The 72,089-nt window shown below is 38.5% G+C and overlaps 1 protein-coding gene across 1 annotated transcript; it reads left to right on the top strand.

The window, feature by feature from the left end:
- The first annotated feature begins 67,204 nt into the window (after positions 1-67,204).
- On the top strand, positions 67,205-71,195 carry LOC121441578 (nuclear receptor subfamily 0 group B member 1-like). The gene is made up of 2 exons (XM_041642796.1): positions 67,205-68,369; positions 70,951-71,195. The coding sequence occupies exons 1-2, from the start codon at positions 67,205-67,207 to the stop codon at positions 71,193-71,195; spliced, it is 1,410 nt and encodes a 469-aa protein (XP_041498730.1).
- Positions 71,196-72,089: the final 894 nt, after the last annotated feature.

Raw genomic sequence — 72,089 nt, 5'->3', positions numbered from 1 at the left:
AATCACATAAATTTAATTTGTTTTTCCTTATTGTCTTCAATGTTTTTGTTTTTTAAAGAATGATACCCTTTCACCAAATAAATATGATAGCATTAGATATTCTACCAGTATCTTACTTTTTGTGTTTTGTTATCCATTCCATTTATTTTCCTGATACATGATATCTATGCCAGGATGGCTTAGAATTTAATATGTAGCCGAGGATGTCCTTGAACTTCTGATCCTCCTGTTTATACTTCTGGAGTGTTGAGACTACAGTCATGAATCACTACAGTCAGTATATGTGGTGGTAGAGACTGAGCTCAGGGATTTGTAAATTCTAGGCAAGCACCGTAGCAACCATCCCTACTTCTGTTCTTGATTTCGGCAGGTTCTTTCTAGTCTTTCCTTTACTTTGAGATCCTGATGTCTCAGTCTCCCAAGTGATAGGATTACAGGAATGTGCCACCATACCTGGCCACTTTTCTTTTAAATATTGAAAAAGGTCATGAAACTAAAAATGTTAGCTTCACAAGTATCATAGAACTAAGATGTTTCCAGATAATTTAAAATTGAAACCAAAAAAGGGGAAAAAAAACCCCAGGAACTTGAAGGTGGGAAGGGAGCAAGTAGAGAAGAAAGGGGTTGGTGCGGCTGTGTGTCAGGGATACGCAAGGACAGTGAGGACTGACTATTATCGCAGTTCATTGTGTACAAATATGATGCTGTCCACTTTAAAAATATTATTTGGAGCATGTAAAAGACAGTGAGATGGCTCCTCAGGTGATGGCACATGCTTCCCAGCCCGATGACCTGAGTTGTATTCCTGGATGATGTAAAGGTACAAGATTCATTCACATTCTTTCTCGGTTTCTCTGTCTCTCTCTCCCTGTGTGTATGTGTGTCTGCCTGTCTGTTCTATTCACATACAAATAAATAAATGTAATAAGATTTTAATCAAGTGTTTCCCATAGACTTATGTGACTAGAAAAGACTGTAAACCTCTTGAACTGCAGCATCTCAATTTGCACTAATTTCAATTTAATTGCTCAGAAAACTGTCCTATCTCCCAATTGTTGGGCATTTCTCTAGATGATTAAGAGAAAGTAGGGTTCACAATAATCATCCCCTCTATATATTTCTATGTTATACAGAGATGGATAAAGTAGAATCCAAACCAAGAGGAAAAATAAGCAGCATGGGTCTGGGAGAGTGTCTCAGTGCGGAAGAGAGCTTGCTACATAAGTTTGATGTTTGAGTTCAGATACAGAACCCATATAAAAAGTTCATATCTATGGGGGCTAGAGACAGAAGGATCACAGGAGTTGTTGGCAACCAGCTAAGTTCCAGGTCCATGACATTCTCTATCTCATAGACATGTACACTCATATGCACTCTTGTGCACAATAATACACTGTTACACCATACATAAAACACATAATAAACAGTCAGTATGCTATAATGTGTCATTTGGTGTTCCAGAGTCTGTAGATTTAGATGGGTGCCCTGGAAAGGGCTTATTGAAAGTCTTCAGTGAACGCTTAAGGGATACAAGCAAGACAGACAGGCATAATGAGAGAAAAGCATCTGAGGGAGGTGGTGAAATTCCCAATGCCACAGAGATTTCAAAGTCATTTAAAGTCTAAGAGTATTAGGGCTAGAAGCTAGAAAGCTTAAATCTTATATTGGTTTTCCTTAGTGTGTGCCATGCTCTTGGTGCCAAATTTCCTTTCATTAGATAATTAATCATAGGTTGGAATGTATTTTGTTACTCGGCTAATGTTTGTTTACCACCATCTGTGGGTAGACTATTGTAACAGATGCTTTGGCAGAAAAGGGGGGCATTTTTCTCACATCAATTTTCACTTATAGATTTTATTTAATCCTTCAGATGGTCCTTTGAGTCAGCTATTATTATCACTTATAGTCAAGAAAATTGCCTCGTTGAGGTTAGCTAAACTCACAACTCAACGCTAATAGAAGACAATTAGGATACAAATTTGGTTGACCTACTCTCAAAAATGTTCTTTCTATCACATTGTACTGCTTAAACTGTTGCTTGGATATATGTATGTGTATATGTACACTCACCCTTATAGATAGATTGGTAGGTAGGTAGGTAGGTAGGTAGGTAGATAGATAGATAGATAGATAGATAGATAGATAGATAGATAGATAGATAGATGATAGATAGATAGATAGATAGATAGATAGATAGATAGATAGATAGATAGATAGATAAATAGATAGATACTGGGTTTTATATGTTTTGCTTTTTTCACGCAGGGAAAATATTAGAAAAATAATTGTAGCTGAGTAATTTCCAAATTAACATAACTTTCAAAATCATCAGTTATTTGGTTATTAATAACATGGGTAGAATTCCGATGCAGAATCACCCAATTTTGAAACAATGAATGGAGAATTATAAAAAAAAGGTTCTGATTGGTTCATCCTGAAACTTTCCTTTTAGGAAATTGTTGTTTCTTATTTAATTTGACTTGTGCTGTTAATTTATGAATGATGAGACTTCATGTGGCTCAAAATTTAGAAGTTCCTAAGAGAATGTGATGAAATATTACCCTAACATCTGCTTATGAGTGAGTACATACTGTGTTTGTTTTTCTGGGTTTGGGTTACCTCGCTCAAGATGACTTTTCTCTAATTCCATCCAATTTGCCTGAAAATTTCATGTCCCTGTTTTGTTTTTTGTTTTTGTTTTTGTTTTTTTTGCCACCGAGTAATACTCCATTGTTTAAAAGTACTACATTTTTCTTACCCATTATTCGGTTCAGTGGCATCTAGGTTGTTTCCAGGTTCTGGCTATTACTAATAAAGTTGCTATGAACATAGTTGAGCAAATGTCCTTGTGGTATGATTGAGCATCTTTTGGGTATATGCCCAAGAGTGGTATTGCTGGGTCCTGAGGTAGATTGATTCCCAATTTTATGATAAACGACTATACTGATTTCCAGAGTAGTTGTACAAATTTGCACTCTTACCAGCAGGAGTGTTCCCCTTACTCCATACCCTCTCCAAAATAAGGTGTGTCATCAGTGTTTTGATCTTAGCCATTTTAACAGGTGTAAGATGGTATCTCTGAGTCATTTTGATTTGTATTTCCCTGATGAGTAAGGATGATGAACAATTTCTTAAATATCATTTTGCCATTTGAGATTCTTCTGTTGAGAATTTTCTGTTTAGATATGTACTCCATTTTTTAAATTGGATTATTTGATATTTTGATGTCTAGTTTCTTGAGTCTTTATATATTTTGGAGATCAGTCTTCTGTGAGATGTGGGGTTGGTGAAGATCTTTTTTTCCATTCAATAGGCTGTCATTTTGTCTTATTTACCATGTCCTTTGCCTTGCAGAACTTTCTCAGTTTCAGGGGGTGTCCCTTTTATTGATTGTTACTCTTTGTGTCTGTACTTCTGGGGTTATATTTAAGAAATGGTCTCCTGTGCCCATGCATGCATTCAAGGCTACTTTCCATTTTTTCTCTGTCAGGTTCAGTATAACTGGATTTAGGTTGAGGTCTTTGATCCTCTTGGACTTGAGTTTTGTGCATGATGGGGGATATGGATCTATTTGTATTCTTCTACATGTCGACATCCAGTTATGCCAGCACATTTTGTTAAAGATGCTTTCTTTTTCCCACTGTACAATTTGGTTTCTTTGCCAAAATCACATGTTCATAGGTGTGTGGATTGATGTCAGGGTCTTCAATTCGATCCCATTGATCCATGTGTCTGTTTTTATGCCTATACCAAGCTGTTTTTATTACTATAGCTCTATAGTAGAGCTTGAAGTCAGGGATGGTGGTTCTTCTAGAATTTCCTTTATTTTACAGGATTGTTTTGGCTATACTGGGGTTTTGTTTTCCCATATAAAATTGAGTATTATTCTTTTGAATTCTGTAAAGAATTGTGGATATTAGATGTAAAGCAAAAAATAATCACGCTACAACTCAGTCTCAGAGAAGCTAGGTAACAAGGAGGACTCTAAGAGGGACACACATGGATTGCCATTGGAAGGCAATGTGTGCCATGGGTAAACTGGGGACAGGGGGAAGAAGATATGGGAAGGGGATGAGAACATGAGGGAATGAAATGGTGGCATTCTGAGAGGGACGGAGAGGGAAAGCAAGGAAAAATATATTGATAGAGGGAACCATTATGGGGTTAGCAAGAAATCTGGTGTTAAGGAAAAACGCAATGATACATAAAGATGATCACAGCTATGACTCCTAGCAAATGTGCAGAGGGTACCTGAATTGACCTTCCCCTGTAATCAGATTGGTGACTGACTCTCAGCATAGAACCTACATCCAGTAGCTAATGGAAGCAGATGCAGTGATCCACAGTCAAGCACCGGGCCAAGCTCCTGGAGTTCAGTAGAAGAGAGAGTGGAGGGATTTTATGAGCAAGAGGGGGTATCAAAATCATGATGGGGAAACCTGTGAATGTGAGTGATAGTTGTATGGCTGGGGCAGTCTGACAGTGGGGCCAGAATTTATTCCTAGTGTACGAACTGGCTTTTTGGAGCCCATTTCCTGTGGTGGGGTACCTTGCTCAGTCTTGATATAGGGGAGAGGGGCTTGGTCCTACCTCAACTTGATGTGCCAGGCTTTGTTGACTCCCATGTGAGGAGATGTGAGGTGAGGGAACAATGTGGGGGTAACAATCAGGAGGAGAGAAGGGGGGACTATGATTGGTATGTAAAATTAAACAGATAAATAAACAAACAAATAAAATTAATTAATTATAAAAAGGGAAATAAAGGAAAAATAAAATAAAAAGTAATTAAGGAAAAAAAAAGAAATCTCTCCATGTCACTTAACTCCCAAACTAATTCTTCTCTGCATTGGAAATCAGCCTTTTCCTTCTCCATTTATATTTGGTGGTGGGAATTGAACTTTCACCCTGTGCATGCTTGGCTACCCACTGTCCCTTGAGTTCCAGCTCCAGCTCCCTCTCTCCAATATCTTCTGTTAACTTTATAGACACAAAGTATCCAAAAGCCTCACACCTTGGATGGAACTGAACTTCACAGGATGAGATCAGTGGGAGACAACAGAAACAGAGGGTAACATGTACCTATGAGTAACACTAAGTAGACGAAGCAGGTTGAATGTGTGTGTGTGTAGGAACAAGAATGGGTCATAAATCTGGGAGGGAGTAGGGGGACATAGGAGAAGTTGGTAGGGGAGAGAGTATGGTGGAAATGACATAAATCCAGTACTCATATATAAAATTCTCCCAAAAATGTAAAAAAAAAATCAAGAGAGTGTGTGAATAATAATAATGATAATGGAATAACAACAATAATAGTGATAATAATAATGTCTTTTCAGCCCATTTGGGCAATTCGTTTTACTGCTTCAATTTACATATTTAAATTGAGACTTCTCTGTTCTTATCCATTTTCTACGTTATTCTCATGCTACATTTTCTAAGGTTCCCTGTAAGTCATGCTAATTAGCATTTGGGTTTCCAGTGATTTCTTGCTTTTGCCCTGCCCCACAGAGTTCTTGCTTCTTGGTTTGAATATCAGTGCCCTACTTTCCTATTTAATCTGCAGTTTTCCTCCTTCTCTTCCCTCTCTAGCACTTGTAGTAAATTTTGTTTACCATTGAAAGTCAATTTGGATGATGATGCCTGCAGGCTTTTAAATTCTTTGTAAAGGAATCAATTGGCCTTACTACCTTAGGGGCCATCTTTGTGTTGGAAATCATCTTCCTAGGTCAAGAGTTCATGGCTGTATAACCATAAATTACAAAAACTGGCCTTCCTACCTCAAAGTCAGATAAACTAATTTATACCATAGATTTCCCTGTGGAACAAGCTTAAATGAGTATCCAGCTGAGATTACTTCCTTGCTTAGCTTTCTTACCCCACCCTTTATTTCTTCGATCCAAAAAAAAAAAATGATACTTTAACAAGTAACTGAGATGATGACCCAAACTTCCTGGCTTTTCTCAAGACTTTCAGATTTAGTATTGAAGGCCCCTTCAAGTCTGGCAAGGGCAACTAGGTATTCTACACCTGAACAAACATTGGTGTTGGGCTTTGTCTTTATGTAACCTGGCCTATAAGATGAGTTATGTTATATATTGGCTGGGATGCTATAATCTACTGGATTGTGATTTAGTGTAAGGAACTAACCACAATCCTTCAAGTATATAGGGTTATCTCCTGTGACTTACAGTAAGGCATCCCTTTCTTCTGAAGCAACACCACTTGTATCTGGGCAGGGTAAATTGTTGTTGGCTTGTTGTGCAAAAGGGTATCTTTTCCTCTGGGGAAATGCAGTTGAATGCCAGGTATATGGATTAACAAATGAAGCACAGGATGGATTTAGTGTCTGCCTCATAAGCTAGGCTTGGTGACTTCGTATAATGAATGGCTATACACAGCAGCCCTAGGGGGAAACAGTAATGACATCCTTGACCTGTGTTCGATTTTCTCTATCTTTCCTTTTTCTTTCCCTGACATATGAATGAAATCAGATACTGAAGTCAGATGCAGTTTTACTCTACACAAAACATAAGAGGAAGATAGGAAATTCAACAAGTAAGGAGAAAAATACACCTAGGAAGGTCAAGTTTCTTGTTTCTTATGAATGACAGGACCGAGTCTGTTTTGATTTCTCAAGACAAAACTCAAAAGTTAATATTTTTTTGCTCCATAGTTCATAAAATAATTGAATTCTAGTCACTTCTTTGACACACGTTGAATGTATACCCTAACGGAGAAAGGAAATCCATATAAACCCTAACCAACCTAAAAACATTTGACACTCAATTGATAACATGGAGCTATGAACACTGTCAGACAATGTTTGGTTACAAAGAAAAATAAGATACGTTTTCAAACTGCCATTTCCAATTGATCTCCTTGTAAAATACCAAATTGTTTCAATAAGTGTTTATTTATTTATGAACTCTAATATAAGGCCGTAAGTTATCCAGCCTGGTGATTTTTTTTCTTACACTTCTGGTATACTGCCCACATGAACAAGGCGGAAAAAAAAAGGACATCCTTTAAAGTAGAGAGAAGTTAATGACCCAGAGTGAACAAGACCACAGGAGAAGTGAACTTTGCTTTATTTCTGGTTTAGCTTTACAGAGAGACTAAGCCTTTGCCAAATGCTGTTCAAAGCTTTTTCTTAAACCCATATCCAATAATGCTTTAACTGGGTCATTACCCACACACTGCCAGGCCAATGTTTCAAAAAGGGCTGATACAATCTCATGGGCAGTTAGAGTCCGAACTCCTCCTCTGGCATCTCCAAAATCCGTACTGTTTGACAAGAGTTATTTAACTTGTGGAGGTGGATGGGAAAGAACTGACCTAAGAAATCACTGTCCAGTGGTTCTGGGAACAGTAGCAGAATGAGATGTGCTCCAGGAAGATAAAGCAGTACAAAAGGATGGTGTTGTTGGATTCTGAACTTGACAATGCAACCACGGGAATTCATAGATAATAAAAATATTGCGTATGTAATGTCCAAGTGATCATTGTAAATTCAATGTCACATAAACTTTGATATTTTAATAATACAAAGAATTTTTCCAATAAAATTAACTCTAGGAGTACAATGAAAACAAAAGGCAATGTAGAGATTACGTCACTTTAACTTTCTTGTATTACTCTCTTCTTGGAGAAGATGGTTGTTTAGTCTCATTCTGTCTCATTTCCCAGAAGAGAATCCCATTGCTTCTACAGAGCCTTCCTAGTCAACAAATGCTTTCCAATGTGACTTTGCCTGATGTCATTTCCATGTGAGAACACAGAAGTGAGGACTGTAATTGTCACTAAGCTGGGTCAGGTGCTTGCTTCAAGCAGCCTATGGTGAAAGATGACAAATGATTAGGTAATTTACAGCTCAGGAGAAATCTAACACTTTCTGGGATCAGAATATAGCAGTCATTAACTTAGATCTCATAGTTTAATGCTTAGTGTATACCCTGGTATACATCTGGGACTAAAATTTGGGGAGCAAAGTAAGAAAAATAATTTTTTCTGAAACCTGTTACTCATAGAAGGCAATCAACACCAACATATAGTTAAAAAAGTTATCTTCCAGAAAAGGCATATTTTATTTTTAATAATCGAAACATCTTTCAGTAAAAATTACCAAAAAGCTAAAAGTAAAGTTGCAGAGAAATAAACATTACCTCAAAGCTCTCAATTTTATTAAATAATGGGTATAAGTAGTGTCTTAGAAAACATCAGAGAAGAAAGAATAATTTTCATTTAAGTTGTTGATTTTTATAATGTTTTTAAGCTTTGCTACCTTTATTTTCTCACATAAATGGGAAGCTACCCAGAGGAGCTTCTCTGTTATAATGCTGTACTGTGTGCAGGATTCACAAGCAGCAAATTAATGACATGCTGGACGATGGCTTTCGTTGCCTAACAGAAAGCATAGCCAAGCTCCTAGATTTGGGCTTCTGGTGGTCTGATTTTACTCTTGAAACCTATCCTAGTGATGTTCATTTTCTAAAAGGATAAAATGAGATAACGAAAGGAACAAGTCAGTGCCCTTCCTGGTATACATATAAATATGTATTCCTTTGAGATACCACCATTATTAGCTACATAAATCAAAAAGAAAGAAAATAGGACTAATTTGACCACTGGAAGATTTTGTTTATGACGATGAAGAGCAATGTCTTGTGTCTAATTGTGATTGCTACATATGTCAGCTTCCTTTAAGAAGACACAGCTTGTGCTGTTATAAAAGACAGGACACAAAGAAGGATCAAATCACTCACAATCTGAGAAATCACTTCTTCCCTTGTCCCTTTCAATTTTCATTTTTTCTAAGTGCTGTTTGTTTTTCATGCAGGTATCTGAATAAACACTTAAATTAAAATAAATGAAACAGTAATTCTGAGGTCTACAGCCATGCCCATGATTAATGTAGTATTGTGTTTGCCCTTTAACATAGGTGGCAATATCCCTGAAAGCCAGGATTGATGGCTGCAAGAAACAGAAGATGCACTTCAACTGTACACATTTCTTGACTGATCAGCTTTGCATGACCTTCATCTAAAGCCTGAAGATATTTATTGGCCTTGTGCACGAGCACGTCTCAAGTGAAGGCAGCTGCCTTTCCTCACAGTACAAGTGAAAGGTTTTAGATTAGGAAGAAGATGAGGTTAAATTACTTCATTATTTACTCATTGGAGGAAAATCAATTTCTGGAATATAATCCTATTGGCATGACTGGCACCAACCAGAAGCATAAGTAATTACAACCCTAAAATAAATACGTGTTCACACCTTGAAAAGGCTCTTATACTAACCATTCTCTTTTATGCATCAGGTGTATCAAATAACCATGCAAACCAAACTCAAGGCTAATGGGTCTCTTTTTTGAATATGTCACTGAAATGGGATGGTGAAAATTCTGCTTATATTTTGCTGACCTTGTTGAAGTCACACTCCATAATCAAGACTGTGTATTTCCAGTTTATACTAGGTTTTTTACATTGCCAGACAATATTGAAAAAAGAAATACCACTCACCAAAAAATATCTAGCTACAATAATGTTTCAGCATGTTCATATTAGTGTCATTTTATAGGCATAGAGAATTTTGGCACTATTTATACAACTGTGATATGAAGTAAACCAATATGACTTTTTGTCTTATGAAAATTTTAAATACTTTTCCTTCCTGGTTTGTCCTTTATCAAGGATGTCCTAAACTTCCATCATATTGAGTTTAGCCTTGCGAGGATTTTTTAATTAACAGAGATGATCCACAAGTCATGATTTATATGCAAGAAAGATGCCCTATTTTATCTTCTTTCCCTAGGCTCTGATATATGGATGCTTCTAATAAGCCAAAGATAAAAGTGGTAAAAGTGGTTTGGACCAAAAAAGATCCATGTTTCTAAAAAAAAAAAAAAGGACATTAAGACTACAGATGCCAAGAAGGGAAAAGTGTTGAGCCCAAAGGACAAGGAATACAAAGAACTGATGAGAGTTTAGTTTATTTGGGATAAGTATTTTTTTGATCCACATAATATCTATTCTGAAGAAAGTAGTATACTATAAAAACTTTAGTTTGGTGAGGGTTTGTTTAAGGCATTATTTTATTCTATCTCAAAGAAATATTCTTTTTTTTTCAGTTATCACGTAAGGTGATGGTTTCAGGAAGGTTTTGAGTTTGTGTTTATTCAGTCTAATGCTGTTCGTTTGTCTGTTCACTTACTGTGATGATGTTGTTATAGATGAAGATAGGGTATCAGCTCTTTCTGCTATAACTGTTAGAGACAATGGCACATTCTTTCTAAAAGACGTAGTATTAAAAGAGACTTATTATACGAATAGATTGAGACTCTGAAAACCTAACCTCCATTCCTACCTCTGCTACCAATTAGCTGGCTGACCTTGCACTGCCACTTAAGTTCTCTGGGACATGGCTTACTTTCTATATAAAGGCGTTACTGTACGACATCACTACCAAGGGCCTTTTCAACTCTACAGCCATACAATTCTCATATCTGAAAACTGCTGGGCAATCATGTTAAAACTGGAGAATTACCCTCATGCTTATAAAGGAAAGTAGAAGCAAACTCATTAGGAAAGTGAAACTTAAAAAAAAAAAGAATAAAATCAAATTTATGCCAAGACATGGAGACAACAGAGTTAAACAAATGATAAGTGGTCAAAAAACACTGCAAGCTTCATAGCTGAGGCTGTGGCTTTGGCAGAGGCTCATGTGTGCCTATGACTTGTTTGCGAAAGAATGAGAAACTTCAGTCCAGCTGGAGTTGATAAATCTAGAGCAAAGGGCAAGGCATTTATCAGCACTGATAATTGAAGACCTTAGGACCACTATGAGGACATTGAAGTGCCTTCCAAGTGAGATGGGATGCAAGGCAGTGTGCAGAGGCGTGCTCTCAGTTGCCTTTCATTTCTAGAGGATAATCATTATCTGCTATGCTAAGAAGATTTATAAGTAAAACATACTAAAACAACAGGAGCATATCTGGGCTTATGTGTTCTGTAAACTGTCTAGCAAGCTGAAACCAGAATGTTTCAGTTCTTTGTTTACGGTACGTCAGAAGCAGTAATTTTTGATATTTTCTAAATCCGTAAGTTCTGATGAGTCAGTAACAAAAACTGTTCTAAGAGCTCTGATCTATATATTTATGTTCTCTGTATTCCGATGACTTTTTGTTTAGGCCAATAATAAAAGTTTCAAAACTGAATATAATGTCCACTGTTAAAAACATTTTTTGGATACAGAGCCCAATCTCCCTATTGTGCGGAAACAGCATTCCACTGAGCAGGAGGCTACTGATTCATGAAAGAAACAGGAGTGTTTTTTTGTATTCACATGTCTTCGAACAGCCATAACAAAACTCTTTTTAGTTGTTCAAATTGGTTACCATTGTCTTACCTTGCTTTTTAAAAAGCAACAGATTCCCATCTTCTAGTCCTTGATAGGCATTTAAGCCTGCTACCACGTATTTTTGCATGGGGGAAAATTCATAAGATGTCTTTATATTTTAATAAAGCCATGTTCTGATTTTGAAAGAACATCATGAGGATTTTGCCTATCGGTCATTGTCAGAGCAAAGCCTTGAATACACAATAGCCTGATGATTATTGGTAGCTCAGCTGAGACAAAATTTCTAGAAAGTAAAACTTTTGCTCTGTGTATCAAGATCAGCACCATCCAAAAGAACAGCTTGTAATGATGGCAACATTATTTATCTGTGCTATTCAGCATTATTGACTCACAAACAAACGACAAGAGAGAACTAGAATTTGAAATATGTCAACTGTGCCTGGTTAACTGAAGTTTTAATTGTAATTAAGCTTAATTGACTTAAATTTAACTTATAAGTGGCTTCGTGTAAATTGTGGTTAATAAATTGAATAGCATAGCTCTAAATCCTTATTCTGGGTTATAGAAAACAGACTATCAGGGAAGACATTGTTGGCTAAGTATTTTCATTGTACTGTGTTTTTAGACAGAGTCTTGCAACGCAGCCAATAATTGCTTTAAACTTACAGTCTCCTGCTTCAGGCCTTCCGGTTCTGAAATTATAGTTGTTTTCCCATACCTGACAAGAATGTGGTGTGTGTATGTATGTATGTGTGTGTGTGTGTGTGTGTGTGTGTGTGTGTGTGTGTGCGTGTTGTTAGCATTCAAACTCATTGCACTGAAGTGCTCTGGCATTGAATTATGTTGTGAACAATACTTTTTGAGAAAAGGTTATGCTATGTAGCTCATACTGGTCTCATACTTGCAATCTTCCTGTTTCAGCCTCCCCATAATAGGTATGAAAAGTGTGTTCCACTATACCCATTCTGAGGGTATATTGTTTAAATATTCCTAGAAATGCTTCTCTTAAATGGCTTTAAATGTTGCTGATATAAAAGATGATAAACGGGTTGAGAAAGAAATCAGAGAAACATCAGCCTTCACAATAGCCACAAATATCATAAAATATCTTGGAGTAACTCTAACCAAAGAAGTGGAAGACTTGTATGACAAGAACTTTAAATCTTAGAAGAAAGAAATTGAAGAAGACACCAGAAAATGGAAAGATCTCCCATGTCCTTGGGTAGGTAGAATTAACATAGTAAATGGCAATCTTACCAAAAACAATCTACAGATTCAATGAAATCCCCATCAAAATAATTAATTCTTTATAGACCTCAAAAGAATAATACTCAACTTCATATGGAAAAGCAAAAAACCTAGGATAGCCAAAACAATCCTGTACAATAAAGAAACTTCTGGAGGCATGACAATTCCTGACTTCAAACTCTACTACAGAACTACAGTACTGAAACAGGCTGGTACTGGCATAAGAACAGACAGGAGGACTAATGGAACTGAATCAAATATCCAAATATCAATCCACATACCTATGAATATCTGATTTTTGACAAAGAAGGAAAAAATATAAAATAGAAAAAAAGAAAGTGTATTCAACAAATGGTGCTGGCATAACTGGATATCAGCATGTAGATGAATGAAAATAGATCCATATCTATCACCATGCACAAAACTCAAGTCCAAATGGATCAAAGATCTCAATATATAAAGCCAGCCACACTGAGCCTCATAAAAGAGAAGGTGGGAAGTATACTTGAACGCATTGGCACACAGGAGACCACTTCCTAAATATAACCCCAGTAGCACAGACACTGAGATAAAAAATAAATGGATTTCCTGAAACTGAGAAACCACTGTAAAGCAAAGGACATGATCAGCAAGACAAAATGGCAGCTTACAAATGGGGAATGATCTTCATTAACCTCACATGGAACAGAGGGCTCATCTCCAAGATGTACAAAGAACTCAAGAAATTGGTCATCAGCCAGGCAGTGGTGGCACATGCCTTTAATTCCAGCACTCAGGAGACAGAGGCAGGCGGACCTCTGTGAGTATGAGGGAAGCCTGGTCTACAAGATCTAGTTCCAGTAAGACTCCAAAGCCACAGAGAAACCCTATCTCAAAAAACCAAAAAAGAAAAAAGAAAAAGAAAAGAAAAGAAAAAAGAAAAAGGAACAAATAATCCAATTGAGAAATGGGGTCCAGAGCTAAACAGAAAACTCTCAACAAAAGAATCTCAAATGGCTGAAAGACACTTAAGGAAATGCTCAATAACCTTAGTCATCAGAGAAATGCAAATCAAAACAACTCTGAGATTCCATCTTACACCTGTAAGAATGGCCAAGATAAAAAAAAATGATGACAGCTTATGCTGCAGAGGTTGCATTCCCATTGCTGGTGGGAATGCAAGTGGTACAGCCACTTGGGATGTCAGTGTGGCAATTTCTCAGAAAATTAGGAAACAGCCTTCCTCAAGACCCAGTAATACCACTTTTGGGTATATATTCAAAGCATGCTCAGTCGTACCACAAGGACATGTGGTCAACTATGTTCACAGCAGCATTGTTTGCCCTAGCCAGAACCTGGAAACAACCTAAATACTCATTGACTGAAGAATGGATAAGGAAAATGTGGCATATTTACACAATGGAGTACTATACAGCAGAAAAAAATGACATCTTGAAATTTGTGGGCAAATGGATGAATCTAGAACACATCATACTGAGTGAGGTAAGCCAGACCCAGAAGACAAATATATCTACTCACTCATAAGTGGCTTTTAGACATAAAGAAAAACCAGCCTACAATTCACAACCCCAAAGGACCTAGACAACAAAGAGGACCCTAAGAGAAATATACATGGATCTAATCTACATGGGAAGTAAAAAAGCCAAGATTGCCTGAGTAAGTTGGGAGCATGGGGAAGATTGAAGGGGTGGGGAGAGGCAGGGAGAAAAGCAGAGAAAAAATATATAGCTCAGTAAAAACAATAAAAATTATCACCCCCCCCAAAAGTTGCTGGTATATTCTTAGTTATACCAATGGGTGTGTTTTATACTGACATTTTCATTCTATTGGATCATGTAATTTGACTATATGTATGCCCTCCTCCTCTCCACACTCCTCACAGTCTCCTTGTTTATCATCTTCTGGTTAATATAATCATCTCCAATTCCAACCATTTTTTTGCAAATAACACAGCGCTTTTCTGTGTCTAAGTTAAACACACAAACACACACATACAGATACACACACACACACACACACACACACACACACACACACCCCTGTTGAAGGACACAGATTAATTAAAAAACTTGTATGTTGGCAACAGAAAACATCTGTTTCTATGTTGAGCTGGCTGAGGGGTCTAGAGGTGACATTTCACTGGCCATCCCAATATGAATTGAATGTTTTCATTCATCACTATGAAAACAATTCACACAATGACAAGCTGTTGGTGTCTCAAGATGCACCCTGCTTTTCCACAGAGCTATGAGTGAAGCAATAAAAATGGTGTTATTGGAATAGGTGAAGTGTTTCCTAGTGTTTGAGAGACAGAGCTAACTCTGTGTACTCTTCAAAAAGTTTTATTTTTATCCTAACCACAAAATTAAATCACATTTCAAATGTTGTTGTGAATTGTTAGTGCACAATATAAAAAAGGGTCATAGTGACTTTTTTCTTCATAGAATTTCTAAACAAAAGGAATTCTCTTTCACTTGGCATCTATCTCTACTCACTACGTCTCTTAGACTTAATTAATTTACTTAAGTTGCATATACTCTAAAATTTTAATCATAATGTTTGTACCATGTCGTGCTTCTTGTCTTGATACTTTCCCAATTCATTGTTTTTTCAGTCTCTGTTTGAATAGGTTGTTGCACCATTTCTAAACTATGCATTGTGATTTCACTATTGTAGCCTAGGCACGCATCATTTTAGTAATGTGCTGAATTGGGAGGGGGGCTCCTGGTAACTGACAGACTGTGTGAATCTCTACACATTAATTAGAATCATTAATAAACTAAAATTACTCACAGCGAGGGTATTTAACACTATGGAAATCATAATCAAAATACTTGCATTTCAGAAAGTTATTAACCTATCACTTTTTTGCACACTACTGATGATAGCTTAAGACATACTGTGGCACCTAAACGTACAAGCAACACTAATTTGGTGTTATAAGAGAGAGACTATCAGGTGAACAGCACTAGTATGTAGCAACTTACTAATCCCTAAGAGGCCAAGACGCTATTGGGTGGAGGGAGACAGGATGCATATTGCTTTAATGAAAGTTTTGCTGTAGTCTCAGGTAGGTTCTCTTGAGAAGGGGAATAAAGAAAGGTTTTTAACCATAAAAAAAATCTAATATCATCTAGGACAGCTAGACAGGTGGCAAAGTTTAGTCTCTACTACTGATGGAAAAGTTATCATCCTTTGCAATTTCTTGTGGTTTTGTTAGCTGTAAATTATAACTTAAGTTGTTAGACATTACATTGCCTGACATTTAAAAATTAGGAACAATCGCTAATCAATGGGCAGTTAAACTTCTTCATACTGGAGAAACAATGCTTTTTAAAGAGGCTACAATTTTGTGTAGTTTTACATTTACATGCAGGAGATTGCTTTGTTGGACAAAATGTACAATTTTGACTGAAAATTGCAACAAATTATACTCCTGTTCTTCATATTGGAAGGACAATATTCAAGTGAACAGCTAATTCTTAAATAATTAGAGGAAAGTAGGTCAATGCCACGCATTAAATGACTAGCTCTGAAGATAGCTATATCAGCTATTGTGATTTTAGAGATGCCTCTCAAAGATGTAAAGTTATTAAGCTTAATTCAGGGCTAGTCGTTCCCTTCATTTAAATGTATGGAATTGACCTCAAAGATTATCCTCACGTTGAATTAAATATTAACTTGGTTCTGCCTCTTCATTTAATACATGCAATTTATATTTCAAGATGGAAAATAACTTTTATTGATTTAAAACATTAATTACAATAGAGTTCCCTAATAATGTGTCCTTGGAACATGGTAATTATTCAGGCACTTTTATCAGGGCTACACTATATTATATTTGGGCGTACTTAAAGTCATCCACTTGAAGTCATGCCAGTCTTAATTCACCCCTTATAGAAGAGAATAAATGTGATAAGTCAGTCTTTACACTCATCTTCTGTCAAACTTCTAGTCGCTCTACTCTAAAATGATTTTCATCAAGGCTGCCAATAACTTACATAATAATCAGCTTTAGTATTAGTTTTTGGATCCCTGTCATCCTTGCCCTCTTAGTCAAGCAACATTGGACACAGGTGCTGATTGTCTCTTCTGTGACAATGTTTCTTCACCTTGAATTTCAGGTTTTTCTCCTTCCTTACTTGTTTTTCTTTCTCAATTTTCTTTATTAACTAATTTTCCTCTTCCTTACCTCTAAATGACAGTGTCCTGGTATAGTCTTTCTCCACTTTTTTTTCTTGTAACCATACTCTATATCCTCTATTGATCCCCTAAGTCCAGTTACTTTGAAACATTATGTAGATGCTGATAATGTGGGCTCCAGAATTTACAGTTTCTTTTACCGAATACCATACTAATATAAAATTGCCTGCTAAGTGCTTATTTGTTTTTGCTTGCTTGCTTGCTTGCTTGTTTGTTTGTCTCTGAGATGGGATTTCTCTGTGTATCTCAGTAGCTTTGGGGCCTGTCCTAGAACTCCCTCTATAGACCAGGCTGGCCTTGAACTCACAGAGATCTGCCTGCCTTTGCCTCCCGAGTGCTGGATTAAAAGAATATGCCACCACAACCCAGCTTTTTTATATAAAATAATTTATAAAACCTTCTGTTTACTACTGTTATATTTCTTATACATACTAATTCCATGTGCCTATTTCTACAGAATGAAGACCTGGAAGCCTTTATTATTTTCTTCTTTCCACCCCATTACAAACTAGTACCAGCCTCTGTTTTCTAGCCTCAAAATACACCCTTAACCTGACCACTTCTCATTTGCTTCTACTGCATTGAGATGAAACTTCTACAGTTTTGAGCACAGAACTTGAAAACACATTTTATCTCAGATTCCTTCATCCATAAGAAAACCATATTGACTACTTCAGAATATATTGTGAATATCTGCTTTCATAAAACCCCACCATATCACTGTACCACCAACTTGCAAAATAGCCCTAACTTTCTGTTTCTTTCAGACCTGTCTTCCTACAGCATAGGGTGACATTTCAAAAACATGAATCAGATAATTTGTTTCCATACTTATAAGTACTCATTAATTTCTTAGTTCCATATACTTAAATCAAAATCTAAACTCCTTATGATGAATTGCAAAGTTCTACCTGATCTGAGTATTGTCTAGCTTTCCACTCTCCCACTCCCCTTTAATTTTCTCTGCCATATTTTTACTAGACACCTTGTTTTTTCTGTGACTGCACAGATCCAGTCTTGCCTCAAATACATGTCTTGCATGTTTCTTGAATTTGGGTGGCATCTCTCCAATGAAATTCACATTGTCAGGTAAGGCCTAAGAAGTCCACCCCTCAGAGAGTTCCTATATGTTGATAGAATCATACGCCATACAGTCTTAATAAAGCCTGTTTTATACTTAATATAACTCCCTTGACTTTCATCTAAGTTGCATTTTTAAAAAAGAATCACTGAATGTATATACCACACTTTATCCATTCTCAAGGTGAAATACATTCCTTTTCCACAATGATTGGCAGTTATGGTTAAAGCTGTTATGGACAGTTATATATGGGTTTGGTACACACACACACACACACACACACACACACACACACACACCATTTATTACACTATTTTCTACCCATATACCCATTGATTTACACAGTTTATAACTTTTGCTATGAAGATGTTTATCTTTATAGAGTTGCAGTAAAGACTATGTAGCCTGCAAAATTGCTTGCTATCCCATCAATTAATATTCTGGCATATATAACCAGGAGTGAAAGAAATTGCTGTGTCTTTGTTGACAGAGGTTTCTGTCCCACCAGGTCCCACAGAGATTTAGTCCCAAAGAAATCACACAGAGGTCTATATTAATTATAAACTGATTGACCTATTAGCTCAGGCTTCTTATTAATTCTTATGACTTATATTAGCCCATAATTCTTGTCTGTGCTAGTCACATAGCTTGGTTCCTTTTTCAGTGAGGCAGTCACATCTTGCTTCCTCTGTGTCTGGATGATGACTGCAGACTGAAACTTCCCTATTCCCATGATTCTCATTGCCCTGCCTCTACTTCCTGCCTGGTTGCCCCGCCTATACTTCCTGCCTGGCTACTAGCCAATCAATGATTATTTAAAATACAAGTGACAGGGTACAGACCATTGTCCCATAGCACGTCATGAGGAAATTATATTTTTATTTATTTTTAAAGAGCAAATACATTTGAAATACACTTGAAATTTATAAGAATATCTGATTATTCCACAACCCTGACTGCTTTATTGAAGACCAGTCTGGTTCTAGGGTCCCCAGGTAAGACACTGCCCACTGCTCACTACCACTACCACGCCTTAAAGCCCTTCCAACAGTCCGAGACTACACCTCTTTTCTCTGGGCTCCATAATCCAGCTCACAACTTTAGTAGGAGATTTCTGCTTTACCCTATAAACAGGCCAGATCTAGAGACCCAAGATAAGACAATGCCCACTGCCGGCTAACATTGCCTAAAGCTTCCCCAACAGCCCCCAACTGCAGATCCTCCCTTGAACTCCATATCCTAGGACACAACTTCAGTAGAAAACTTCTGCTTTACTGGAGGCCACACTATACTAGGAATTTCAGAAATCAAGCAGGTACATAAAACCCCAGAGACAGCCGGGCGATGGTGGCGCACGCCTTTAATCCCAGCACTCGGGAGGCAGAGGTAGGCGGATCTCTGTGAGTTCGAGACCAGCCTGGTCTACAGAGCTAGTTCCAGGACAGGCTCCAAAGCCACAGAGAAACCCTGTCTCGAAAAAAAAAAAAAAAAAAAAAAAAACCCAGAGGCCACACAGGTACTTGGAACCACAGAGGGAAAGTGAGTATCTAAAATCCCAGAGGTCTTGCGGCCACAAAACCCCAGCAGAGACACCCCACTGGAAGTCCAGTAATGTGATGACTCACTAGCCATCAGACTTCTGGCCACTTAGGCCAGAGACCTGAGAAGAAACAGAAACAAAAGAACAAAACAACCATCCAACAAAGACAATCTCAGAAATCAACACTATAATGATTCTAATTCCAGATGCTTAAACATCATCAGAACACAATCAAGAACAGAAAGGGCATTATGGCACCACTAGAGCCCAGCTATCCTACTATAGCAAGGCCTGAAAATCCCAATGCAGTTGAAGCAGAAGAAAACAACTTTGGGAGAAGACTTTAAAGAGGAAATGAAAAAAAAATCCCTTAAAGAAATTGAAGAAAAGACAAAAAAAAATTGGAAGAAATCAATAAATCCTCTAAAGAATGCCAAGAAAGTCAAGAAAAACAAACAAACAGATGAAGGAAACTGTTTAAGACCTGAATATGGAAATAGAAGCAATAAAAAAGAAATGAAAATGATGGAGGGGATTCTGGAAGTGAAAAGTCTGGATAAGCAAACAGGAACTACAGACGCAAGCATCACCAACAGAATACAATTTATGAAAGAGAGAAACTCACGCAGTAAAGATACAATAAAAGAAAAAGATACCTTAGTCAAAAAATGTTAAATCTAAAAAGTTCCTAACACAAAACATCTAGGACTTCTGGGACAATATAAAAAGATCAAACCTAAGAATAATAGGAATAGAAGAAGGAAAAGAATCCCAGATCAAAAGACCAGAAAATATATTCACCAAAATCATAGAAAAAAAATTCCTAACTTAAAGTATTGGCAGAATTTTTCTGTGCCCTGAAAACCACTTCCAAATAACCAAAGGGAAACTTCATATTAATTATAAATGTTCAGCCCATAGCTCAACCTGGTTACTAGCTAAATCTTTCATTTTAAATTTATCCCTATTTCTTATCTAAGTTCTACCACATGACCCATGACTTGTTACCTCAATTTCTACATATCCTGTTTCATCTGTTGCTTACTTGTGACTCCTTAGACTCTGCCCTTCTTCTTCCCAGCATTCTCTTTGCTCTGGAAATCCTGCTTAGCTATTAGCTAACCAGCTTTTTATTAACAACAAGAGCAACACATTTTTCACAATGTACAAAAGAATTATTTCACAACAAAGAAAGACATGATTATAAAGGTAGAAGAAGAACACCAAATAGATTATAATGATAGAGATATCGGGTGCTTAAAAGAAATCTCACACTGGCTCAGAACAAGTGACAGACAGTTATTTATTTAGCAGGACAACTTACAAATCAGGATTCTCTGCTCGAACAATGGATGGAGATCTGATCCAAAACAAGCCGAATGGGGTCAAGGGGGCAGAGAGAAGAAGAGGGCAGGATACGCTTCAGCATGGGGTAAATAATCTATGAGGCCATGCCCTAGTAGGCGGGTAAATCTTGCTGCAGCAAGATTAGACCAGAAAAGAAGGTTGCCCTGTCACATAATAAGTAAAGCATTAAACATACAGAACAAAAGAAGAGTATTAAAAGTTACAAAGGAAAAAGTCCAAGTAACATATAAAGGCAGACCTATTAGAATCACACCTGACTTCTCAATGGAGACAATGAAAGCCAGAAAGCCCTGGATAGATGTCTTGTAGACTCTAAGACCATAGACACCAGCTCAGACTAATGGAAGCAGCAAAACTTTCTATCATTACAGATTGAGAAAACAATTTATTTCATGACAAAGTCATATTTAAACAATATCTATTCACAAATTCAGCCCTACAGAAGGTACTGGAAGGAAAACACTAACCAAAGAAGGTTAACTACAGACATAAAAACACAGGCAATAAAAAAATCTCAAACCAATAAAACACAAATAAGGAAAACACACACATACACACTCACCACCTCCCCCCAAAAAAAACAGAAATTAGCAATCATCGGGCATTTGTATCTCTCAATATCAATGAACACAATTCCACAATAAAAAGACACAGGTTAATGGAATGGATATAGAAAAAGGTCTATCCTTCTGCATACAAGATACACACCTCAAAACCAAAGGTAGACACTATCTAAAGTAAAATTTGGAAAAATATTTTCTAAGCAACTGGACCTAAAAAGAAAGTTGGTGTAGCGATTCTAATATCTAACAAAATAGATTTCCAAAAAAATTTAATCAAAAGAGATAGAGGAGGACACTTCATACTTATTAAAGGAAAATTCCACCAAGAAGACACTGCAAATCTTAAAATAGTTGCCCCAAACATAAGGGAACCCACATTTGTATATGAGACTTCAGTACCCTACTCTTACCAATGGGCAGGCAATTCAGACAAAACTAAACAGAAATGATGGAGCTAAGAGACATTTTGACTGAAATGGACTTAACAGATATCTATATAACATTTCACACAAGCATAAAAAAATTGTAACTTCTCAGCATCTCAAGAAACCTTCTCTAAAACTGAGCATATACTTGGTCACAAAACAAGTCTCAAACAATCCAAGGAAATTGAAATAACCTCCAGTATCCTATCAGACCACCATGGATTAAAGTTGAATTTCAACAACAAGAGAAACAACAGAAAGCCTACAAACTCATGGAAACTGAACAGCTCTCTACTGAATTACCACTGGGTCAAGGATGAAATAAAGAAAGAAATTAAAGATCTCCTATAATTTAATGAAAATGAATGTATAACATACTCAAGTTTATGGGATACATTGAAAGAGTCACAAAGAGAAAAATTCAATTTAAGTGCCTACATAAAGAAATTATGAAATTCTCTTGCCAGTGGCTTAACAACACAACAGAAAGCTCTAGAACAGAAAGAAATAGACATAGCCAAGAGAAGTGGATGGCATGAAAGAATCAAACTCAGGGCTAAAATCAATAAAATAGAAACAGAACAATACAAAGAATCAATCAAACAAAGAGTTTCTTCTTTGAGAAAAATCAATGAGATAGGCAAACACTTATTGAAAGTAAATAAAAGGCAGATAGAGAATATCTGAATTAACAAAATCAGAAATTAAAATTGGTGCATAATAGCAGACACTGAGAAAATCCAAAGAATTATTAGGTTATACTTCAAAAACATGTACTCCACAAAATTGAAAACTCTAAAAGAAATGGATATGTTTTTCAATAGATACCACTTACAAAAGTTAAATTGAGATCAGAAAAAATTTTAAATAAACCTATAACCCATAATAAAACAAAAACAGTCATTAAAAGTCTCCCAACCAAAAAAAAGCCCAGGCCAGATGGTTTTAACAGAGAATTCTACCAGATCACTCCTGAAATTATCCATAAAACACAAATAGAAGGAACATAGTCAAATTAATTTTACGAAGACTGAATGACTCTGATACACAAACCACATAAAGACTCAACAAAGAAAGAATTACACACCAATTTCCCTCATGAATTCTGATGCAAAAAATGCTCAATAAATACTTGCAAAGCAAATTCAAGAACACATCAAAATGATCATCCAACACGATCAGGTAGGTTTTATCAGAGAGATATAGGGATGGTACAGCAAATGAAAATCTGTCAATGAATTCCACCATATAAAAAAAACTAAAAGAAAAAAAAACACATGTTCATCTCATTAGAAGCTAAAAAAGCCTTTGACAAAATCCAACACCCATTCATGGTAAAAGTCTTGGAGAGATAAGGGATCAGATTAACTTATTTAATCACAATAAAGTCAATATATACAACATGGCGGTAGCTGACATGAAATTTAATGGAGAGAGCTTTTGTCAGTGAGGTTCCTGGCAAATGGGGAACCTGGTCCTGTTCTGAAATACCCATCTGAGTGGTGAGTGTGTTCTTGACACACAGCAGGAGCCAGGAAACGGAACAGTGACATTCCCCGACTCCCTTGGCTCCCTGATCATTCTGCTGGGACTGCTCCCCTCTGCTATGGCCTCTCCCTCCCTATCCCATCCCACCTTGCGCCCAGGAACATCCTCCCTTCTTTCTCCCTTCCACAGGGCTGCGGGATCAGCCAGTTCAGCCTGTTTGGGCATTGGAACAGGTGCTAGGGGCAAAGGACGGGCAGGAGTTCCTTTGCTTTTGTAGCCTGCCTACAGAAAGGTAGGCCTTTTGTCAGTGAGGTCCCTGGCTAGCAAGGGAACCTGATCCTGTTTCAGAAGACCCATAGGATAGCATTTGTAGTAGGAGTTGGACAGGTGCCAAGGCAAGAATAACTCCATCAATCTGAACAACAAAATGAAAATACCAGAACCCAATGATCTTACAACAGAAGGACTTGAACAGCCTAATCCAGAAGAAGTGGAAAAAAATGATTTTATGAAAGCAATAGAGTCCCTTAAACAGCACGTAAAAAAATGCCCTTATAGAATTGGATGAGAAGTATAACAAAAACTTTGAAGAAATGAGTAAATACGTAAATGATACCCCGGGAAACCAAGAATTAATGTCAAACAGGTAATGGAAACAGTTCAAGAATTGAAAACTGAAATGGAAGCAAGGAAGAAAACACAAACCGAGGGCTGGTTGGATATGGAAAATCTAGGTCAACAAGCAGAGACTACAGAAACAAGCATAACCTACAGAATACAAGAAAAAGAAGAAAGAATCTTAGATTCTGAAGACACCATGGAGAAAATAAACACTATGATCAAAGAAAACAGGAAATCCAACAAATTCTCATGACAAAACATTCAGGAAATATGGGACACAATAAAAATACCAAACCTAAGAATATAGGGATAGAAGAAGGAGAAGAATTACAACTCAAAGGCCCAGAAAATATATTTAACAAAATTATGGAAGAAAACTTTCCCAACACAAAGAAAGATATTCCTATGAATATTCAAGAAGCATACACAACACCAAATAGACTGGATCAAAAAAATCCCCTCGCCATATAATAATCAAAACACAAAACATACACACTAAAGAAAGAATATTAAGAGATGCAAAGGAAAAAGGTCAAGTAACTTATAAAGGTAAACCTATCAGACTTACACCTGACTTCTCGATGGAAACCATGAAAGCCAGAAGGTCCTGGATAGAGGTACTGCAGTAACTAAGAGACCATGGATGCAAGCCCAGACTACTATACCCAGCCAAGCTATCGTTCACTATCAATGGAGAAAATAAAATATTCCAGGATAAGAACAAATTTAAACAATACGTATCCACAAATTCAGCCTTACAGAAAGTAAAACAAGGAAAATCACAACCCAAGGAATGCAACATTGCCAACACTGCCCACAATAATTCAGACATCTAGCGACCCTTCACCAGCACAACTCAAAGAAAGGAAACACACAAACTCTACTACCAAAAACAATAACAATAACTGGAGTCAACGACCACTGGTCATTAATATCACTTAATATCAATGGATTCAATTCACCTATAAAAAGGCACAGGCTAGGAGATTGGATACGAAAACAGGATCCAACATTCTGCTGTTTACAAGAAACACACCTCAACCACAAAGACAGGCACCTATTCAGAGTAAAGGGATGGGAAAAGGTTTATCAAGCAAATGGACCTAAGAAAGAAGCGGGTGTGGCCATAATAATTTCTAACAAAATTACTTCAAACTAAAATCAATTGGAAGAGATCGAGATGGACATTTTATGCTCATAACAGGAACAATTCATCAGGATGAAGTCTGAATCCTGAATATCTTTGGCCCTAATATAAAAGCACCCACTTATGTAAAAGAAATATTACTAGAACACAAGGCAGACATCAAACCACACACACTAATAGTAGGAGACTTCAACACTCCTCTCTCACCAATGGACAGGTCAATCAGACAGAAACCTAATAGAGAATTAATGGAGGTAATGAAGCAAATGGACTTAATAGACATCTATAGGACATTTCACTCAAATAGGAAAGAATATACCTTCTTCTATGCAGCTCATGGAAGCTTCTCGAAAATTGACCACATACTCGGTAACAAAGGAAACCTCCACAGATACAAAAAAATATTCGCAACCTCCTGTGTCTTATCAGATCACCACGGATTAAAGTTAGAATGCAACAACAATGCTGCCCCCAGAAAGCCGACAAACTCACAGAAACTGAACAGTCAACTACTGAACCACACCTGGGTCAAGGAAGAAATTAAGAAAGAAATTAAAGTCTTCCATGAATTTAATGAAAATAAAGAGACAACCTACTCAAACCTATGGGACACTATGAAAGCAGTGCTAAGAGGAAAGTTCATAGCACTAAGTGCCCACTTAACGAAAACGTAGAAAGAACACATTGGAGACTTAACAGCAAACCTGAAAGATCTAGAAAAAAAAGCAGACTCACCCAAGAGGAGTAGAAGACTGGAAATGATCAAACTGAGGGCTGAAATCAACAAAATATAAACACAAAAAACAATCCAAAGAATCAATGAAACAAAAAATTGGTTCTTGGAGAAAATCAACAAGATTGACAATCCCCTATCCAAACTAATCAAATGATAGAGAGAGAACATGCAAATAAATAAGATCAGAAATGAAAAGGGGGACATAACCACAGACACAGAGGAAATTCAGAGAATCATTAGATCCTACTACAAAAGCCTGTATGCCACAAAACTGGAAAATGCAAAAGAAATGGACATTTTTTTAGATAAGTACCATATACCAAAGTTAAACTAAGACCAAATGAACAATATAAATAGACCTGTTAGTTGCGAAGAATTAGAAGCTGTTATCAAAAACCTCCCTTCCAAAAAAAGCCCAGGACCAGATGGTTTCAATGCAGAATTCTACCAGAACTTCCAAGAAGAGCTAATACCTATACTCCTTAATGTATTTCAAAATATAGAAATAGAAGAGTCATTGCCAAATTCCTTTTATGAAGGTACAGTTACCCTGATACCAAAACCACACAAAGACCTAACCAAGAAAGAGAATTACAGGCCTATCTCACTCATGAACATCGATGCAAAAGTTCTCAATGAAATACTGGCAAACAGAATCCAAGAACACATTAGAAAAATGATCAAGTAGGCTTCACCCCAGAGATTCAGGGCTGGTTCAACATACGAAAACCTATCAATGTAATCCACCATATAAATAAACTGAAAGAAAAAAAACCATATGATCATTTCATTAGATGCTGAAAAATCATTAGACAAAACTCAACACCCCTTTTTGATAAAGGTCTTGTAGAGATTAAGGATACAAGGGTCATACCTAAATATAATAAAAGCTATTTAAAACAAGCTGACAGCTAATATTAAATTAAACAGAGAGAAACTCAAAGCCATCCCACTTAACTCAGGAACACGACAAGGCTGTCCACTCTCTCCATACCTCTTCCATATAGTGCTTGAAGTTCTAGCAATAGCAATAAGACAACATAAGGGGATCAAGGGGATTGGTATTGGAAAGGAAGAAGTTAAACTTTCGATATTTGCAGATGATATGATATTATACATAAGCGACCACAAAAACTCTACCAAAGAACTCCTACAGCTGATAAAAACCTTTAGTAACGTGGCAGGATACAAGATCAACTCTAAATAATCAGTTGCCCTCCTATACACTAAGGATAAGGAAGCAGAGTGGGAAATCAGAGAAGCATCACCTTTCACAATAGCCACAAATAGCATAAAATATCTTGAGGTAGCTCTGACCAAGGAAGTGAAAGATCTATTTGACAAGAACTTTAAGCCTTTGAAGGAAGAAATTGAAGAGGACAGCACAAAATGGAAGGATCTCCCTTGCTCTTGGATTGGGAGGATCAACATAGTACAAATGGCAATTCTACCAAAAGCAATATATAGATTCAATGCAATCCCCATTAAAATTCTTCACAGACATTGAGAGGACAATAATCAACTTTATATGGAAAAACAAAAAACCCAGGATAGCCAAAACAATCTTATACAATAAAGGAATGTCTGGAGGCATTACCATCCCTGACTTCAAACTCTATTACAGAGCTACAGTATGAAAACAGCTTGGTATTGGCATAAAAACAGAGAAGTCGACCAATGCAATCGAATAGAAGACCCAGATTTTAACCCACAAACCTATGAACACCTCATTTTCGATAAAGGAGCTAAAAGTATACAATGGAAGAAAGAGAGCATCTTCAACAAATGGTGCTGGCATAACTGGATGTCAATCTGTAGAGGAATGAAAGTAGATCCATATCTATCACCATGCACAAAACTCAAGTCCAAATGGATTAAAGACCACAATATCAGTCTGAGCACACTGAACCTGATAGAAGAGAAAGTGGGAAGTAGACTGCAACACATGGGCACAGGAGATCGCTTCCTATGTATAACCCCAGCAGCACAGACATTAAGGGCCTCATTGAATAAATGGGACCTCCTGAAACTGAGAAGTTTCTGTAAAGCAAAGGACACTGTCACTAAGACAAAAAGGCAATCCACTAACTGGGAGAAGATCTTCACCAACCCCGCAACAGACAAAGGACTGAAATCCAATATTTATAAAGAACTCAAGAAACTAGTCTGTAAAATGCTAATCAACCCAATTAAAAAATGGGGCACTGAACTGAACAGCGTTCTCAACAGAAGAAGTTCAAATGGCCAAAAGACACTTAAGGTCATGCTCAACTTCCTTAGTGATAAGGGAAATGCAAATCAAAACAACTTTGAGATACCATCTTACACCTGTCAGAATGGCTAAAATCAAAAACACCAATGATAGCCTTTGCTGGAGAGGATGTGGAGTAAGGGGTTCACTCATCCATTGCTGGTGGGAATACAAACTTGTGCAACCTCTTTGGAAATCAGTGTGGCGGTTTCTCAGGAAATTAGGGATCAACCTACCCCAGGACCCAGCAATACCACTCTTGGGAATATACCCAAGAGATGCCCTATCATACAACAAAAGTATATGCTCAACTATGTTCAAAGCAGCATTGTTTGTAATATTCAGAACCTAGAAACAACCTAGATGCCCTTCAATGGAAGAATGGATGAAGAAAGTGTGGAATATATACATATTAGAGTACTACTCAGCGGTAAAAAACAGTGACAATTTGAATTTTGCATGCAAATGGATGGAAATAGAAAACACTATCCTGAGTGAGGTAAGCCAGACCCAAAATATGAACATGGGATATACTCACTCATAATTGGTTTCTAGCCATAAATAAAGGACATTGAGCCTATAATTTGTGATCTTAGAGAAGCTAAATAAGAAGGTGAACCCAAAGAAAAATATATAGTTATCCCCCTGGATATTGTAAGTACACAAGATTGCCGGGCAAAATCTGGGAACTGGGTGGGATGGGGGAAAGGGGAGATGGGGAGAGAAGAGTGAGAAGGAGAGGATGGGAAGAACTTGGGGGAATGGGATGGTTGGGATTAAGGAAGGGTAGATATGGGAGCAGGGAAGTATATATCTTAATTAAGGGAGCCATTTTAGGGTTGGCAAGAGCGTTGACTCTAGAGGGGTTCCCAGGGGTCCAGAGAGATGTCCCCAACTAGGTCCTGGGGCAGCTGAGGAGAGAGAGCCTGAAATGGCCCGATCCTATAGCCATACTAATGAATATCTTACATATCACCATAGAACCGTCATCTGGCGATGGATGGAGATAGAGACAGAGACCCACATTGGAGCAATGGACTGAGCTCTCAAGGTCCAAATGAGGAACAGAAGGAGGGAGAACATGAGCAAGGATGAAGTCAAGACCGCGAGGGGGGCACCCACCCACTGAGACAGTGGGGCTGATCTATTGGGAGCTCACCAAGGCCAGCTGGACTGTGACTGAAAAAGCAAGGGATAAAACCGGACTCTCTGAATATGGTGGACAATGAGGGCTGCTGAGAATCCAAGAACAATGGCACTGGGTTTTGATCCTACTGCAAGTACTGGCTTTGTGGGAGCCTAGCCTGTTTGGATGCTCACCTTCCTAGACATGGATGGAGGAGGGGAGGTCCTTGGACTTCCCACAGGGCAGGCAACCCTGACTGCTCTTTGGTCTGGAGAGAGAGGGGGAGGGGAGCAGAGGAAGGGGAGGGAAATGGGAGGCGGAGGTGGGGAGGAGGCAAAAATTTTTATTAAAAAAGAAAAATGAAAAAAAAATTTAATGTAGAGAAACCTAAAAGCAACTCCACTAAGTTCAGGGACAAGTCAAGGCTCTCTATTGCATAATTTGTCCATATCTATTCAGTACAGTACTTGGTGTTCTAGCTAGCACAATAAGACAACTAAAAGCAATCAAGGGCATGCAAATTGGAAAGTAAGAAGTCAAAGTATCTCTAATTGCAGAAGGCATGATATTATGCATAACTGAAACCAAAATTCTACCAGGAAATTTCTACTGAAAATTGAGAATCAACCTACCTCAAGACCTTGCTATAGCACTCCTAGACATACGTCGAAAGGATGCTCTGCCATGTCACAAGAACACTTGCTCAGCTATGTTCATAGCTCCTTTATTTGTAATAAGCTAGAATCTGGAAACAATTTAAATGTGCTTCAACATAAAAACGGATAAAGAAAATGAGGTACATTTACACAATGTAGTATTACTCAGCTGTTAAAAGCAACGGCATTATGAAATTTACTGGCAAATGGATGGACCTAGAAAAAAATCTTCATGAGATAACCCAAACCAAAAAAAACCAAGCATGGTGTGTGCTCACTCATAAGTGGATATTAGTCATAAAGTGCACAGACTCAGAGAAGCTATGTAACAAGAAGGGCTCAAGGTGGGGGGGGCACATATGAATCTCACTGTGAATGGGAAAAATAATAGATACCACAGGTAGATGGGGAGGGGGACCTGTATGGAGGGGCGGCAGTCATGAGAATGGGAAGGATCAGGCGTGTTAGAATGGAGTGAGGGAGTACTGGCAAAAACAACTGGAATCAGGGGCATCTGGGAAGAGCTAGAAATTTGGTGCAATAGAAATTCCCAGGAATCTATAAGGATGACCCTGGCTAAGACTCCTAGCAGTGGAGGACATGGAGCCTAAACAGATCATCTTCTGTAACCAGGAAAGACTTCCAGTGGAGGGATTGGGACTCCAAACCAGTCATGAAACCTTCATCCTACACTTTTTCCTGCTTATAAGATGTGCTGAGGTAAAGGAGGCACAGAGATGGTGGGAGTAGCCAACAGATGACTGGGTCAGCTTGAGAGCCGTACCCACCCCTGACAGTGCCTAGAAGGCCAGGACATAGAGGCTGAGCAGTCTAGAGACATAGGATAGAACCAAACAGGGCTGGTAATAAAAAGTCATTAAAATGATTCTTCTTGATATTCTGCTATACTCATAGATTGCTGTCTTGTCCAATTGTCATCAGAGCGGTTTCACCTAGAAACTGATGAAAATAGATGCAGACCCTCCACCAAACATTACGATGAACTGAGGAATTTTACAGAAGGAGAGGAAGGATTGTGGGGATTGGAGGAGTCAAAGCCAACACAAGAAAACCCACAGAATCATCTTGCCTGGGCTAATGGGAGTTCATAGAGACTGAACCGACAATCAAGGATTCTGCATGGGACTGATCTAGGCACTCTGTACACGTGTTGCAGTTGTGTGGTTTGTTCTACTTGTGTAACTCCTGGCAGAGGGTAGAGGGGCTACCTCTGACTCTGGTAGCTGCTTTTGTGACCCTTCCCTCTAACTGGGTTGCCTTGTTGAGGCTTATTAGGAGGGGAGGTGCCTAGTGTTACTGTAACACTAGGCATGGCAAACTGATATCCTTGAGAGGTCTGTCCTTTTCTGAAGAGAAAGGAGGAGTGGATGGGAGGAAGACAGGAGGTTGCGGGGAGGGGTTGGGAGGAGAGGATGGGTGAGGAGGGAGAAGAAGCATAATTGGGCTTGGGAAAATAAATCAACTAACTAGTAAAAATATTTTTTTATTGAGAAAAGGAGAAAAAAAACCCAAATTTCCTCCTCCTCCCAGCCTCCCATTTCCCTCCCCCTCCTCCCACCCTTCTCCCCCTCCTCCCACCTTTCTCCCCCTCCCCCCACTCCTCTCCCCCTTCCTCTCCAGCCCAAAGAGCAGTCAGGGTTCCCTGCCCTGTGGTAAGTCCTAGGTCCTCCCCCCTCCGTCCATTTCTAGGAAGGTGAACATCCAAACTGGCTAGGCTCCCACAAAGCCAGCACATTACGTAGGTTCAAAACCCCGTGCCATTGTCCTTGGGTTCTCATCAGCCCTCATTGTTCGCCATGCTCAGAGAGTCCAGTTTTATCCCATGCTTTTTCAGTCACAGTCCAGCTGGCCTTGGTGAGCTCCCAATAGATCAGCTCCACTGTCTCAGTGGGTGGGTGCTCCCCTCGTGGAAAAACAAAAAACCCAGGATAGCCAAAACAATCCTATACAATAAAGAATTGTCTGGAGGCATTACCATCCCTGACTTCAAACTCTATTACAGAGCTACAGTGATGAAAACAGTGTGGTACTGGCATAAAAACAGAGAAGTCGACCAATGGAATCGTATAGAAGACCCGAATTTTAACCCACAAACCTATGAACACCTCATTTTTGATAAAGGAGCCAAAAGTATACAATGGAAGAAAGAAAGCATCTTTAACAAATGGTGCTGGCATAACTGGATGTCAACCTGTAGAAGAATGAAAATAGACCCATATCTATCACCATGCACAAAATATTTTTTTTTTTTTTATGAAACAAGAAACCTGAGCATCTTAAACCTTCAGGCAAAAGCTCCAGGAGGATCTGAACAGTTAGAGAAACTATTAAAAAGTTCCTAAGATGCTTAAGATGGACTCAAAACTATGGCTGGGAGGATTGCAATAAGAAATATAAATTGACTTTTCTGCTCTCAGTAGAGAAGAGCATGGATACAGAGTTTGCTGATCTGTCTTATGTGCCTAGCATGAGAAACTGAGAAACTTGAATCTAATCTTTCTGTTGCCTTTGTGTTATAGTTGGAAAGAAAGGGATTGAAAAAATTTAGAAAACTTTAAAAAGTGCTTAAAATAGTTAAGGCATGAATTAATCTGAGATGGCCATGGTAGTGCACTTGTGTATTAAATGCTTGTCAGGTTGGTAGCCATATATCTTAATGAAATAGACCAAAAAATAAAGAATAAATGATTATTTGAATCCTTCTACAACTTCTACGTCAGCATCTTCATTTTAGTCACTGTTTTCTTTCCCAATGGCTGGGCGTTGATATGTCACTGTTCGTACAACCCTCAATTTCCTGAGGAGTCATGATACTGCCTCTTGTCTATCAAGCATTTTCATTCTTCACATCTTCTGTGAAGTGCCTGATTAAGTTCTTTGCCCACTTCTTAATATTTTCTGTTTTTATGTTCAAATAAAAATATACATTTAAATTTTTTAACTTTAATATTTTTTAAAAAAGAGGAAAGAGTAGAAATCATGTAAATACATTACTCCTGTATGAAGCGACTGGACCTGCCTCAACTTGTTATTCCAGACTTTGCTGATGCCCCCAAGGGAGGCTTTGCCCCCTCTAAGGAGTGGATGGGGAGGTGGGATGAGGGGAGGTGGGGTGAAAGAAGGGGAGGGGATAACTGGGGTTGGTATGTGAACTGAAAAAAATACATAAAAAGAAAAAAATTTAAAAATTTTAAAAGAGAAAACTTTTTACTCTTTTTATGGACATCAAGTTTTCTGATGAGAAATTCATTGGTATTTGAATCATTGTTCTTCTGTAGGTAAAGCATCATTTTCCTATGACCTATTTTATACTTTTATTGTCTTTAAATTTAACAATTTGGATTTAAGTATGTATGAATTTGAACTTTTATGGATGTTTAGGGTTCATCTTATCTCTTAGTTTGTAGGATTTTAGTGTGTCTTGGGACGTTATCGAGCTATATTTCTTTAAATGTTTTTCTAGTACCACACCTTTTCTATTTCCCTTCTTGAACTTCAAAGCCATAAATGTTTTGTGTTTTGTGAATAGTCTTATGAGGAATTTTTCGCTAAGGTCCTTTCTTTTTCAGTCTTTTCTCCTTGTCCATTTTTCAGTGTTACTTGATGGTATTCTATTTCAGCTCTTTGTAGTCTCCATTTAGATTTTCAGTATATGTTAGAAAGTTGGGTCTTTTCTCACTTGCATTTCATTCTATCATTGCCATTTTTAATTCTAAAATACCTAGTTGTTCTTTCTTGATAGAGTTTATTTGACCTCACACTTTGAGACTGTTCTTTCTAGAATGTTTTTCTTACAGATGCTAGGAATTCTATTTTAGAGAATTCTACTACCTTTGTCATCTTGTGGCATTTCCCCCATCTTATTTGAAATTTGACGAAGGTAATAAAAGCTGAGTTACTTCTGATTGTAATTTGGACATTTTGGATATCACAGTATGAGGCTCTAGGTCTTGTCATAATTCTCCAAAGGGTACTAGTGTTTTGGTTTTTTTTTGACATTTCATTGTAATGAGCACTAGAGTGTGAGGGGCTATGTCTCGACGAGCATATAGGGCAGATGCTTTTGCATATAAGCTTATTTCTGGGCAATATTAGTGTAAATGACATATATATGACATATTTAGTTTTTACTGTACATATGTTGGACTTATGATATTTGAATTAATATATACATATTATTTTTCATAAATTATAAATTTAATTTCAGTTTAAAAACCCACACTGATTTAATTACTCTGATTGAGATTTTTTCATAGTGTAACTAATCACAATAGTAGCTAAATCAGTGCTTACGACGAGAAACATAAGATACCTTTATGTGTTCAGACAATGTAGAAATGATGTCACTAAATGACATAGACATGCTGGGGAGATAGTTCAGCCTGCGAAGTGTTTGCCTTATAAGTATGAAATCTTGGATTTGACTTCCAGCGACCATATAAAAATGCCAGGCACCAGGAGGCAAAGAGAGGAGAATCGCTGCGGTTCACCAGCCACTCAGTCAGTCTAACCTGAACAGGCCAAATGAGAGGCTCTGTATCAAAGAAAACCGATGCTGTTTCAGGGATGATACTGTAGGTTTCCTTCTGGGCTCCACACGCAAGCACTCACAGGTGTCCATGTATCACCCATGTTGATGGTCCTGAATATAAATGAACACGCACCTTCACATGCACACACACGTAAAAATAAAGTAAAAGGAGATTCCAAGAAGGATGCCCCCATGTTTTGCTAAACATGTTGATGTTTTAGAAGCCAGGAAAAGTGCTTTGAATGCCCTTTTGCAGGCAATGGGTTCCAAGAACATGTCACAGTATGTGACACCTGAGCAGCTGGCAACCCTGTGCAGAGCAAGCATTCATAGTAGTAGTGTCAGGATTAGAGTGATCGTGGTCAGTGTTTGGGTTTTTGAATTGATGCTTCTTCAGTGTGCTAACCAAAGAAATTGACATACTTGAAACCTCAAGACCATTGGGTGATTTCTGTTGGAGCTCGTCATCAAAGACCTTTTCCTTGTGGTAGTTGGATCCCCTGTTTGATGTTTTTTCAAATAGTGAAGAAGCTCAAGAAGCATCAATTCAAATTAAATAGTAATCTGTTTAGAAAGAATTCCAGTCATGATATGGGAGTGTCATATCAATCAGAGTGGCGCCCTACGTGATGGACTAAATCCAAGCCAGTTTGGATGTTCACCTTCCTAGAAATGGACGGAGGGGGGAGGACCTAGGACTTACCACAGGGCAGGGAACCCTGACTGCTCTTTGGGCTGGAGAGGGAAGGGGAGAGGAGTGGGGGGAGGGGGAGAAGGGTGGGAGGAGGGGGAGAAGGGTGGGAGGAGGGGGAGGGAAATGGGAGGCTGGGAGGAGGAGGAAATTTGTTTTTTTTTCCTTTTCTCAATAAAAAAAAAGTTAAAAAAAATAAAAACCTGAGAAGGCTTAAAAATAAGGGAGAGAGAGTTTAACACAGATTTTTGCTGTTTGTTAGTGGCATGCTGTAGAGAAATTTCCTGATTCGGCATCAGCAGCAGAAAAAACTTTGTGTCATTTTAAAGCAAGGCTTCCTGGGGCTGTGCTGCCAGTGTGAACTCTGGCTTTAAAGCATTTCAATGGATTTTATGGGACTGGATGTTTGCATTTCTGCTTGGGATCTGAAGGAGAGTGCTCTGAGACCCTGCGGGTGGCTCAGCGCTCCCTGCCTGCACCTGGGCAGACTGCAGAATCAGGCTTAGGCAGGCAGAAGAGCATGGCGGATTCCTGCTGCCATACACAGATGTGTTTTCAGACTGTGCAGTGCTCTGCATGTCAGATTTGGCTGTAACTTGGATGAAAAGAGTTTCTGTGCTGCACCCTCAGTCTCAGAATTAAAGTGCTGAGTGCCGCTCCCACCTCGCGACCTCAGAGCTAGCACAAAATGGTACATCCTCCATTTTGAAATTTTCCTGACTCAGCAGCAGGAAAAAAACTGGCTATTTTAAAATTCAGGCTTTCTGGGCTGTGCCGCCATTGTGATCTCTGTCTGGCTCCTGCGGGAGACAGAGCTTTTGAATGGAGCATTTGGAGTAAAGCTCTACGGCTTGCTTGATGGCAATGTGGACTTGCTATGTGCCTGGAATAGTGCCTGCCACAGCTCAGAGGCGCAAGCAGCTCTGCCAGGTTGGACTGGGCGGGGCAAGCAGGCAGTACCTGTTTTTGACCTAGGAATGTCACAGCTTAGATTCTTAAGTGCTTAGTGATTTAAAGGCTCAAAACAAAGTGCTCCTGGATAGTAAAAAAAAAATAAATTACACATTCACAATAAAACAGATTCAGACACTGTTGGATGAATGTACGTAGGCTTGGGAGAGAGAAGAAAAAGAATATAAAGAATAAAGTTAATGTCTTAAGAAAAAGGGTAAAGTCTTTAAAGAGACAGAGTACAGATAGTTAAGAGATTAAAAGAAATAAAGAAAATTAAGCAACGTAAAAATGGAAAATTCACAGAGTGTCTGGATTATGTACATTGTGTTTTCTTTAAAATTTTTGACTGTGAAGGAGCTAAGTACAGAGACACATTTCATTACCTGGGCTGCCAAGCTAAGCCAGAATGGATATAAGGGTATTACGATTTCAAAATGTGGATCTAAGGATATGATGCTTTGGAGAGGGTCTTCTTTTGTTTTCACAGAGGACCAGACCCTGTTCATTTCTTCTATTCTGATATGGTATGATAGACCACGCCCTCCTGAAGGGTTGCTGTGAACATCTTCAGAAAATTGCTTCGCTCAACTGCCAACTGAGATAAACCTGGCACACAGGTTATACCCTAAATGATCTGATCAACAGCGCCCCCATTCAGCAGGAAGCAGTTTGGAGAGAAAAAACTGCGCCCATGTTCCCAAAATATTGTTTATAAATGTTCTTTTACATTTAAAGGGGGAAATGATATAGGTATGAATAATTTGCACTGGTATGGATTTTAAGGTCAATTTTGTTATATGTATATGTATTTCTGATCTTGATTAAGGTATTGTGATTGTGTAGTTCATTTTTAAAATGTAATGTATAATTAGGAAATATAGGTTAATGGATAATCATCAGTAATAGTCAAGCTTGTAGTCATGTTAGTTAGATTTTCTAGATATATAGAGATACATTTCAGTTAGATAGACTTTCTTCATATCTTTCAAAGACTGCAGAATATGGCATTTAATGTTTTAAGAACTTAGGACTTTTCATGACAATGAGACACTCTCCTCCTGGCAGCAACAATCTACTTCAAGAAGAAGATGGGCATCGAAGAGGATTCTTATGGAGTTTGATAGCCATTTGGGCAAGAAACTGCTCTTGCCTGGACTATTGCATAAACTGGAAACAGAGAACCCGCAAAGAGAGGACTACTGAACTTGCCTAAAGGTGAGATGGTCTTTCGGGGTTCCTGATTCATGAAAGAGTCTGCAAGACTTTCTTCAGGACAAGCAGATAGTGACTGCCTTTGAAATTTCCTGCTTTGTGGAAATGTCTGCTGGAAACTATGGGCCTGTAGGCCGAAGATGGATGCCCCAACAGTACAGAGAAACTTTGGAAGACTGTCCAGGCAGTGAGATGTCTCTGTCATTTCTAGAGTTTTGGATTTCTTGTTTGCTTGGGTAATATTATATCCTTCTGGAGTCTCTGGTGGAGTTAAAGAATATATAGATAGTTATAGTTTTCCTTAGTTATGGAAAAAGATAAAATAGATATAAATATTGTAACTGTAATTCTTGCTTGATAACTGTTGTGTTATATGTAATTTTGCTATGTTAAAGTTAAAGCCGTTCTTTTTTTGTTTAAACAGAAAAAGGGGAGGTGATGTGGGAGTGTCATATATCAATCTGTTGATTTCATTGGTTAAGCAATAAAGAAACTGCTTGGCCCTCATAGGTTAAAACATAGGTGGGTGGAGTAAACAGAACAGAATGCTAGGAGGAAGAGGAAGTGAGCTAGACTCAACAGCTCTGCTCTCTGGAGCAGAGACGCCATGCTCCCCTTTCATGGGCGGACGCGGGGACAGCTCTGCTCTCTGAGGCACACGCGATGAAGCTCCGACCCAGGATGGATGTAGGCTAGAATCTCTCTGGTAAGCCACCTCGTGGGCTACACAGATAATTACAAATGGGCTAGTCCAGGTGCGAGAATTAGCCTACAAGAGGCTAGATAGAAATGGGCCAGGCAGTGCTTAAAAGAATACAGTGTCCGTGTAATTATTTCGTGGTATAAGCTAGCCAGGAGGCCGGGGTGCTGGGGACGCAGCCCCACTGCTCCTATTACAACACAGTCAGTCTTGAAAAATGAAGTGAAGATACAGAATGAAGGGAGGGGCAAATACAATCCAGATCGTCTGTGTGTTCTCAAAAATGTGAAGATCAATTTGAAGTTTATGGCTTACCAAGGAGCTTCTGAGAAAAGAATGATTTTTTAAAACCATCAGGCAGACCAGAGCTGGGACCAGATCAGTGGCTGCATTTCTTGCTGGCATGCACCACCCTGGGTTCATCCCTAGCTCTGTGAGAGAAAGAGGGGGCGGGTGGGAGGACTGTTTCTCCTGATGGATTTAATGCAAGAATACTAAAGGGTTTCCTTTGAGTGCATATGCTTCCCAATGCATTTTTTGTTTTGAGAAAGAGTCTCACTAAGAAGCCTTAAATGCTCTGGAACTGAAAGAGTTCTACCTGCCTCTACCTCCTGATTGCTGGGATTTAAGGTATGGTGCACCATACCTGGTCTCCCAAAGCCATCTTTTTTTAAAACGTCTAAATTATGGATAATAATTTAAAGTTCAGCACTTGAAAACTTGTCAGAAACATGGAGAACTCTCTGGTGTTCTGTTCCATCTCCAGCATATTTTAGGCACTAAAAATGAAGCTTGGAAAAACAGAGACTCTCAGGTAGGCTGGTTGTTTTCTTCTTGGTGCTAGAGTAGCACTTGATACCTTGCTCCTGCTAGGCAAGTACTCTCACTAAACTACACCCCTAATCCTCAGGTGATTCTGAACTACATTGCAGTCAAGAAAGAGACTTCAAACAACACTGTTTTTAAATTTTTCAAGAAAGGAAATTATATAATTAGTGTTCTTTAAATACAGTATCATTTTTATTTCAGCTAAACATTTAACTGAAAATGAAAGCCTTATAAAACATTTTTGATATACAATATAGCAGTTATGAACCTTTTGTGATGTTAATGAATTGATTTGTCGCTCTCAAGAGAGAGTGAACTAATGAGGTGATTGTATCCTGTACAGGAACTCTGAGAAATTAATCACTCCCTTTTTTAATTTGATAAAGAACCAAAATTAGTAAAAAGTATTTTTGAATAGACAACTTTCAATTGAAAAATAAAATAAACAAGTAAAATTACTTTATAATTATATATTTAATATAATTATATAATTATAGTATTACAAAAATATAATATAACATTAATTTATAAAATTAGGAAGTTTAATGTTATGCTCTGTTTAAAAATAATGAATCAAAGTACTCCAACACCAACAAGTAACCAATTAAATATTAAGAAACAACTTCATAATATTTTTTTCATGTTAAGTATTATTCAAAATTCAATATATGTGTTATACTTACAGTGCATTCCAGTTTAGAATAAGCACATGTAAGGTGTGGTATAGTGCATATATTGGTGGCGGTGAATATATTAAGCAACAAAAGGATAAAGGGGTAACAGTACATTTCTTTGTAAATCTTTTCAAATAAATTTCAAAGATTTGTGTTCTGTAATATCCTTTCAACCCCCTGTTCATTAGGCCATGTGCTCATGTGTGTGTGTATTGTGTGTGTATGTGTGTTTGTGTAGAGAGAGAAAGATATATATGGCACAATGATTAATGGTGCATACTGTATTCAGAAGTGAAGTTCTCACAACATATTCTCTTTCTTTCATATATATGTATATATCAAGATATATATATATATATATATATATATATATATATATATATATTGAAATAAGGCACAAATTCCATCTCCAGTGATGGTAGATATACAACACACAGTGACATTCAGAGAACACAAGGAATAAAATGAAGCAGTATTTCTTGGGTGCTTGAAGCCAGTTTTTTTTTTTTTTTGAAAGCTGGCATTTACAATACTTTCTGGGGCTGTGCCAGAACTAAGTATACTATGTGCTAGGTGGGGTCAGAGATTAAAAGAAGACACAAACAGGCAGAGATATCCAGACACTGAGGTAGAGCAGAGAGGAAGAGAGAGTGAGTGGGGAGGGAAAAGGGTTTGGATTATGGATCCAGGCAAACATTCTCTCTTGATTGTGTCTGAGAGCACTGCTGTTCTTGGGTCTGGCAAGATAACATAGATAGCTTATGATGAAATTATGCCACTTACAAACAATGCTCCTTATCTTTGTTTTCATTCTCTGCCTCGTTACTTCTTTATCTACCTGTTGATTCTTAAGATTGTATGCCTCAGTAAAGTGTCAATAGCAAGTTTGCCTATGCATGCATTTTGTGCAGAACACAGACTGAATTAGGTTAGTCCTCCAAGACTACTAGTAAGAGTTTCCTGACTGCATTGATAGGTTTTTTTCCCACTCTCTGAGATGCATTTATTTGGATCCATTGAATAAAATGGATCTCATAGTTCTTTTTTTTATTGAAAAAAGGAAAAGTTTCCGCCTCCTCCCAGCCTCCCATTTCCCTCCCCCTCCTCCCACCCCTCTCCCCCTCCCCCCACTCCCTTCCCCCTCCCTCTCCAGTCCAAAGAGCAGTCAGGGTTCCCTGCCCTATGGAAAGTCCAAGGTCCTCCCCCCTCCATCCATATCTAGGAAGGTGAACATCCAAACTGGCTAGGCTCCCACAAAGCCAGAACATGAAGTAGGATCAAAACCCCGTGCCATTGTCCTTGGCTTCTCAGCAGCCCTCATGGTTCACCATGTTCAGAGAGTCCGGTTTTATCCCATGCTTTTTCAGTCACAGTCCAGCAGGCCTTGGTGAGCTCCCAATAGATCAGCTCCACTGTCTCAGTGGGTGGGTGCACCCCTCGTGGTCCCGACTTCTTTGCTCATGTTCTCCCTCCTTCTGCTCCTCATTGGGACTTTGGGAGCTCAGTCCAGTGCTCCAGTGTGGGTCTCTGTCTCATAGTTCTTTTTTAAAAATCAAATTAACTCTCATATTGTTACTGCTTAGTTCTGCTATCATTGCTTATACTTTTCAGTTAACATTTACTGAAATCTTTCTAAAAGCTATCGTGTGCTGAGAATTGATTACATCATTTCAGGATACTAGAGAAGCTAAATAAGAAGGTGAACCCAAAGAAAAACATATAGTTATCCTCCTGGATATTGGAAGTAGACAAGATTCCTGGGCAAAAATTGGGAACTGGGGGGTGGGGTGGGATGGGGGAAAGGGGAGATGGGGAGAGACAAGTGAGAAGGGGAGGATGGAGAGAGCTTGGGGGAATGGGATGGTTGGGATAATGGAAAGATCGATATGGGAGCAGGGAAGTATATATCTTAATTAAGGGAGCCATTTTAGGGTTGGCAAGAGCCTTGACTCTAGAGGGGTTCCCAGGGGTCCAGAGAGATGTCCCCAACTAGGTCCTGGGACAGCTGAGGAGAGAGAGCCTGAAATGGCCTGATCCTATAGTCATACTAATGAATATCTTACATATCACCATAGAACCGTCATCTGGAGATGGATGGAGATAGAGACAGAGACCCACATTGGAGCAATGGACTGAGCTCCCAAGGTCCAAATGAGGAACAGAAGGAGGGAGAACATGAGCAAGGAAGAAGTCAAGACTGCGAGGGGGGCACCCACCCACTGAGACGGTGGGGCTGATCTATTGGGAGCTCACCAAGGCCAGCTGGACTGTGACTGAAAAAGCAGGGGATAAAACCGGACTCTCTGAATATGGTGGACAATGATGGGTGCTGAGAAGCCAAGGACAATGGCACTGGGTTTTGATCCTACTGTGTGTACTGGCTTTGTGGGAGCCTAGCCTGTTTGGATGCTCACCTTCCTAGATCTGGATGGAGGGAGGCGGACCTTGGACTGCCCACAGGCAGGGAACCCAGACTGCTCTTTGGACTGGAGAGGGAGGGGGAAGGTAGTGGGGCATGGGGAGTGGGGGGAGAGGGAGGAAAAAGGGAGGCGGGGAGGAGGCAGAAATTTTTAATAAAATCAATCAATCAATCAATCAATCAATCAATCAATAAAGAATTTGAAAAACTCATGCAGCATGCAGGCTCTTTTCTCTCTTGTTAGATTGATGATTCTTTTGGTGGTTTTTGTTTGTTTGTTTGTTTCCATCTCAAAGTTATTATCATCATATCTTAATCTAATCTGAAATTATTCTAAGACTTTGTTTTAACTATGGTGCACACAGAAACCTGTGAATGTATGTTTCAATATCAATGTTAAAAGAATAAGAGCCAAACTGTCTCCTGGAACTCAGTTATTTTCCTTAACAACTAAAGCTAACTGTGTACTATGCAGCTCCTATTAAAACTTATAGACCCCCCCCAAAAAAAACAACCTTATGGGGTGTACACAATAATATATTTGCATTGTAGATGATAATATTAATGTTTAACTAAGTTGAGAAATTTGTCCACTTTTGAATATAGTCTGCAACATTAATTATCGTGCTATACTACATGTCAGAAATGAAAGTTAGATCACTTTCTTTAGCCCTTGAATCACAGCAGTTACGTCCATCTTTATCACTCAGTATCATTTCATTCAATATCATTTGTTTTTGCTCTACCTTGTCTTCAAATGACTTAGACTCTGAAGTAGTCACAAGTAGAACATGATCTTCTAGCAAATTCCTTTTCAACAATTGGGAATGCTGAGTTATCCTTTCTGACATTCTTTATAATCTATCCCATTCATGTATCAAATATCATTTTCCCTCACTTTGATCATTCTTAGTTCGAATATTTCTTTTAGTGCATTTGTTTTCAAAGCATTCCTTTCACAGTGATCAGGTAGCCTGATTTTGGAGGTTTGTGTAAGCAGAGACTGTTTATTCCTTTCCCAACCATTCAGACCTGAATAATCACACAGAAAGTATATCAATTATAACACTGTTTGACTGATGTGTCTCAAGTGTATTTCTAGCTAGTTCTTGCATCTTAAATTAACCCATTTCTATTAATCTGTGTATCGCCATGAGGCTGTGCCCTACCAGTAAGTTCTGGTGCCTTTCTCCTTCGGCAGCTACATGATGTCTCTACTATCTGCTATCTATATCTCTTCCAGCCTGGCTATATTTTGCCCTGCCATAGGCCAAACCAGCTTTATTCATTAACCAATAAGAGCAACACATATACAGAATGGCATCCCATATCAGGCTTGGAAAGGGCAAATTATATTTTGTTGCTGTCCCAGTTTTCTTTATATTTAAGACAGTGTCATCACACTTGGCTGAAAAAATGCCCTTAATTAAGTCTGAGGAGAGAGTCTACACCTCTTTCCTATGTATAATGCCATTATTATTATAGTATAGCTTCTTTTAAAAATTTATTTAAGTTTTGGTTACGTGTGTGTGTGTATGAGTTTATGTGCATCACGCACATGCATCACGTACATGCAGGTACCCAGAGAAAAGAAACTGTTGAATGCCCTGAAAGTGGAGTTACAGGTGGTTACAGGTGATTGTGAACCACTTGATATGGACCCTAATCTTCTTTATCCAATACAAATACTCAGCATAGCTTTCTTCTCAGTATATGATTTATGTCTATCACACCAATCTGAAAATTTCCTCAGTAGACAGTATCCACAAACTGCACCAGGGCAGAATATACATAAATAATCATGCTTATAAAACAAGTGAAGGATGAAATGTGTATTTGAAGGAGAAATATGATATAGGAAAATCTGAAATCCTTGAAGTAGAAATATTCAAAAGGAGATGTAAATTGTTTTTATTTAAAAATTTTCATACAATACATTTTAGTCATACCCTTTCCCCTCCCCAAACTCTTCTTCCCAGAACCTCACCCTATTGTAAGCTTCATGTTCTTACTCTCTCTTATACAATACAAAAATAAATATTTAAAGACACACAGAGAACGACAACAAAATGATGTCTTGTACTGGGCCACTATTCCTGTGTATGAATTCTTCTCTGGAATGTAGTTGATCTGCTCACTCTAACTCCATGAAAGAAAACTGACTTTTTTCCCTCTCAGTTGCTATCAATTACACATAGTTTCTAGTTAGTAATGGAATTTTGTGTATAAATTAAAATATATATGTTGCCAAAACTAAAAATACAAAGATTTTCAGCCTTTATAGAAGCAGGCTTATAGGTAAAAGAATGCCAAACAGGAAATAAAACAAATGCAGACTCTAATCTAATCTCCTGTGAATCAAAGACATGTGTTTTGAAAGATGGGGGATGAAAACAAATATTATCATTATTGCCAATAGAATAAGTTTTTGGCTCTGTATAGGAATCTTTGCATTTTATAATAAATACGAAGTCATTGCCTACATATAATTATAACTATAATTATTAAAATTACAGCAACACTAAGTGATACACATGATAGTATAATTCCATGATTTCGTGGACACTTATATTTAATATATTTTCAGTTGAAAAAAATAAAAAGATAACTAAGACATACTCATAAGGCATTCATAAGGATAGGATATTATTTCACCAAATCTATGTGGGCATTTAAGTCTCTTTTGAAGTAAAGAGTATGCTTTTTTCTCTTGAGATTGATTATCCCTTAGCTGTTGGGAAAACATTAAAATGACATACATGCTTTAAGGTACAGTTAAGATCAACATTTCTCCTTCTTGTCTTATGATATACTCAGTCTTTTATATAGCACTCTCAAAATTCTTTTTCAAATAGGATTCATTCTATCTAATATTTATTGAAAGTCATATGTACAAAACCATATGCTAAGCTATGAGGGTGCAATGTGGATGAAATAAGAGTTTGGTTTTTTGTTTTTTTTACACGTAAGGAGTTTGTAGATAGCCTGGTACAATTTATTTATGACAACTCTTTACATGAAACTATCTCTTTGGTAGAGAGAAAAATAGCGTAACTATTGAAGGCAAAATTTTAGTAATTTTAATGTTTTATGCACCTTAAGAATCAATTATCAAGCTTTAACAAAAAATCCTAGACAATTACATATCCTAAGCAATTTTTATAATGAGTTTCAATTTAACCAAAAGAGTTTAAATTACTGGTCATGTTGTCGTAAGTGCCTTTAATTTCCTTTAAAAATAAGTTTTTAATAATGAATGACATTCAACAGATGACTGGAACAATACACCGAAGTAGTATAACCACATCTTAGATTAAAAAAAAAATAGGTATCTTGGACACAGTCAGAAAAGGCAGCTGTGTCATTAATCATGTCAAATGAACAGGAAACACTGGGTCTCCCAAAGATATATAGCATTTTAATTGCCATAACAATCATCCTTCCAGCCTCCTGCCCCAATTTGATTGCTTACTGATTTCTTTCTAATGATACATCTACAAATACTTTGTTACACTAACCAATTATTGGAAGTAACTGAATGCATCAAAGTGTCCTTGATGTACTTTATCCCTAATAATCCTTTCTTGTTCGTATTAGCCTCAGAAATATCAACCAGTCTGGAATAGATCTCCACTTCTGTGAAACCCAGAGACTCTCCATAAATTCCTTTGCAGGTACAAATGATGCTTCTGTCCTTTAGGATGAAAACAGCAATCCACTGGCCCTCTGGATTGTGTCCCTATTAGTTCTTTTTTTTTAAATTTATTTTTCCATTCAAAAATTTACACATCCTCCCCTCCTCCCATTCCCCTCCTGCTCCCCCACTACCCCTCCTCCCCTCCCTCCTTAAGAGAGAGCAGGCAACCCTCTCCCTCCCCCCCATCCAGGCCTAGGAAGCTTTGCATCCAAATAGACTAGGGTCCCAAAAAGCCAGTTCCTGCAGTAGAAACAAGTCACAGTGCCTTTATCAATGGCTTCTCAGTCAGTCCCCATTTTCAGCCACATTCAGAGTCCTGTTTGATTGCATGCTCATTCAGTCCCGGTCCAGCTGGATTTGGGGAGCTCCCATTAGAACAGGCACACTATCTCAGTGGGTGGACCAACCCCTCGGGGTCCAGACTTCCTTGCTCATCTTCTCCTCCTTCGGCTCTTCAACTGGACCTTGGGTGTTCAGTCCGTTGCTCTGGTGAGGGTCTTTGTCTCTATCTCCATCAGCCGCCAGACAAAGATTCTATGGTGATATTCGAGATAATCATGAGTGTGATAGTGGGGCAAGGCCAGTTCAGACACCCTCTATTCTGCTGCCTAAGGACCTAGCTGGGGGCATCCCCGTGGACACCTGGGATCCCCTCTAGAGCCACGTCTCTTGCCAACTCTAAGATAATATAGATATCTTCTTCCCTGCTCCTATATCCGCCTTTCCTCCATCTCCACCCCCCCCAATCCCCGAAGCTCTCTCCAGTCTTTCCTGTCTCCCTTCTCTCTCCCCCTCTCCCCTTCCCCCCAACCCCAACTCAACCCCTACCCTCATGCTCTCTACTTTTGCCTGGCAATCTTGTTTGCTTCCAATTTCCAGGAGGATGTATATATGTTTTTCTTTGGGTTCACCTTGTTATTTGGCTTCTCTAGGCTTGCGAACTATATTGGCTTAATGTCATTTGTTTATGGCGAGAGCCCACTAATGAGTGAGTACATACCATATTCATCTTTTTTGGGTCTGGGTTATCTCACTCAGGATAGTGTTTTCTATTTCCATCCATTTGCATGCAAAATTCAAAATGTCATTATTTTTTATGGCTGAGTAGTACTCTAATGTGTATATATTCTACATTTTCTTTATCCATTCTTCCATTGGGGGCATCTAGGTTGTTTCCAGGATCTGGCAATTACAAATAATGCTGCTATGAACATAATTGAAAAAAATGCTTTTGTAGTATGATTGGGCATCTCTTGGGTATATTCCCAAGAGTGGTATTGCTGGATCCTGAGGTACATTGATTTAAAATTTCCTGAGAAACCGCCACACTGATTTCCAAAGTGGTGCACAAGTTTTCATTCCCACCAGCAATGAATGAGTGTTCCCGTTACTCCACATCCACTCCAGCATAAGCTATCATTCGTGTTTTTGATTTTAGCCATTCTAACAGGTGTAAGATGGTATCTCAAAGTTGTTTTGATTTGCATTTCCCTGATAGCTAAGGAGGTTGAATATAAGTGTCTTTTGGCCATTTGAACTTTGTCTGATGAGAATTCTCTTTTCAAAAAACCCAGGATAGCCAAAACAATCCTATACAATAAAAGAACTTCTGGAGGCATTACCATCCCTGACTTCAAACTCTATTACAGATACAGTAATGAAAACAGCTTGGTATTGGCATAAAAACAGAAAAGTTGACCAATGGAATAGAATCAAAACCCAGATATTAACCCTCAAACCTATGAACAACTGATTTTTGACTTATGAGCTAAAAGTATACAATGGAAGAAAGAAAGCATCTTCAACAAATGGTGCTGGCATAACTGGATGTCAACCTGTAGAAGAATGAAAATAGATCCATATCTATCACCATGCACAAAACTCAAGTCTAAATGGATTAAAGACCTCAATATAAATCCAACCACACTGAACCTGATAGAAGAGAAAGTGGGAAGTAGTCTGCAACACATGGGCACGGGAAACTACTTCCTAGGTATAACCCCAGTAGCACAGACAACAAGAGAAATAGTGAATAAATGGTACCTCCTGAAACTGAGAAGCTTCTGTAAAGCAAAGGATACTGTCATTAGGACAAAAATGCATCCTACTGAATGGGAGAAGATCTTCCCTATTAGTTCTTTAAGAAAATAGAAATCTCACCCGGCGGTGGTGGCGCATGCCTTTAATCCCAGCACTTGGGAGGCAGAGGCAGGCAGATCTCTGGGAGTTCGAGGCCAGCCTGGTCTACAAGAGCTAGTTCCGGGATAGGCACCAACGCTACAGAGAAACCCTGTCTCGAAAAAACCAAAAAAAAAAAAAAAGAAAAGAAAAGAAAAAGGAAATAAAAATAATACTGTCAGACTGAGGCTTCTTTCCAGTAATAACATAAACTTTTGCAGCTCAGGTGTCCATGTAGGATAAAAAGTACTTAAAGAAAAAGACTAGCAGCATATCCACAATGTACTTTACATAATTGATTGGAAAGGTGGCACACTTTGGTTTGGAGACAACGCCTCACTATGTAGTTCATGCTTTCCTTGAACTCTGTATATAAGCCAAGTTGTACTCAAGAGTGCAGTGCTCCTGCCTCAATGTCACAAACACTGGAATTACAGTCAAGTGAAGTCATGCCTGACTTAAAGCCTTCATGCCATTTAACTCTTAGAATAACTGTATTCAGAAGCTGATCACTGTATATTATTTTTATTTTATTTATTCCTTTAAATTTTGTACATTTATACATTGTATTTTAATTAAATCCATTTGCCATTATCTTCCTCCAGTGCTCCCCAGTACTCCCCTGTAGTCCTCCACCCAACTCCCTCAAAACGGCACACCCTCCTTTTTGCCGGTGTTATTAGTAATCACCTGCATCCAATTACTGTTTCGTTGATCTGCTTTGGTGTGGAGCCATTCCCTGACACATGGTCATCCTACCAGCAGTCAAGACCTGAAATGTGAGGGACTTTCTTCTCAGTAACCAATTCAGCTGCCAATAGCTTCTCTGCCAAGAGTTAGGGAATTTCCCCATGCCTATACTCTCAAAACAATAAATAAATGAAAAAGAAAAAAAAAAACCTTTTCAAGTCAGAAGCGTCTTTTTGCCGTAGATGGATGGAGGTTAATACAGGTACCACAGATGATGAAAGGGCAGAGGATCCGTAACTATGGAGCTCACATTCTCAAACAAGACGTCTATTTCATACCACTTCCCTTAAAGGCTCAAGATCAATCTAGTAAATATTTCATCATGGATGGGAGTAAGATCAAAGAGCCCTTCTCTTTGTAGAGAAGTTGCAGGCAGTACAAAGCTACTAGGTGAAAAAAAAATCAGTTTCCTTCAGGGGCGGGAACCCTACTAGTTTTCCCATGCTACTGTGAACAACCATACACCCACATGAGTTTGGACACACTGACTGAACGCAGTAGATTATATATAAATAAACAAGAGGATATGAACATGAGAAGATGTGCTGGAAGAAGGTCATAGGAGAATTCGAAGGAGGGAGGATTGAAGAGTGGATTTGCTAAAAATAAAATGCTTTCAGGGAATAATGGGGAAAAGATGTTTCTTCATCCCTCCGTCCCTTTTTCTGTAGTTTTCCCTCTTTTCCTTTTTCTCTTCATTTTAAAGTTTTTATAGCAAATATATTGGTAGTAGATCTAAAACTCATAAATAAATAAATATTATTTGGAATAATGATTAGTGTGTAACTCACATTCCGTCTTTGTAGGTAGTTGCTATAACTCTGAATTTCTGTTAAAAAGAGAAAACATGGCTGGAGATGTCATAATGGCCCTAATGCACTCTAAGCGAGCACTTGATTCTTGAGCAACAGCTCCAGTGAAAGAAAAGTCTTGATGCACAGTTTGACATAACCATACAATATTAGGGTGATTTTCTTCCATGATAAAATAGAATTTGTGTTTTTGCCTCTGTGTGCAGATAATTTGCAAACCCCAGCTTCTTTCTGCAGTAGATGGAGGTTGATACAAATATCCTCAGATGACTGAAGTGCAAAGAATCAGTAACTATGGAAAATTACTTCTTCCTATTTACTTATCCACAAACATTTCTCGTAACAGAATATTAGAGAATATGTAGAAAGTTCCAATTGCTAAATGTTCAGTTATTTATAGCCCACACAATCTTTTTTGAAGAAAAATCAACAGAAGTTCATATGACTACTAAGAGCTTAAAGCATTCTGCTTTTTTGTTTACCCATGACTGAGAGAAGAGGTACATGCACTCATGTGCCTAAGGTGGGAGGGTCCAAAGTTTAAAATTAATGCCAGTTTCGGCTCTATACTGAAATTTAGACCACCCCAATATACACATCAAAACCCTTTCTTAAAACAAAATAAAACAAAGCAAAATACATCAAAAAATGCATGAAAAACCTACATCTCTATAAGCCCATTTTACTGCACTGTGAAATACTATAAGCTCCCTTCAAATCACCCTTCTCTGAATTTTCAAGTCACTTAGAGTCAACAAAGTCAAAAGTTGATATTTTAAAAGATTAACATAATTTTTTTATGCTTAAGTAGACTGACCAAGAATACTAGGTAGAAATTTCACATTACTAACTGTAAATATGAGGACATTACTACCAACATTTGAGAAAAAATAATTCCAAGCAAATTCTACAAAGAAGTATACACTAACAAATCACACACCTTAGACAAAGTGAAAAAATTCCTAGAAACTCACAAGCAATGATACCTGACTCAATAAGAAACAGAACATCTAAATGAGCATGCTAAGAGTTTAAATTGTTTATCAAAGAAATTCCAAAAAAGAATTTGTGATTAGGCAACTTCATTAACGAAATCTACTCAATGGCTAACTCCCAGTTAATGCCAATATTTCTTATATTATGCCAAAGAATAGAAGAGCAAGAAATGATTCCAATCTGATCCTTTATTCCTATCCAAATATTGTGGGTATATATGGCAAATACAATTATATATAATTAAAGTATATGGTGTAATTTGATATACGTTTACACTGTGACATGATTTATACAAAAGTTAAATTACCTCCTTACATAGTAACTCTTGTTGTAGTGAGAATATGTAGATTCTATTTTTTCTCCTAATTCCAAATATACAATAAAATATTAACTATACCAATCATATTATATACTTGTTTACAAAGCTTGATCTTCTACCTGAAAGTCTGAATCCTTTTGCCCAAATCTTCACTTTCCCCAAGTTCAAGCCCCTGGAAAACATCACTGTCCACTCTTCTTTCTTCGTTCATCTTTCTTTAAACAGGGTGTCATTATGTAGCTCAGATTAGCCTAGAACTCATTATGAGCACAGGCTTGCCTCAAACTTTTGATTTTCCTGGCTCAGCTTCACTAGTGTTGGGATTACAAATTTGTAATACTATGCCCTGGTTACTCTTCATTTCTGTTAAAGTTTTCTAGATTCTAAACATGTCATATAGTATTTCTCTTTCTGTTTCTGATTTGTTTTAATTAATATAAAATCCTTTTTGTTCATTCATTTCACAAATATCAAGAATTTTCTTGTTTTCATAACACACACAGGGTTTCTTTTACAGTTGATACACAAAACACAAATTCAAAGGAAATCTGGAGTATTTGGAGCTACAGAATAGGTGGCAGGGGAGAGAAATACAGTCAAGACTTTGAAACTAGCACATAACACTTCATGAATAAAGTAACGCTTATTTTAAATTTTTTAGAACTTATTCTACTTCAGAAATATCTGTCTACTCCAAAATTCATTTTATTTTCTTTTCCTCTCATAATACAGCAGGCAAACTTCTCGGAACACATGGTTGGGAGGAAAACAATTACTTTTCCCACCTACTACTATTATTGTGCTAAAGGAACATAGCAATAAAATAACTTTTAATGACATATTGCTATAGCCCTCATCAGAAAAGCTTTTTTTTTTTTTTTTTAGTAGGTGGGTATAAACACAGAGACCCACAACTGAGCAATGTTCAGAGTGTGAGAGACACTTTGGAGCACTAAATCCTAAATGGAATGTCTTTATCAACCCCCCCCATCTGGGATCTATGCAGAAGAGGAGGCAGAAAGACTATAACAGATGTGGTAGATGACACCAAGGAAACAGCATCAGCTAGGCACAGCAGGACTGAGGCACACAGGAATTTACAGAGAGTATGACAGCATGCACAAGACCTGCACAGGTTTAAAGCCAGAACTGAAAGGGAGAACTGGAGACAATTCTTACCCCTAACCAAAAAGCTCTTTCAATTGATGTGTGTTGGAAAAGAGTAAGTCAGTTTTCCCCAGTGAAGTGTCACTGGGTATATAAGCCGCATCCAGGGTAAGTTCCATGTCCAGGAGTAGTTGACCAACACACACACACACACAAAACTTCATGGAGTTTATGCTTTATTATTTGTCTTATTGGTCTTTCATTTTGATTTTGATTTTTTTTGTTTTGTTTTAGCTGAGAAGGAGAGAGAGAGATTGGGTGAATAGGGAGGATGGGAGATTTGGAGTTGGGAAAACAATTCAATCAAAATATAAAAAAATGAATAAAATAAATTATTGTTCCCAGTTTTCCTTAAGCCAGCTATATGTTTTTTTTGGTTTTTTTTTTTTTTTTTTTTTGGTTTTTCGAGACAGGGTTTCTCTGTGGTTTTGGAGCCTGTCCTGGAACTAGCTCTTGTAGACCAGGCTGGTCTCGAACTCACAGAGATCCGCCTGCCTCTGCCTCCCGAGTGCTGGGATTAAAGGCGTGCGCCACCACCACCCGGCTGCCAGCTATATGTTTATGACTAGGTTCAGTGTAGCATGAATAATAAAAACCCAGAGAGAGAAATTGGGGTTCAAGTTGAAGATCAGAAAAGCAAAGCAACCAAGTCACTAGAGAGCTCTTACTTCTACCAAGGCTCAGACAAAGGATTGATCCAGCAGTGCTCTCCACCAATCTCAGATTCCACACTCCACTGAGTTCCTGTCTCTTCCCATCTATATTCCTCTCTTCCGCCAGCCATATCATTCCGGTCTCCACCTCCCTAGTGCTGGGATTAAAGGCATGTGATTCCAAGTGCCAGAATCACTTTTGTGTGAGCTCTGTTTCTCTTTTAGATAGATTCAAACTTGTGTAGTCCAGGGTAGTCTTGAATTCACAGAGATTCATCTGCCTCTGTCTCCTGAGTCCTGGGATTAAAGGTATGCAGCACCACTCCCTGGCCTGTATGGTTCACTGGTGTGGTTGCTTTGCCTCTGACCTTCAGGTAAGCTTTATTTATTAGAATACAAATAATATACCACAATAGTTCAGGTCGGTAAGGTGCAGAGAAAATGGTGGCATATTAAATTACTAGTAAATGTGTTAAGAGACATTTAACCACCTAATTAGTTTGTCATTCATCATCCTGCTTCTTGGAAAGGAGATTCGTTGGGTGGAGAGAAAGTTGTCATTTTGACTGGAAGGCTTGTAACAGTATCGGAGAGAAACTATAGAATGGTGCCCATGCTAAATCCTAAAAAATATTGAAATTACTTAAGAGCCAGGAATTTTCATACAGGTCAATTGTAGGTAAAACAGACCAGAAATTCTATTCTGTTAAAGGAACTGTTGTTTTGAATTGAATGACTGGTTGTCAAAAACTTATTTATCCATACCCAACTAAGTTTTTAAAAGAAGGTAGGAATACATATGTTATGCAATAACAATTAGTGGAAAAGTAGCTATTAATTTTACAGAGAATAGGAAGAGGAATGTGGGAGAGTTTGGGGCAAAAAAAAAATGAAGGAAAAATGTCAGAGTTATATTAAAATCTCACAAAAAAAACCCAAAAGGGATGTGAGAGGGTGATTAAAATGAACATTTGGATACACTGAAAGAAGAAATATTATACAATGTCTTGAGAGATATTCAATAATTATCATAATAAGGAATAAAAGAGTATATAATCCTGCATTTTAACCTATCCAACTCTTTTGTTACATACACATTTTATGTAAATTAATCAGAATTCAAAACTGTATCAAAAATATTGTAATGATACACTACTATAAAAGATAATAGAAATCTACTTTACTAAGATATGATTTTTTTTGCTCTTCATAATGTCTGTGGCACGATTATGGATATATAGAAACTCTAAAGCTACTATGATATCAGCATTTGAAGAATTTTGCTCCTCCAACCAAAGGAAAGTATATGCTCTTAGTATGGTAGAAACCTAAAAATCATGGCTGACTCCATAATTTCTCTTCTGCCATACTATTTGTTGCAGAATAGTCAATTCAAATGTTTTTATGTCTATAAATGAAAGAAAAAAGAGAGTCAGGTTTTTTTTTTTTTTAAATACTGTTGTAAAACATCCAGGCATTGCACGGCTATGCTCCATTTGAGCTCTCAGCAACTGGGATGACTCACAGAAGATCAGTGGAAGGGAGAGAGTTCATGAAGGAACACATAAGGGGTTTACAAGAATCCTCCCCTTAAGATATATAGGCATTTGGATTGGTGCATAAATCATAGGGGATAGGTAGTGTTCACAACACAGACATATAAACATATACAAGGCATTCCTTGGCGGTTTATCCACCTAAATGTCACCAACGCTCCTGCAAGGTGCCCTAATTAAATTAATTATTCCACCAAGCATCTCTTGGATAGAACAGTTTCTTTGAAGCCCATCATAGAATTAATAGGCACAGAATAACATAGAAAACCATCCATGGAACATGTAAAGTAAAAGAAATGGTAGGTTTTATGGGACTTAAATAACATATTCGTCACACCTTAAGAAATTAATATACCATGGGATGAATGTGTCCAAAGTACAACCATGTTCCATTTGGAATGAAAGAAATATATCAGTAGTAGTTTATTTTCCTTGATTTGTTTTTGTTAGCATTTATGAAGCAGAGTTGACTCTTCTTCCATCAAGTGCTTATTTAGATAATGTTAGTACAGAAAAGAAAAAAGTTAAGGCCTGTTAACTCACTTGACTGGAAAATGGAAAACAAAACCAGGACCTCAAAACTCTTTTTGTATTGAGCAGGGGGATGCTAGAGATCCTGATTTTAAAATGTGAAAATTTGACCCATCTCATCTGACTAGTTGATTCTGATCTCAGTATTATATTTTTATTCCTTCCTTGGAGTAATGAGCAAAACAATTGATCATACTCTGTGCAAGTGGTTTAGTGTCATCAGAGAGCTGAACATGAGGATTGTAGTTTTAATATGAGAAGACTGGTGAATATAGTTGAACCATGAATTGCTTGTATACAGTAGGGGAACTTTATATACGGCTTTTCCTTTCTCTGCTATTCCATGTAATTAAAGACTAGTCCTGACAATGTATTTCCCTGTGCGAGCTAAAATAGTGCTACCACGAGACTTAGGTCTACAACTTTAAAGTTAAAGTTTAGGAGTGAATTTTTTAATATAAGAAAGTGTCATTATTTCAAAATTTACTCTGAGAGTAGACTATTATTAATATTTTAACACATTGATACATTTTTAATGAAGAGTGTAAGTTTCTATGATACAAATTCATTTCATGAGGAACAGAAACTTTCTGCAGTGTGGGTAGTACTGTGTTAGATAACATGAGAATGCCTTTCTTTTACTAGGAGGCTTACATAACCTGTTTCGTTGACATCAGACTTGTCCAGGGAACCTGAGGCATCCTTCCTTGTAATAGCTGCCACATTGGTGGAATGATGAGGATCCAAGCTAAGGCAGTCATAGGACTTGGCCTTCTCTTAGGTGATATGTAAGTATACGGATGCTCTCAACAAGTTAGAAGAACACAAGGGATTCACTCGTAGTTTCCTGGAATCTATATTTTCCAAGGGAGAGTTTAGTACTGACTTTTTTCTATACTACTTTGTATAGTGTACTCTTGCTATGAAGACCCTATGTTCTTTTACTTCTCAGGGTCTAGTATAACCTGTCCATCACCCCAAGTTTCAAGTGTTACTCACTAGTACCACAATTTCTGTCCCATCTTATCATTTTGCTAATATGATAAGCTGAACGATATAGATGTAGGCATAGGATATACTATTCCCATTGATTACAAGTATTATTTTAAGGTTTATTTTTGTTTTATGAAGACTTCCCTATTGGAAATATGATTTCGTTACATTATTATAATACAAAAAAGACAATATTGGGTTTTATTTTTACACCCATTATTCTCAAATATAGCTGTTTATTGGGGTTACTTGTCTGGTCTGCTTCTTATCAAATTGTGTCCAGGGCATATCCTGTTTTCATGTAACCAGAGCCTCAGTAATTTTATAAGGTCTCCAGACAATACCAAAAGTCAGCCGTATTTGAACAGTCAAGGTTTACAGAGAGATCCTCACACTTTAATGTAACATAGTGTATTATGAATATCTATATTATAGAGGCATTTTGGAACATTTAAGTAGCCCAATAATTAAATGTATTGAATATATTTCTGTGCATGCATATATGTACTGATCAAACCAGACAATTAACATTTCCATCTGCAATTTACCACTCTCCATTGTAGTAACCTTGCAAATACTGTCTTTTAGCTCTTTGTAAAATCCATAATAAATTGTTTGGGGTTATAATTCTCACTTTATGATGTAAAATATCAGAACTTAATCTTTTGCAATGGTGTTTTGGTACCTATTATCTAATTTCTGTCTATTTTTCTCTTCCTCTATCATGCATAAACTTAAGTAATCAGTCTTCTACTCTATTTCTATAAAATCAAAATTCATGTTTTCACACGTGAGTGAGAACGTACAGAATTTGTTTGTCTATATCTCAATTATTTCACTTATTGTAGTATCCTCTGGTTCTATCCATGCTGCCACTAATAGCATTTCACTATTTATTATGATGAATAATATCCTAGTGTGTGAGTACTACACTGCTTTCATCTATTTATGTGTTGATGACCATCTTCACTAATTCCATGTATTGGCTACAAGGAATAATGCTTCAATAACTATAGTATTATAAATATCTCTTTGATAGGCTGATTTCATTTTCCATAGATACATATCCAGTACTGGTATTTGGGGGACCATATAGTAGTTATGTATGATGTTTTTGAGGAACATGGATACTGCTTTCCATAACTGCACTAAGCTGCAATCTCCACTAACAGTCTGTAAGAGTCTCCCTGTCTCCCTTTTTCTGCATAAAGTATTTTACTTTCGTGGTTTAATATTTTAATTAATTCTATGAGAATTTCATATAATGAAGTTTTAAAAGTGTATAAAATATATTGCGTTTTAAATGAAATACTATAATTTGTGATATCACAGAATATTGTACGTCTTCCTCAGACTCTAAGGGCTATATTTAGAAATTTACTTAAGTATACTTGTTTGGGCCTCCCTTTCTTATTATATGTAAGTGACTGAGTGCTAATGAAAAGCACTATATGCTCCACTTTAATAAAATACAGCAGAGGTTTGCACAGAGAGAAGCAATGCATTATACAATTTACCCTTTTAATAGGACTTAATGGCCTTGAAATGTGAAAGGATATGCTCTACTGACCTTTAATCAAAGAACTTTCAAAGGATACCTAGCAAATCAATATATAATCATAATAAAAACCTTAAGTGAACTTTTAACAGATGCTAAACAAGTTCAGCCCATTTAACAAGTTGAGTCTATTTGGTATGACCTTTGCTGTCTAAAAAAAAAAGACATTTATTATTAAATTAAAGCTTATTTACAGACTTAAAAGATTCCAGTAATACACAAGCTACTTTCTTCTTGCACAAAAATCTAGATACAGACCTGGATGGAGGTGGGTGGTCCTTGGACTTCCCACACGTCAGGGAACCCTGATTGCTCTTCGAGCTGATGAAGGAGGGGGACTTGATCGGGGGAGGGGGAGGGAAATGGGAGGCGGTGGCGGGGAGGAGGCAGAAATCTTTAATAAATAAATAAATAAATAAAAATTAAAAAAAATCTAGATACAAGAGAAACACCAGAATATAATGTAGTGTTTCGAGGATTGGGAATCTTAGCAGAATTATTATAAAATATTTCAGTTCTCATTCACCTGCATTCTCTCCTACTTGTAGAATGTTAACATTAAATGCTAATATTGCTGAATAACTACTGAATCAGTTTTGAGAAAGGTAATTTCTACCTTACAGAGCACTGAACAAGGCTCATAGAGAAGAGAGGGCAGACACAGAGGAAGAGCAGGTGTGGGTGCTTGATAATTGTTTAGGTGAGTAACTATGGAATTGCCCATAGAATAACAAGGATTTGCTCAGCCAACAAGAGAATGGAAAGAAATTCCATTAATTCGGCCATGCACAGAAAACAGGGAGAATAATCAGGCCACATTATCCATCGTGTTCCATACTCTAAGACCTGCTCTTCGTTCTAGAAATGGAACAGAGTGCTTCAGTCCCTGTTTTCATAGGATGAATATTCTTGCAGTAAAGTCCACTAATCAAAAAAGAATTCAATGAAGAAGTATGCTCAGTAATAGCAGCCAAGAAAACTGCGGATGGAATCAGGCAGTAAGGATAAAGAGTTCAGAAGTGGCATTTCTGACTAGGGACTCAGGAAGAGCATATGTAAGACCTGATGGCGGTAAGAAGAAGTCAAGTGATGTGGAAGGCTATAATTTGAGGACTGTCAAGGAGATCAGATAACAAGGGCATAAAAAGCAAGTGATAGAGTTGGAAAGAAGAAGTCAGGTTCTTTAGTATGGTAAGGGCTATACTTTTATGGGAGCATAAGTCAAGGATAACTCACATTAAAATGAGGGATTAGGGTTCCTGCATCACTTTTTTTGTTTGATTTTTGGTGTTTTTTGTGGTTGATTTTGGCTTTTTTTTATGTTTTTTGGTTTTTTGAGACATGGTTTCTCTCTGTAGCTTTGAAGCCTGTCCTGGAACTAGCTCTTGTAGACCATGCTGGCCTCAAACTCACAGAGATCTGCCCGCTTCTGCCTTCCGAGTGCTGAGATTAAAGGCGTGAGCCCCTACTGCCCGGCTCCCCACATCACATTTTAGCACAGAATCTGTGTAACCAAGTCTAGAGGAGGTTTGTGCAAAGTTTCATCTCAGAAATGTGTACATAGACCCAAGGTACTGAGAAATTCCTCAACTCTGAATTTTTCAAAGTTGGAGCTGGTTCGGGAAACGACTATTATGTTGTTTGTAAATTGTCTTTTTCATCATCTGGAGGAGGAGGGTTGAGAAAGGAAAAGAGTTAGTTAGGGGAAATGATTATCCAGTTACGGGTAAATGTTCTTGCCTGCTTTCTCCCCTCAAGCCCCACTTCCTTAAAAACCTGAATATCTTAGAGTATAATGGCAACGTGGTTTTCAAAAGTGAACAAGCTCAGCAGAGGCGTGCCGATGTGCTTATTGTATTACTTGAATCAACTGTGCCCTATCTACTTGGAGTCATCTCCTGGCAACCAGTTCTGGATGATAGGCCACAAATTTCCCCTGGCATGCCTCTCATCCCTTCCCTAGTTTCTTCTGTTTTAGACCTCTGATTATAGTGCAGGTGGTTAACTAGCCCCCCTCATGCCACTGTGACTTACTTCATACTGACTTATTTTGTACCACTATAAATTCATAGTTGAAGAGGACCTTTAACCTAATGGAATAGAAACTTATTGCTAATTCAGTGTTCTTTGTGGTGGATAATTCTGGAAAGCATTCTGTTATACATCTCTTGGAATACCAATAGAAACTCCTTTGGTTCCTTTAATAGTGGCCATGGTAACACACTATCATTCTGGTGTTTCCGTGGTTCCAATTTCATATTTCCTATACCTTCATTATTGTTCCGGAAATCATCTCTCAGGGAAGTCCTCATCTCATAACTTGTTTCTGAGACCTTGAGCTGAGTCAGTTTGTTTGGGGATATTTAGAATTAGTTTTGGCTCTTCCTTTCTTTTTACAACCCAACTATTCGTCATGGCAAAAATATCAGCTTGGAAGTGAAATTTCTAGTTCTCTTCATTACCCACAATTTGCTTTGCTGCAAAAAAAAAAAATGAATTGTATCTGGTGATTTTTTTTTCATTTCTGTTTGCTGTTGTTTACTCAAAGAAAATAATGAGATTGTTGACACGAGGCCTGAATGGCTTACATGGACTGCAGGGATCTCTTACTGTTCAGCACATTTGTAATGTAAACGTATAGAGCCTTTTCAATGCACAAATTTGGTATAATTGGGAAACATAATTTCAGAAAACCTAATGCTACTGACTTACCTCACCATCTAGCTCTAACAATTCACATTTCTGAGGTACTGCTAATGTTTCTTAAAGATATATAACATTATTTTGTATATTCTCAGCAAGCAAATAAAATGTGTTTGCCCTCACAGTACTGAGAGTTAAACTAAAAGCTGATTTTGTTAAGACAGGCAATCAGTATTCAACACACTGAAGGACTGACCTAATTGTTAAAAACCACACAATCAGGTGAAAGGCATAAAGGCTGAGCAACTTAATGAAAGTAAAGGAGAAGTAACTATGGAAGAAATTCCTCGCTCGTTGTTGCATTCTCGAGTTATATGTGCTTTCAATATGCCTTTTCACCGGCAACGTAGATGTGATGATTGTGAAGAATAAGTTGCTAAGAAAAGCCAGAGGGGAAAACAAAATTTCCTAGGAATTACAGCCTCATATAGGACAGAAGTCTGTCACTAAAATTGCTATCAGAAACCCTGGATGTCAATGGAGTAACCATTTTCTAACTTTGTCCTATCAGTTGAATTGGTCTCCTTGCAAACAGCCAAGTCAATGAGACAATCATTTTCAAAACTGTAAGTTGGTCAAGTTCACCAAATAGATACTTTTACCAACATCTGGCATGAATATGGATTTAAAAAATCAGTAGATTTAGTAAAAAGTAAATCAGTTTGACGAATGTTACATTTGGTGGTTGATTAAGAAATTTGCTTTTATTTATTTATTTATTTGTTCATTCATTTGAAAAAGAAAACAAACTATCTCTTTTCATTATACATACCAATCCAAGTTCCCACTCCCGCCATCCACTCCTCAGAAAGGGTAAGGCACATTGCTCTAGGGGGAAGGTCCAAGGCCTTCCCTACTATATCTAGGCTAAACAAGGTATCCCTCCAAAAAGAGTAGGTTCCCCCAAACACCAGTACAAGCACTAGGGATAAATCCTGGTGCCACTGTCAGTAGCTCCTCAGTCTGCCCCAGCCATGCAACTGTCAACCACATTTCAGAGGGGCTAGTTTGCTTGTTCCTTCCTTCTCAGTCCCACTGGAGTTGGTGAGCTCCCATTAGCTCAGGTAGACTGTGTCAGTGGGTGAACCCATCATGGTCTTGACCTCATTGCTCATATTCTCACTCCTCCCACTCTTTAACTGGACTTTGGGAAATCAGTCCAGTGCTCGGATGCAGGTCTCTGCCTCTGTTTCCATCAGTTTCTGGATGAAGGTTCTATGGTGATATTTAAGATACTCATCAGTCTGACTATAGGGCAAGGCCAGCTCAGGCCCCCTCTCCTCTATTGCTTAGGGTCTTACCTGGGGTCATCCTTGTGAATTCCTGGGAATTTCTCTAGAGCCAGGTTTCTTACTAGCCTCATAATGGCTCCCTCAATCACTGAGAGCAACAATAAACAGAAAGTTGCTTTTAGAATATTTCAGGATCACAGTGATTAGGAAAGTTCTAATTTCAACTCAGCAACTGGAATCAACCCTTAAGATGGTTGATTACTTTTTTGATAGCTCATCTAGAAGGTAATATAGGTTTTATGAACTACTCTAATTTTATAATACTGTTCACATGATGTTCCCCTTGAAAAATAAAGAAACCACCACTGATATTCTCTGTCACCCATTTACTAAAAGGACTGAAGTCGATGGCATCCAATCTGATAAGCCCAGGTTTAAAAACTGGATCAAATTTCAAATCATCCTGTCTTCTAAGGTCACATAGTTTACCGGCAAAGGTCAGTTTTACAATTTTATCCAATCTTATCCCCACATGGACTTGACTCCTGCATCCTTTAGTGAAAGCTGCATGACTTTGAAGTTGAAGGTTGTGTTCAGGCAGGCAGGACAGCTTTACTCCCACCTTGAGTTGGAACAGATAATGGATTCCACAAAGCAGGTGTCCAACTGGCCAAGGTCATCACACAATGAGTTGGTCTTGATATCTGAATTGCAGTTAGGGACAGACTCAGCATATGACAGGTTAATTTGATAAGTGTCCTTTTGTCTTACTATCATAGTGGCCTGAGACTATGGAACAAATCAAATGAGAAATTCTGTGTCTCCCTTAGAAGGTTATGTCTTTGCTAATCCTGTAGTGCCTAGCAGGCTAGCAAAACACACTGGTGTATTTGGATGATTTTGCTTCCCAAGGGCCATTTGTTCGAAAAAAAAAATGGAAAGTGGAAATATGAAGTCAGTTTTCTCCTGACATTTCCAAGGATGAATACTTCTGAAGGACAAACAGGCAATCTCTCTTTAGAAACAGTCAATCCAAAGAGCTCAGAAAGTCCTTCAGAGTTGTAAATAGAAGATCAGATCACCACTTCAAGGGAAAATGCGAAAAAACTAGAAGACTCAGCTACTGAGAAAGAACAGGAACAATGAGCACATTACAAATTAACCTTTCTCTCAAGTTCCAGTCACATACACTAACGTAAAATCCAGACTCAAATGCACCAAATACGTAAGAGTTATCTATAATTAAAGTAAGACAAAATGGGTTTAAGTTTCTAGGCTATTTTAAAACATAGTAAATAAAATAAAATATTCTTAAAGAAATCCTTGAAAGGCATTCAGTTAAGGTGCACATATTACAATTACTTCACAGCCAGGACTGTAACTTAATTGTTAGACAACTCGCCTAGCATTCCTGAGGCCCCTGAGATCAGTCCCCTGCCCTGCTCAAACCTATTGTAGTCATGCATGCCTATAATACAAATATTCAAAAGGCAGAGGCAGGAGAATCAGAAGTTCAAGGTCATTCCTGAGTACACAGCAGATTGAGGCCAGCCTGAGATATATCAGATTCTGTTTCAGAACAAAATAAACAGGAAAAAAAATAGCTTGTAATGTTTTATTTTACGTACTACTTTGCTAAATGGCAGAACATCAGACGCAAACGAATATACATTTAGATTACTATATTCCCATTTGTACTTAACAAAGGGGCAGCAAACGTTTCTATAAATCACCAGAGTGAGAAGAAGATATAAAAGTCTTTTAAAGGCTTAACAAAGTAGGCAGAGACAGAGGAGAATCCCACATCAAATATTGATTTATAGAAATTTGTCCACATTTCATGACAGAAAAAGCTAACCTAAGGGTGATTCATTGAATTGAATTATGTATTTGACAATGGCTCAATATCTAAACTATATAAAGAATTAAAAATTTTACATACCCAAGCTCCAAATAATCCAATTAATTAATGAAAAATGATCCAACCAGACAGTTTTCAAAAGAAACACAATAAATATATGTGAAAAAAGTTCCTTGTCCTTAGACATCAGGACAATGCAAGTTAAATCTACCCTGGAGCTCTCTTTCATTTAGTAATAATGTTTCTTATGATGAAAGAAAACAGCAAATGCCAGCAAAATTACAGGAGAAACCTAACCTATAAGGGTTGGTGGTAGTGACAAGTAATTCAACCCCTATGGGAATCAGTATGGAGGTTCTGCAAAAAAAAAACCTAAAAATAGAATTTCCAAATAATTAAGCTCTGTCACTACTAGGCGTATATCCCAAAGGAATCAAATTCAGTGGGAAACAGAGATACATATACCCATGCTTACCATGGCACTCGTAATAATAACGCTTATGGTACCAGTGTCAGTGTCCATCACTGGATGAATGAATAAAGACAGTGTAGCACACATGAACAGCGCAGTTGATTCAGAAATAAAGAAAAATGAAATCATACTGTTTGCAGAAAAAAAGAATGGAAGGAAAATGAACATGTCAGACAGAATAAGCCATGACGATTGCCACATTTTCTTTCTTGTATGAAACTGAGAAAAAGGACAGCAAATGAGTGTAATATAGGGAGTGGGCATGATAAAATATATTAAGTGCATTAATAAAATTGTCTCAGGAAGGCCATGACTCCGTATAATTCACATCTCTTAATAATAATAATCAAAGAACACTTTGAGAGCCCATTATATCTTGAGAACAGAGGAGTCCTAATTTTTAACTGCTAACTCAGTTCTCTTTTTGCTTTGCTGTACGGATTGTAACAACATTTGTACTAGGAGCTATGAATCTAACAAAGTCTGCTTCTTCCCTAAAGAGTCAGCAACACAGCGACTGTGTAGGAACAGGCTGCCTTTATGTTGTCAGATTACGATGTTCTTTCTTTCCAAAGTTAAAGTTGCCCAACAAGCACATTTTTGAGGATCTACTGTATGTAGAACATTAAACTAATTGGTAGGTACGGAGTGACAGATTCCTTGTATGCAAGCATCTTTGATATGGATTGGGAGAGACAATTGCTAAGCATCGTTTAACTAAGGAAACAGATCATCAGAGGCTAAGAAGAAAATAAAATTATAACTAGTGCCAGGTGGTGGTGGTGCACACTTTTAATCCCAGCACTTGGGAGGCAGAGGCAAGTGGATCTCTCTGAGTTTGAGACCAGCCTGGTCTACAGAGTGAGATCCAAGACAACTGAGGAAGTTAGACAGAGAATCTTTGTCTGGAAAAAAATTATAACTAGCATTTTGACATTAAGGTGAAAGACTTGGGTAGCCTGTGTTTTAGCTAGGCTGCTTGGGGGTTAAGAAAAAAGATTGTTAAGCAGCAATATCAAGTATAATTAATGCAGGAGCTTGAATATTCAAAATGACAATAATGGAATGGGCAATGAGTTAACATTGTCAATATGAATTCTTCTTGTAGATCTCACAACCCAGGTGTAGTGATATTTCATTTGTATTTTAATAAATAAAGTCTGCCTGAAGATCAGGGAGTAAAACAGCCCCACTGGCCAGTCTTTCACACCAGACAGTGTAACACACACCTTTAATCCCAGGAACCACACTAGTTTGCCATAGAAACTGGGCAGTGCATGCCTTTAATCCAAGTGGTGCATGCCTTTAATCCCAGCCCTAGAAAGGAATATAAAACAGGAGGAGACAGTTCTCAGTCTCAGCCTCATTCTGAGACTCCTGGAGGATCTCAGGATCGCCATTTCAGACTGAGGTAGAGGTAAGAGCCAGTGGCTGACTGTTTTGCTTTTTTGACCCTCAGGTTGAAGCCCAGTTTCTGTCCCTGGGTTTTTATTACTTGTGCTATACCCCTGAGTAGTTTGAATCTGGAAATGGGGATATAGAGGATAAGTGGGGACAAATGCTTGAATGGAGAATGAGGAGCTTCAGCAAGAGAGACAGCGTTATGATAGTGCTTTTCAGTATTACTTCTTGTTCCATAATGTATCCCCTGCTGTCCTAAAACTGAGACTTACCATGTTTAATAGTCTTCTAACTATTTTAAACAAATGAACTCATATATAAGAACTATATCCTATATACTACTGTCTACTTTTTACATGTAAGGTGCTGAGGAACTTTCCTATGGTAGGTTGAACAATGGGCCCCCCATAGGTGTGCAGGCCCTAGTCATAAGAAGCTGTGAATTTATTTATGGAGTGAAAGAGGTTTTGTAGATGTAATTAAGTTTAGGATTTTAAGATGGCAATATCCTTCTGGATTTTGTAGGTGGATTTAACACAATCGCAAACTTTCATAAAAAAATCAGAGGTTAATATGGAGACAGAAGAGGGACTGATGTGTCCAAGAGCCAAGGAATGCAGGCAGAAGCCTGAGGAGGCAAAGCAATAGATTCTTCCTTTGAACCACCAGAAATGGATGGTGCTGCCATTTTAGTCTAGTAAAACTGACTTTGGATTTCTGGTTCCTCAAACTGTCATATGATAGATTTATGTTATTTGTGTTGCTGTTCACCACTACATTGGTGGTAACTTTTTTATAGCAACAATAAGAAGTATGTTCCCTAAGGCCATGGAACTACAAAATAACAAAACCAGGATTTAAATGGAGTTCATTAGATGACGGGGCAAGAAATTAAACCTCTGTAACATAGGACCTATCAAAGGTAGAAAACAAATTAACTGTTGAGTACTCTGCCCTAAATGTGACATCCATATCAAGCCTCCAAGACATAGGGTGTATTACATAAGCTATGGCAAAAAGACTATAAGAGAAGAATGTTACGAAACTCTTTCTTTTGTACAAAACAAAACCATTGCCATCTTGAACACATAGCAGTTATGGCTACCTATACAAGATCCACATTAAACAAGATAAAAATAAATAAATAAATAGATAAATAATAAAAAACAAGGAAGTAGGGGGACATGAATTGGGATGAAGAGGAGAAGAAAATCAGCAGGAGAAGGTGATTAAGTGATGGTAATAGGGGCGAATATGATCACAGTAAAGTTTGCACATGTATGAAATTGTCAAGACGACAACAGGGAAAACTGAGGGTGCCCTCAATTTTCTTATGTTTTCATGGCCCCACAGAACTGAACGGGGAGGGAACAGAAGAGGAAGAGGGAGAATGGAAACCAGAGAGAGAGGTCCCATACCAATTGCTGTGTTCTAATCCCCTTTCCTGTTCAGTAACGCCAAAGGCTGGTGCTCTTAAAGTTGGGGGGCTTGTGGGTATAAGAATTGGCAAGTTACACAAAGCCAGACGGCTGAATAAAGAGAATCCCCTATTCTCATGTGAAACTAAAGAAAGGAGGCTCCCAGAAAAATGCCCAGCATTCGGGCTTTCTGAATCTTGTTTTTGTCATTAGTATCTTAGGAAGGTTTGAAACGGACAGTAATCAGCTTTCTGCTTCTACAAAAGAATGAGAAGTTCCCACATTAACAACCCTGCGATTGTTATGTTCTCACGATTCAGCTACAAGTGCATACTGTTCGCAACCCCTGCCCCCAGCTCCTTGACCCAAGCATCCAGGACAGAATCGGTGATTAATTGAATTAAATTGAACATTTGTTATTGACTGCTTCCACCAATAATTTTCACATTTAAAGTGCATATGTGCATTCTGGGGATGGATTTCATTAAAACTCACGTGCAGGTAGTTTGGCTGGGGCTGAAGAGAAAGCATTTCAGCCTCTGTGTATGATGCTGACGCTACTAGTCTAGGGTCTACGCTTTTCAAGGTCTTAGTAAACGAGAGCTCACCTTCCAAACGTTTTACAAAATGCAAGTTATACAAATTGTGATCGCTCCATAAAAGTTTATAAAGATGCCATAGAAATGGACCGTTTTCCTGTTTAAGCACTTCTTCCCCCCAAAAAGGAAATAGATTAGATGTCCAAAGGCAAGAGTTGGAACAGAGCCCTAACTCGCTGCCCCAGGTTCACTACTCTTCTCTAGGTAGGGGAAAAAAGGATACAGTGAAGAAGGAAGGGAGGGTCCACGAGCTCCAGCGCTGAGACGTTCCCCTTGGATTTCCAGCTTCTAAGGAGTGTTTGCCCCTTTGAACTTCTGAGGTCAGGAGCGCACACATGCAAGCGCAAAGGCGCACCCCCCTCTGCGCCCTTGTCCAGGCGGAGGAGGCGGACGCGCTTGCGTGCGCGCTCAGTATAAATAAGTCCCAGGCGGCAGCCACTGGGCAGAAAGGACAGCAGGAGCCTCTGGCCATGGCGGGTGAGGACCACCCGTGGCAGGGCAGCATCCTCTACAATCTACTGATGAGTGCAAAGCAGAAGCAGGCAGCTCCAGAAGAGCCCAAGGTGCGCTTGGGGGCTCAGTGCTGGGGTTGCGCCTGCGGCTCTCAGTCCGTCGTGGGTGGGGAGGGACTGCCCGGCGGGCAAGCCATGCCCCTCCTGTACCGCTGCTGCTTTTGCGGGGAGAACCACCCGCGCCAGGGCAGCATCCTCTACTCTATGCTCACCAGCGCCAAGCAGTCAAATGCAGTGACCGAGGCGCCCAGAGCGCGATTCGGAGCTCCGTGCTGGGGTTGCGCCTGCGGCAGCGCCGAGCCCCTGGTGGGCAGAGAGGGGCCGCCGGCTGGCCGGGCCCCCTCACTCCTGTATCGCTGTTGCTTCTGCGGAGAGGAGCACCCAAGACAGGGCAGCATCTTGTACAGCTTGCTCACTAGCGCCAAGCAGACGCACGTGGCTCCGGAAGCTCCCGAGTCACGTCGTGGAGGCGAGTGGTGGCAGCTGTCCTACTGTACGCAGAGTGTGCATGGCCCTGAGGGGCTGCAGAGAGCACACGCCTTGGCGGTCCTGTACCGCAGCTACGTGTGCGGTGAAGAGCAGCCCCAGCAGAGCGGCATTGCCTCTGGCACACCCGAGAACGCGGATCAAATGCCCGCCGATCTGGAAGAGCAGCCTAGGGCCCCCTTGTGGGATGCCTCGTCTGGCGTGCAGCGTCCGTTGGCACTCAAAAATCCACAGGTGGTGTACGAGGCAGCATCAGCTGGCCTGTTGAAGACGCTGCGCTTCGTCAAGTACCTGCCCTGCTTCCAGATCTTGCCCCTGGATCAGCAGCTGGTGCTGGTACGGAGCTGTTGGGCGCCCCTACTCATGCTTGAGTTGGCCCAAGATCACCTGCACTTCGAGATGATGGAGATCTCTGAGCCCAGCGTGCTGCAGAAGATGCTCACTACCAGGCAGCAGGAGGCCGAGGGCGCAGAGCCTGCAGATACCCTGACCACAGAGCAGCCATCCGCGGAGGCTGTGCACCTGCCCTCAGCTGCTGCAATCCAAGTCATAAAGAGCTTCTTTATCAAGTGCTGGAGTCTGAACATCGATACCAAGGAGTACGCCTATCTGAAGGGGACCGTACTCTTTAACCCAGGTAAGCCTTGTGCACTGTCTCTCCAGGTCAGAAAAGCACCATCCCTACACACAGACACTTAGGAATTTTCAGCGGCTATAGGCGTGTTGGAGCCCACGTGACGCCTCCTGATGCGAAGCTGACGGACACATCCTGAATACCCTGCCAAGTGGGTGAGCTTCTGCCAGAAACTCCGTACTAAGTGGATTGGGTGAGGAGTAAGCTTTTTACTTGCCCCCCCCCTCTAGTTTTATTATCTGCTGCTACACAAGTTTCTGCCTTCGTGGGACATGGCTCTCTCTTCCCTCTTTAGCTGCCCGTGAAGTTCAGTAACATAACTTTTAAAAACAACAAATCGTTTTTGCTCATTTCACACATGCTCTGCTTACATTCCTGTTTTCCAAATGTGCCTTTAAGAAGAGTTTGTGTTGTGTGCAGGGGGGGGGGGAGGGATGGAGGGGGGGTGATAAGTCTTTCTAAGTTCCTCCCCTTCAGGAGTTAGTTAGTAGTTCAGCCCAGCCCAGATTCTGCAAGTCTGCAAAACACAACACAAGTAGCTCAGGTGTTTTTTTTTTTTTTTTTTTTTTTTTTTTTTTTTTTTTTTTCGAGACAGGGTTTCTCTGTGGTTTTGGAGCCTGTCCTGGAACTAGCTCTTGTAGACCAGGCTGGTCTCGAACTCACAGAGATGCGCCTGCCTCTGCCTCCCAAGTGCTGGGATTAAAGGCGTGTACCACCACCGCCAGGCGCTCAGGTGATTTTTTTGAGACCACATGAGAAACAGTTTTCTCCCTCTTTACAGCAATTGTTAATCCTGCTCTATTGAGATTCAAAGTGGAGACCAAGGTCTTAGCTTTCAGAAGTTGGTATTTCCAGCAGTTTCCCACTTTCCTTGACCCTGTTTCATAGCCTTTGCCTCCCCTTAACGCACACTCCTCCCTCCTCCCACCTTCCTCCCTTCTCCTCCCTCCTTCCTTCCCTCTCTCCTCACTCACATTCTTCCTCTATTTTTGAGTCCTCTCCCAATAGGAGTGTATCCCGCCAAATTGTATGTTTTTAAATAATAATAATGCACCCACATTTGTGCAAGGTGTGACGTCTATAGAACATGGGGCCTCTTTCCTTATTACCTTTCTGTATCCCCTTGTTTTTATGTTTAAAACTTTACATATAACAAAGATACACAAGGTTTTAAATTATATATGAACATGTAACTAGGTTTTAACATAAGGAGCTAAGTAAAGGCTAAGGTGCTATGTAAACTGTGGAGTCCAGCAGTTTTATCTATCTCCACTGAAGGGAAGTTTTGTGTGGGTAGAAGGGTACAGGTACCAGGGTGGGGCAGGAAGATGTGAAGAGGAGTTGGAAAGAAGGGCCAAACAAAACAGTACAAATGAGAATGCCATAAGGAACCCTCTTTGTTTGTACCCTGAAAAGATTTTTTTTTTAATGCAAAGAAAAAGAACTTGTCACTTTAAGGAGAAGGCCAGTGACTGTGCTGTGAAATGTGACTGGGTGCCTTCACAAAACGAAGCTTTGGCAAACTGGAAGTAGACCTAGAGAAGCTTTGTCAGTGGGATATAAACACAATCAGATAGAGATTAAAGCTTGAGTGTCAGGACAGAACCGAAAGGAGGATGTTAATACGTGGATTGTTTTAGTTAGAATTGTAATCTAGATAAGTGTTTATTGTGTTCCTTTTTATGATTTGATATGTGTCTATAATAGGAATGTTTCTTTTCTGTCACGGTTTTGATTTTTAAAGCATCATGTTTTAAATTTGAATTTTTTAAATTTTGTAGAAAAAGGAAGGAAAATTATATCATCATTTAACTAAATCTGTTTCAAAGTTACTTTCAAATCATCTTACACTCTGTGATGCTTTTATGTCTATCTTTGAACCTTTTAATACCACTAAGAAGATACTTCTAAAAAGACTTTTCTGTCAGTACTTTTCTCCAAAAGAACCCTTTGGAACATGAATTAGAATCATATTTTTAAAACTTTTTTCCAATTTGGAAAGCATGGTTAGTGAGTAAAATATTAATCCTTAGCATTTAATTCATTATGAACCTCTGAAGTAAACATCACCTTGGAGTCCAATAATACAAAACACAGAAGTTCGTGGTTTTGAGGGTTACAATCTCATGACTGGAAGTAGGTATAATTGTGGAAAGGAATGGTAAAATAGTTGCAACCTGGCAAAACTTCATATCATTATCAATTGGTATATTTTTCATAGGTATATTTCTCTTGAAATAACATCAGTTTCTTTCTCTTTTCACAGAACATGATCCGGAGCTGTGATGCATTCAGTTATATTCTAAGTGTACTTTTGTTGGCTCGCCACCAGTGTTGTCTAAATGTGCTCAAACCTACTGCACATTCAATAGAAATCAGTGCATGTTCTTTCATTCTTAGAAGTGTTGTTTCTGAAAACTTAGGTCTGTTTTTAGCATGTTATTCTTGCCCCCAGAAAGCACTTTTAATCAAGAAGCTGGAGCCCTTTTTAACTGGAAAGGGACAAAAAAAAATCTAATGTTGAATAAAAACGTAAGATCTCTGTATTGAGCTATTTGAAATCATGTGATTTTTCTACTTCCAGATCTGCCTGGCCTGCAGTGCGTGAAATACATCCAGGGCCTTCAGTGGAGAACCCAGCAGATCCTCACCGAGCACATCAGGATGATGCAGAGAGAATACCAGATCAGATCGGCTGAACTGAATAGCGCCCTTTTCCTGCTGAGATTCATCAGTACTGACGCCATCACTGAACTCTTTTTCAGACCCATCATTGGCGCAGTCAGCATGGATGACATGATGCTGGAAATGCTCTGCGCACAGTTGTGAAGGCATGTGGGCCACTCAAGTGCACTCTCCCATAGAAGAAGAAAATGGTAGCTGTAGGCAGGAGAGTGCTAAGTATAGTGAAAGCAAACTTTCTTGTATTTTTTACATGCATAGTATATTTGTATTTGATTGAAGAAATACTTTAGTTATAGACAATGTAAAACCCCCTCTGCTCCACACTGGTTCCTTATAAAGGAAAACATTTGTTAACAATAACATAACTCCATATATCTTTAAGATCGCAGTACAATGCTAACAAGCTAATTTCACAAATGCAACTTCTCTTTCCATTGACCCAGTCAAATCAAATTTATAACAGTAAGTTTTAATAAAATTTAAAGCATTAAGCATTAATTAGAGAGTGTGTTCTTGGTGTATGCGTCTTCATTTTTTTTTTTTTGGTCTTTCAAGACAGGGTTTCTCTGTACCTTTAGAGCCTGTCCTGGAACTAGCTCGTGTAGACCAGGTTGGCCTCGAACTCACAGAGATCTGCCTACTTCGGCCTCCCAAGTGCTAGGATTAAAGGCGTGCGCCACCACCGCACAGCTGCATCTTCAATTTTTTAATGTAGCTAACATAACTGAAGGTATGTTTATAAGTAACTTCAAGAGATTTAACAGTTTGTCAGTGCCAAAGAAAAGTTATTTTGTCTAGACTCATTTCTACCTCCATTAACTACATAAAAGATTGTCGTTTTTCCTACTTGAGACTCACAAGGTAATTTATGTTTTGAAAATGAAAAAAAAATATTTTCATAGCTTGAGTTTTGAATTTTTCTATATACAATTATGGGTCTGGACTAAAGTTCCATAATAGGCCCACATTCTGTCAGGGGGGCATCATCATTTCAAAAAGTTCAACTTGACCATAAAACCCTAATTATATCCCACCATT

This window comes from Microtus oregoni, unplaced genomic scaffold (genome assembly GCF_018167655.1).
Source record: "Microtus oregoni isolate MIOR12 unplaced genomic scaffold, Mior012 000079F_ref0000094, whole genome shotgun sequence".
In the NCBI taxonomy this organism is placed as follows: Eukaryota; Metazoa; Chordata; class Mammalia; order Rodentia; family Cricetidae; genus Microtus; species Microtus oregoni.
This window is presented reverse-complemented; position numbering and strand designations above follow the sequence as displayed.

Bases quoted from the DNA above. Each gene is read 5' to 3' on its own strand.
- LOC121441578 (XM_041642796.1), top strand. From the start codon at position 67,205: ATGGCGGGTGAGGACCACCCGTGGCAGGGCAGCATCCTCTACAATCTA. The intron at 68,370-70,950 runs GTAAGCCTTGTG...TTCTACTTCCAG, and splicing joins GACCGTACTCTTTAACCCAG to ATCTGCCTGGCCTGCAGTGC.